The sequence below is a fragment of the Mizuhopecten yessoensis genome, unplaced genomic scaffold (genome assembly GCF_002113885.1).
Source record: "Mizuhopecten yessoensis strain PY_sf001 unplaced genomic scaffold, ASM211388v2 scaffold9311, whole genome shotgun sequence".
Classification (NCBI taxonomy): domain Eukaryota; kingdom Metazoa; phylum Mollusca; class Bivalvia; order Pectinida; family Pectinidae; genus Mizuhopecten; species Mizuhopecten yessoensis.
Genome location: NW_018407984.1, coordinates 686548 through 758636, shown reverse-complemented (window position 1 = coordinate 758636; position 72089 = coordinate 686548). Strand labels below are relative to the sequence as shown.

The following is a 72089-nucleotide window of genomic DNA, read 5'->3' as shown; positions in this document are numbered from 1 at the left end:
TTAACACTTGGTCATAGATGTGCGAGAGTCTTTGAACCCCCTCGTCTCGATTTGCACCTTTGTGTGTATACGCTCCATTGGTCATTTGTCTGATGAAGGTGACAGTGTGCATATCGTACTAGTCATCGAAACGTCACTAAGAAATATTTATTGGTTGTGTAAAAAGAACCATAATAATTGTAGTTACATATTTATAAATGTTATATGCATGTACGTAGCTGCCAAACCATTACTGTATTGGCATTAGTAATATGTATATGTAGTTCCAGACTCCTCATATATGACTTCCTATATACCCTGTAAGATGTGTTCAGTGTTTAACACATCGGAAAATCTATAAAGTGGTAATATCTTGCATACGGATGAAAATGTATGAAACACATTCATAACATGTTTGTGCTTGACGATACACTTGTTACACATTTGTTTTCAATTAATTTGTGTTGCAGTCACACTTTAAGTTAATCTGAATATGATTGGCTTGAAATTAGCATTAACACAGACACTTGTAAAGCAATACATTTTGTAAACAAAACATCTGATGAGTTGATGCCAAAACGTTGTTACAATGCTTTGGATAATTCGTATCTTTAAATCATATTGATAAAAAATAATGCTTTATGCAAAAATATATAAAAGAAATCTATTTTCACAATCCTATTAAAAAGTTTGATATTCAGATAAACATACACAATAAAAAGAGTAAATTTGATAATCAAATGTATTATATGGTTTATATTTAGATAGGATGCGATATGAAAATATCTTATAAAAGTTAACATTTTGATTATTTTAAAGGGTATCGATGACAAAGAGGCTCTTCTGGATCTTTTGGACGAAACTAGTGAACTGAGCAAGCATCTAAAGAAAGCATGGGAGACTACAGATGTACCCGCAGAGGAAAAAGAGGGGTTCATGGTAAAGCGTAGTTAATTCTACATGTTTACACGGCACAAAAAGAGGGGTTCATGGTAAAGCGTAGTTAATTCTACATGATTACACGGCACAAAAAGAGGGGTTCATGGTAAAGCGTAGTTAATTCTACATGATTACACGGCACAAAAAGAGGGGTTCATGGTAAAGCGTAGTTAATTCTACATGATTACACGGCACAAAAAGAGGGGTTCATGGTAAAGCGTAGTTAATTCTACATGATTACACGGCACAAAAAGAGGGGTTCATGGTAAAGCGTAGTTAATTCTACATGATTACACGGCACAAAAAGAGGGGTTCATGGTAAAGCGTAGTTAATTCTACATGATTACACGGCACAAAAAGAGGGGTTCATGGTAAAGCGTAGTTAATTCTACATGATTACACGGCACAAAAAGAGGGGTTCATGGTAAAGCGTAGTTAATTCTACATGATTACACGGCACAAAAAGAGGGGTTCATGGTAAAGCGTAGTTAATTCTACATGATTACACGGCACAAAAAGAGGGGTTCATGGTAAAGCGTAGTTAATTCTACATGATTACACGGCACAAAAAGAGGGGTTCATGGTAAAGCGTAGTTAATTCTACATGATTACACGGCACAAAAAGAGGGGTTCATGGTAAAGCGTAGTTAATTCTACATGATTACACGGCACAAAAAGAGGGGTTCATGGTAAAGCGTAGTTAATTCTACATGATTACACGGCACAAAAAGAGGGGTTCATGGTAAAGCGTAGTTAATTCTACATGATTACACGGCACAAAAAGAGGGGTTCATGGTAAAGCGTAGTTAATTCTACATGATTACACGGCACAAAAAGAGGGGTTCATGGTAAAGCGTAGTTAATTCTACATGATTACACGGCACAAAAAGAGGGGTTCATGGTAAAGCGTAGTTAATTCTACATGATTACACGGCACAAAAAGAGGGGTTCATGGTAAAGCGTAGTTAATTCTACATGATTACACGGCACAAAAAGAGGGGTTCATGGTAAAGCGTAGTTAATTCTACATGATTACACGGCACAAAAAGAGGGGTTCATGGTAAAGCGTAGTTAATTCTACATGATTACACGGCACAAAAAGAGGGGTTCATGGTAAAGCGTAGTTAATTCTACATGATTACACGGCACAAAAAGAGGGGTTCATGGTAAAGCGTAGTTAATTCTACATGATTACACGGCACAAAAAGAGGGGTTCATGGTAAAGCGTAGTTAATTCTACATGATTACACGGCACAAAAAGAGGGGTTCATGGTAAAGCGTAGTTAATTCTACATGATTACACGGCACAAAAAGAGGGGTTCATGGTAAAGCGTAGTTAATTCTACATGATTACACGGCACAAAAAGAGGGGTTCATGGTAAAGCGTAGTTAATTCTACATGATTACACGGCACAAAAAGAGGGGTTCATGGTAAAGCGTAGTTAATTCTACATGATTACACGGCACAAAAAGAGGGGTTCATGGTAAAGCGTAGTTAATTCTACATGATTACACGGCACAAAAAGAGGGGTTCATGGTAAAGCGTAGTTAATTCTACATGATTACACGGCACAAAAAGAGGGGTTCATGGTAAAGCGTAGTTAATTCTACATGATTACACGGCACAAAAAGAGGGGTTCATGGTAAAGCGTAGTTAATTCTACATGATTACACGGCACAAAAAGAGGGGTTCATGGTAAAGCGTAGTTAATTCTACATGATTACACGGCACAAAAAGAGGGGTTCATGGTAAAGCGTAGTTAATTCTACATGATTACACGGCACAAAAAGAGGGGTTCATGGTAAAGCGTAGTTAATTCTACATGATTACACGGCACAAAAAGAGGGGTTCATGGTAAAGCGTAGTTAATTCTACATGATTACACGGCACAAAAAGAGGGGTTCATGGTAAAGCGTAGTTAATTCTACATGATTACACGGCACAAAAAGAGGGGTTCATGGTAAAGCGTAGTTAATTCTACATGATTACACGGCACAAAAAGAGGGGTTCATGGTAAAGCGTAGTTAATTCTACATGATTACACGGCACAAAAAGAGGGGTTCATGGTAAAGCGTAGTTAATTCTACATGATTACACGGCACAAAAAGAGGGGTTCATGGTAAAGCGTAGTTAATTCTACATGATTACACGGCACAAAAAGAGGGGTTCATGGTAAAGCGTAGTTAATTCTACATGATTACACGGCACAAAAAGAGGGGTTCATGGTAAAGCGTAGTTAATTCTACATGATTACACGGCACAAAAAGAGGGGTTCATGGTAAAGCGTAGTTAATTCTACATGATTACACGGCACAAAAAGAGGGGTTCATGGTAAAGCGTAGTTAATTCTACATGATTACACGGCACAAAAAGAGGGGTTCATGGTAAAGCGTAGTTAATTCTACATGATTACACGGCACAAAAAGAGGGGTTCATGGTAAAGCGTAGTTAATTCTACATGATTACACGGCACAAAAAGAGGGGTTCATGGTAAAGCGTAGTTAATTCTACATGATTACACGGCACAAAAAGAGGGGTTCATGGTAAAGCGTAGTTAATTCTACATGATTACACGGCACAAAAAGAGGGGTTCATGGTAAAGCGTAGTTAATTCTACATGATTACACGGCACAAAAAGAGGGGTTCATGGTAAAGCGTAGTTAATTCTACATGATTACACGGCACAAAAAGAGGGGTTCATGGTAAAGCGTAGTTAATTCTACATGATTACACGGCACAAAAAGAGGGGTTCATGGTAAAGCGTAGTTAATTCTACATGATTACACGGCACAAAAAGAGGGGTTCATGGTAAAGCGTAGTTAATTCTACATGATTACACGGCACAAAAAGAGGGGTTCATGGTAAAGCGTAGTTAATTCTACATGATTACACGGCACAAAAAGAGGGGTTCATGGTAAAGCGTAGTTAATTCTACATGATTACACGGCACAAAAAGAGGGGTTCATGGTAAAGCGTAGTTAATTCTACATGATTACACGGCACAAAAAGAGGGGTTCATGGTAAAGCGTAGTTAATTCTACATGATTACACGGCACAAAAAGAGGGGTTCATGGTAAAGCGTAGTTAATTCTACATGATTACACGGCACAAAAAGAGGGGTTCATGGTAAAGCGTAGTTAATTCTACATGATTACACGGCACAAAAAGAGGGGTTCATGGTAAAGCGTAGTTAATTCTACATGATTACACGGCACAAAAAGAGGGGTTCATGGTAAAGCGTAGTTAATTCTACATGATTACACGGCACAAAAAGAGGGGTTCATGGTAAAGCGTAGTTAATTCTACATGATTACACGGCACAAAAAGAGGGGTTCATGGTAAAGCGTAGTTAATTCTACATGATTACACGGCACAAAAAGAGGGGTTCATGGTAAAGCGTAGTTAATTCTACATGATTACACGGCACAAAAAGAGGGGTTCATGGTAAAGCGTAGTTAATTCTACATGATTACACGGCACAAAAAGAGGGGTTCATGGTAAAGCGTAGTTAATTCTACATGATTACACGGCACAAAAAGAGGGGTTCATGGTAAAGCGTAGTTAATTCTACATGATTACACGGCACAAAAAGAGGGGTTCATGGTAAAGCGTAGTTAATTCTACATGATTACACGGCACAAAAAGAGGGGTTCATGGTAAAGCGTAGTTAATTCTACATGATTACACGGCACAAAAAGAGGGGTTCATGGTAAAGCGTAGTTAATTCTACATGATTACACGGCACAAAAAGAGGGGTTCATGGTAAAGCGTAGTTAATTCTACATGATTACACGGCACAAAAAGAGGGGTTCATGGTAAAGCGTAGTTAATTCTACATGATTACACGGCACAAAAAGAGGGGTTCATGGTAAAGCGTAGTTAATTCTACATGATTACACGGCACAAAAAGAGGGGTTCATGGTAAAGCGTAGTTAATTCTACATGATTACACGGCACAAAAAGAGGGGTTCATGGTAAAGCGTAGTTAATTCTACATGATTACACGGCACAAAAAGAGGGGTTCATGGTAAAGCGTAGTTAATTCTACATGATTACACGGCACAAAAAGAGGGGTTCATGGTAAAGCGTAGTTAATTCTACATGATTACACGGCACAAAAAGAGGGGTTCATGGTAAAGCGTAGTTAATTCTACATGATTACACGGCACAAAAAGAGGGGTTCATGGTAAAGCGTAGTTAATTCTACATGATTACACGGCACAAAAAGAGGGGTTCATGGTAAAGCGTAGTTAATTCTACATGATTACACGGCACAAAAAGAGGGGTTCATGGTAAAGCGTAGTTAATTCTACATGATTACACGGCACAAAAAGAGGGGTTCATGGTAAAGCGTAGTTAATTCTACATGATTACACGGCACAAAAAGAGGGGTTCATGGTAAAGCGTAGTTAATTCTACATGATTACACGGCACAAAAAGAGGGGTTCATGGTAAAGCGTAGTTAATTCTACATGATTACACGGCACAAAAAGAGGGGTTCATGGTAAAGCGTAGTTAATTCTACATGATTACACGGTACAAAAATAGGGGATTCATGGTAAAGCGTGGTTAATTATACATGTTTACACGGCACAAAAAGAGGGGTTCATGGTAAAGGGTAATTAATCATACATGTTTACACGCCACAAAAAGAGGGGTTCATGGTAAAGCGTAGTTAATTATACATGTTTACACGGCTCAAAAACAGGGGTTCATGGTAAAGCGTAGTTAATTATACAACTTTACACGCCACAAAAAGAGGGGTTCATGGTAAAGCGTAGTTAATTATACAACTTTACACGCCACAAAAAGAGGGGTTCACGGTAAAGCGTAGTTAATCAAGTAATTTATACAATAAACCCGTATTCAATTGATCAAGGAAATTGTATACCTGATACTTGATATACAATGTATTGGTACTGTTTTACTGTGAATTTCTATTTTTCACGTTATAACACACGTCAGGCACTGATCCCAGTCTTACTGACGATATCGTTAATAGATAGAAAGGTTAACTTTTCCTCAAACGCACTTGATATCGAGAAAATATGGACATCAAATAATCACACCATCAAGGGAATCCCCAATATATAACACACGTATGTATGTAATCAAATATACATGGATGATTAAATATAAAGTTCTTTTATTATTACTATAACGAATTTATCCCAACAAGAAGTTGTATTTTATGAAATAAAACACACACCTTGCATTCTTCACATATCTGTAGTTAATGATAAGATCATATTTTGTTTTCATTTTGTTTGAATTATAAATAGCAACTTTAAGATTTATATCAATAGTCTATTTATTTCCTAAATCCACAGAAAAATGGCGTTCTTGTGACAATGAAGTCTGATGACATCGTACGAAAGGCAATGGCGATGGCAGATAAACAGGTTCACCAGAGAGGCAAGGGCAACAAACAAGAGGAGGAGTACGTATGATGTGATACAGTCGTATCGGCTTCTCGCCACATTAAGGTCATTCTTTACCATGTGGTAGAAAATTGGTAAACGGAAGGGGTGTCAAAAGTGACCCGGAAATGTCAGTAAATGGAACAAACTAGAGTGTCCATATCTTAATTTCTTACGGATAAAATAGTATTTTAAACTTTGTTCCCGAGCTTTGTGGTAAAATAATCTTCCTTAAAAATTGATGTTATCAAACTCATGGACAAGTCCGTAGTCAATATAGACACACGTTATTTTACAAGTTTAATGGAGCTTTGTGCTAGAGTTATCTCCCTTGATAAATCTAAAAATAGAATAAAACCGATGACGAGCTATTATATAACTAGTCAAAATGATTTATGGTAAAAATACAGCTCCCTAACAACAAAAAAGTGATTAATGTTTGTAGTTGGGACACAATACTGCAAGCTGAGAACAACCAGGCCAAATTCATGATGTCGGCCAACAAAATGAGAATCAACCTCCTACGAGACAAACTTATGGCCATTGATAAAAAGAGGAAGAAAACCATCCAACAGCGGAACAGAAGTGGAAGCAAGGTAGAATACAAGTACACCCCTAGTAAGTTCTTACAGGACACTGGTGAAGAAGAAGCTACGGAGACTCCACGTCCGTCCATTACGGTAAGTCGAGATATTTGTTTTACGATCTCCTTTGGTGGTCTCCTTTTCACCTTCGGTTATTTATGTTGTATTCTGTATCTGCACTCTCCTATTTTATTACACTGTGTAAAGAAAGGTATCAGTTTGTTCTTTTTTGTGCTTATAATTGTACGTTGTGCTTTCGATGTCACTCCTCCGGTTCGTTAGTGGTGTTTCATTACTTAGATTTGACCAACATTTAAATGGCGGGTGTAGTCACGGCTGCAGTTAAAAAAATATAAGAAATCTTTTCGATTCGTATTATATATATGCACTTCTCATCGAATACATATAACAACAGAACACACCGGCATCAGCTCGATCTCCAATCATAGAAAAGACTCCGCTGACACTTCGACAGAGATCCCTAGAGGATTGTACTAAGCGGATCCAGGAGGCAGGAAATACTGACCAGGATGTCTCCAGTGAAAAGGTTTAGTATTTAGAATAACATAGACATAGCATGCCATTTGACTTAACATCAAAATAAAACTAGACAACATTAGTATAAATCTGAATACAACGTTAACATAATATTGAAATTCAATGTAGCATTGTAAAAAAAGTTAGTACTATATGAAACATAAAACTGGACCTACAAACACAATAAAAGTTGTAGATATAAATATACTCGATACTTGTTTACCAAGGCACCATTTAATACAGTTGTCTCACCATGACCATGTCTTACAGTGTGCAATACAGACCAGACCCAGCAGTGCAATAGTGACAAGGCGAGAAGCCAAGCTCCGCCGTCGACGTCACTTCGGCTCTCAAGGTAAAGACACATATTAGTTCGCATGGGTGAGATCTCATCATGGTTCATTGTAGTCATGACGCCATACTTAAAAATTGTAAATTTTTTGCAGGTGCTGTTTTTTGCATTGTTTCAGGGTGGGAAATGGGTAGAGATAATGAAGTTGACTTGTGTTGATTATCTGCTAAGTAGTCATAATATATTGCCATCAATCGTAATAGAATGTCGGCTATATACAAAATCACGGATTCAGACGTTTTTGAGACCTTGAATTTCGCAGCTAACCTCGAAGGCTGTTGTTTATTAGTCACACCATGTAATATTCATTCAGACATAGACCTATTTAGATTACTTTGTCGTGCAACTACCATATATATTTAGAATATACACAAAGATATATTTAGCCGAACGTAATCATGTCATAAACAGGTAGTAGTTTTATGCATAATTTCTTGCAAAAATTGTCATATCCTCTCTTGTTTTGTCTTGTAACGCGTTTTATTTGTGTTTATGTTACTCGGGTGTCTATGAAAACACCTATCGGACATAATATTATCATTGCTTTAACCTTTTGAGTTCCGTATGAAACGACGAATGACATGTTGTTATTGATTTAGACAATAATGTTTCGTCATCAATCTTTTCGTAGGTTCTACAGAAACTCTACTCAGGAAATCGAACCAAAGCCTTGGACACAATCAGAACTCCATCATATATCGAATATGATATACATTCATACATTTACAGCATACACATTTTGCAGAGGTACTATTTTGCTGTATCCCGTGAATAAATTGTCCGTATGATGCCATTAGTTGAGAGAACTGATTTCGAGAGCTTTTATCTCACTGGATTGATCCCAGGAACAAAATTTTGAAAGTAATTCACTCGTTTCAATGTATACAGTATAGTGCTACTTTGGTGCAAATATAATCTTTACATTTCTCATTGTTAAGTTTTGTTGTATTGTATATTACATATATCCTGATTAACTTGTAGATTGCGAACTGATAACTATGTATAAATCACAAGATGTCAGTTTGGACTGTAGTGATCAATATAATGACAAAAATGTATCCAAGGTGTCATGATTCTTCTGGGGAGAATATGTCCGAAGTTCTGTTTCATCCGACCAACGCTTCGAGGTCATAGTGGTATAATCGAAATAAAACATTGGTTGAATCATTACTCTTACTTTCATTCATCATTGAAAACATACGTAGGTTCAAGATAAAATGTCTAAAAAACGACCTGTGATTCAGGTCGCTTTTCCAACTTACACTAGCACTATTGCATGAACAAGACACTACACGGGACAAATTAAATAGGAAAGTCCGCGATTTTAAATGTCATGTTCTAAAATATGATGTTGTATTTTTTTTATCTAAAAGCAATTGAAGCCTCGGTGCACTCACTGACAACACTCCTCGTCGCATACATCAGATGTTTCTTAGTCTACATATGAAAATAATCAGCCCCTATCTGATTTTACGAACGTCGAACATTCGTCCATGACCAAGTTTGTCTTAACTCCATTGTCTCCATGCCAGACATTAAATAATTTGGAATCGATCATATTTCCATAATTATCAAAATTAAAACCAAATATTTGTATGTTCCTGTATTAAAAATGATAACCTTTCGATAATATTTACAAAAAATACTCATACAATTGTTCTACTAAACATATTAAAAAAATCATATTGAAATGTCAACTCATCTATTATTACTGAAAAATCGATGAAGTTGATATAAACTTTATCTAGAAAAAAAACGTTTAGTCATTGGGCAGCATAACGTCTCTCAACTCAGTCATTGGGCAGCATAACAACTCTTAACTCTATAAAATATTCAAGTGTGAATGACAGCACCTATTGCGTGTAAAATGAGTATCCATGCACATATAACTATGTTGTAGATTAGCATCTGTGTCTATGGCCGAGTTCAGTATCGATGTTTAACGTATGTTTGTGATTGGTTCTACCATTAGAATTTACAGCATAACAATGACATTAGACTTTAAGATTAGCACTTCTGTTTAAGGAATGTCTTGTAAACTGTGTTTTAATTTTGTTCATGTCGAATTGTTGACCGATATATTTGTTCATTTATGTATTTCCATTTTGTGATATTCTTGTTGATTTCAGTAAAAACATAACATAAAATGGATATGTTCTTTGTTGTTTTTCAATCACCGAAACTACATCCTTTGACACGCTTTACAGAACAGTAAGAAAATCAATCATTTTTTCTTACGGCAAGTCTCGAAATGACCAGTAAAAATATCACTCGAAAAGATTTATCATTATAGCCATTGTCTACAAGTAAACAAAAAATATAGCTAATTTTACTTTTAGTATACTCATGCCCGCTTTGATGTGTCCGACAAATTTTATGAGATTACCAACTATTATAAAAGTGGAAATTGTCGGCCTGTGTTTTTCTAAGTTCGCGTTTCTAAATCAGATAAAAGAATCATTTTGTACAATCCACTCAGGCAATTAGGAGGTATTAGCGTCTTAAAGCAAAATATTAGATAATTTTCCTGTTTGGGGCCCGGTCTTCCTAGACCGTGGTGTCGAACCAGTCTCATTTATTTAGGAAATGATTGCCCTCCCCAATGAAGTTTCAGAGCTAAAGCTCAGGTGACCTAAAAAGTTGACGACGGACGCTGCGCCACGGTATATATAAGCTCACTATGGTCATTCGGACCAGGTTAGCTAAAAACTGACCAATCGCTAGCTATATAGGCTGTTACATGTCGTTTGAAGATTACAAAGGAGCGATATTCGACTTCAAACTAGATCGAACTAGTCTTCTTGTCTCATCAACAAGGTGGTAAACATTGAGCCTTCAGTTTTGCTATGACATATTCCAGCGGTGCAGAGAGCGAAAGTGAGCGTAACCCCTGAATATCAAGGATGACCTTACGAGGTTTCCATCTATGTTTCCGACAATAACTAAACCGGGACTTTGATATTCTAGGAAAACTAAGCAATATGTACATGTTTGTAATGGCCCATCGACAAAAACGTATACAGCCTAGAAACAGTTTAACAGTAGATGTGGATCAAGAGGGACACGACAGGAAAAAATTGAAAATGGACAGGGGTTAGTTACCCTTCATAACATAATGGAGATGGACGAAGGCAGTGCGTTAACACATGGACGCCTATTAAAATAATGGAGTTTGACGGAGGAAGTTTAACCTTTTTTATTTCGTAAACATGGAAACGTGCATGAGGACATGCAGACATTAGCATGGGTTTACTGTTGACATCGCCAATAACACGTGTTTATTTAATAACAAAACAAACATGGAGGTCATATTTAATTTTACATAACATTTGAAATAATTGGACGAATAAGTTAACAATTATATTAACATAGATTATATAATCATTGACTTACAAATTACATGTACATTATAGTCGAGAGTATCACAATGCAGCTGATAAAATAAGTGAAATAATTAACTACACAAAATATTGTTTATACATGTCACTCATCAACTTGTCAGCAACAAGTTATGGTATATGAAACGGGTCGGTTCCCCAACAACCAGATGACGTTAGGCACATGGTATAAATGCATACAATTTTATAGTACACATACAATACCAAATTACTTTTCATTCTTTTAAACTAAAATACTACATTGACAAAGCAAATAGCATTTATAAAAAATATATATAAAAAAAAAAAATCAAAGCTGACGACAAACAAAAACACTGCATAAGTTATATAAAAAGAACATAATATATGTCGAAATTTTAATTCTAGTAAATAATAGCTATCTCCGATAAAACATACACTATCAATTGCATTTATTCTGAGTATAGCACCGGAGTGTTTAATGAAAATGACGTAAAATAAAAGGAGATAATCCAGATAATCCTTCTACGTCAAATTATATTTCTACTACATTGTAGTTACATTATAACATTACCACAGGTATGATGAGAAGACATCAGCAGGGATGTAGCACTTATCACTTGTCATACGATTAACAACGATAAATAATAGGTAAGTGTAACATATCAAAACAACTCGTGAAATGTCCAAGACTTCGTTACAATTATTCATCTGAAGACAAGAAACTTTTTTTTTTAAACGACTCAGTAGAGAAAGACTACCCTGAGGTTAAAAATAATACGGCACTGTTGCTGACTGTTTTACTGATAATGATCGACTGTACATGTCTTTAGAATAAACAAGGCTGTAAATAATAAAACAGAGGATCTGAACACAACTTCCTTGTAATACAAAACTACGTCCAGGCAGCTACAAATGTACATATTATGCTAAAATCATGTCATATGATGTCAAGATGTTACAGTCATATACTGTACGTAGTGCTAAAATCATGTCATATGATGTCCAGATGTTACAGTCATGTAGTGCTAACACATGGTATGACGTCACAAAAATTAATATTTAAATAAAACTTTCAAACAAAAACGCATTTTTCGCTTTTTCTTTAGCCATGCATGCTATTCTGATAAATGAGTACTTGGTTTATAAATAATTTGTCCATACAAAGTTGATGCATTGACACATGAGAGTTTTCAGGAAAAATAATGCATTTTTCCAGCATTTTCCAAGCATTTTTTGGCAATCTTGTAACTTTTCAAGAAAAACAGTTTTCGGACAGATCACCTATAACGAATCACAAAAAAATCTGAACTTATTTGGCTAACATTTATAATATATATTAAATTAACATCAACAATCAAAGTTTTGTTACAGAACTTTAAGAAATAGTGTTTTCTCCAGTCAATTAGTCTAACACTAATAAAAAAAACATTGAAACAGCTATAGAAATGTTCAAAGATGCACCTTTTTTCCAAATACTGACCTAATTTAATGAAATGTTCATGTACTGAACAGGTACAAACAAAGGATCATCACATATACTTGCCATTCAACACTGAACAGCTACATCTACCATAAATACAGTTAAAATAGTGCACTCAAATTAATGTGCTTGAGCAACAATTTTTTAAGGCCTACAAATAATCATTTGAAAGAGCAGCAATCCATAACAAGCAGGGCCCGTATTCGAGAAACCATACTCATGCTTAAGCCTGGATTCTGTGCTCTAACCAACTTTCTTATAACTCACTTAAATCATGTCAAACGATCAAAAATTCAATTGTAAACATTGAAAACAGCTTTCAGCTCTAAGTCTCTACAAACATTTTCCAAATCAATGACACAATGAACTTTTTAAGAATTTATAACCAGATCAAGAAATTATGCTTGAGCAAAAGAACCATACATGAGCATCAGAACGGTTCTATTAATACAGGCTCAGGAATACAATAATTTTGTAATTTGCCTCTTTTCATCATTCAATCTTCTAATTCGATGTCAAAAGAGGGAAAAATATAACTACATGTACCACTAGAACTGTAATTTAGTCAACCATTATCATTCTTAATCAGGCTACTACTTTTCTCTGAGTCCTAACATTATGTAAGGTAGTTAAGGGGAAAGATTGAACTTTTCTACACAACTACAGTCATCTTATATAATAGTCACTTAATTTATACAACAACTGTGAAACAAGTGTTGTTTTTTTAAATTATATGAATCGCTCTTTATTTTGTTTTTAATCTCTACAGTTACTGTATTAAACTTCTTTAAATTTATCATTGTCTCAAATACTGGTGTCTTTCAAATGAAGAATATTCATAATATCTCCAAAATACATTCTCGGTTGTCACTATGGTCAAATGAACACTGAAGGTATACTCAAATATACCCTTACTTTTGTTGCTGTGGTCAAATTAACACTGGATACTTATATAGAACTGTATTATTGTCACTTATAAAGGTCAAATTGACACTGGATACTTATATAGAACTGTATTATTGTCACTTATAAAGGTCAAACTGACACTGGATACTTATATAGAACTGTATTATTGTCACTTATAAAGGTCAAACTGACACTGGATACTTATATAGAACTGTATTATTGTCACTTATAAAGGTCAAACTGACACTGGATACTTATATAGAACTGTATTATTGTCACTTATAAAGGTCAAACTGACACTGGATACTTATATAGAACTGTATTATTGTCACTTATAAAGGTCAAATTGACACTGGATACTTATATAGAACTGTATTATTGTCACTTATAAAGGTCAAATTGACACTGGATACTTATATAGAACTGTATTATTGTCACTTATAAAGGTCAAATTGACACTGGATACTTATATAGAACTGTATTATTGTCACTTATAAAGGTCAAATTGACACTGGATACTTATATAGAACTGTATTATTGTCACTTATAAAGGTCAAATTGACACTGGATACTTATATAGAACTGTATTATTGTCACTTATAAAGGTCAAATTGACACTGGATACTTATATAGAACTGTATTATTGTCACTTATAAAGGTCAAATTGACACTGGATACTTATATAGAACTGTATTATTGTCACTTATAAAGGTCAAATTGACACTGGATACTTATATAGAACTGTATTATTGTCACTTATAAAGGTCAAATTGACACTGGATACTTATATAGAACTGTATTATTGTCACTTATAAAGGTCAAACTGACACTGGATACTTATATAGAACTGTATTATTGTCACTTATAAAGGTCAAATTGACACTGGATACTTATATAGAACTGTATTATTGTCACTTATAAAGGTCAAATTGACACTGGATACTTATATAGAACTGTATTATTGTCACTTATAAAGGTCAAATTGACACTGGATACTTATATAGAACTGTATTATTGTCACTTATAAAGGTCAAATTGACACTGGATACTTATATAGAACTGTATTATTGTCACTTATAAAGGTCAAATTGACACTGGATACTTATATAGAACTGTATTATTGTCACTTATAAAGGTCAAATTGACACTGGATACTTATATAGAACTGTATTATTGTCACTTATAAAGGTCAAATTGACACTGGATACTTATATAGAACTGTATTATTGTCACTTATAAAGGTCAAATTGACACTGGATACTTATATAGAACTGTATTATTGTCACTTATAAAGGTCAAATTGACACTGGATACTTATATAGAACTGTATTATTGTCACTTATAAAGGTCAAATTGACACTGGATACTTATATAGAACTGTATTATTGTCACTTATAAAGGTCAAACTGACACTGGATACTTATATAGAACTGTATTATTGTCACTTATAAAGGTCAAATTGACACTGGATACTTATATAGAACTGTATTATTGTCACTTATAAAGGTCAAATTGACACTGGATACTTATATAGAACTGTATTATTGTCACTTATAAAGGTCAAATTGACACTGGATACTTATATAGAACTGTATTATTGTCACTTATAAAGGTCAAACTGACACTGGATACTTATATAGAACTGTATTATTGTCACTTATAAAGGTCAAACTGACACTGGATACTTATAACAATGTATCACTACGGTAAGTTATTCCTATTGTAGTTGTCATTAAGCTGTATTAATAGGCTTCAGACCTATCCGTGACAGTCAGGTTTATACAACAACAACAAACTCATTAACCTCTTGATCAAAGGAGGAACTTTAAAGTTAGTGGATTATTCTCCATTGGACATTTATCACTAAACAGTAGTTAAAGAATGGGGCCTTTGTTGGTCCATAGCAGAGGCAATCTGCATTTCAACAATGTAACAACTATTAATACCTATAACATTGTATTATAGGTGCCTATATCGCTGTTACAAAATATAGACAAGCTTTAAACTCAATCGCCAAATAACAAATATATCATAAAAAAGAATATCCTGAATATATCAAATATCACATGTTAATATCATAACATTGAAGGAAATATCTATATCACCTGATTATATAAATGTAAATGTATTTAATTGTAAAATGAATGATAAAAAAATAACAAACACAAAATACAACTTTTATGCATGTAAACATTACTGGAAATTATGTCCATGAATACATGGACTATTAGTTAATTATCAGTTTTAAATGTTGGTGATCATTATTTGAAACATAACTTAATGCCCAACCTTTATGTGTTTCCTTTATGAGAATTGCAATGGGTTTTCCATGGGATACAGTATTGGACAGTGACAGCTTCCATTAGCAGACAAATACACTGACCTGTTAATCATCTCATTCCAGATTCCTACGCGCATTTCATTCCAAATTATAGTATCTTTGTGTAGATTTCAATCAAAGAGTAAACAGATGTAAGACAACTTTACATTGCTCTTGGTTTCAAATTTATTTCTGTCTGTAAAAGTAAAGTCATGAAAATAATTGCTTAAAAGGTATTTTCTTCCTAATACTATTTCAGTGAATCATGACATCAACTTCCTTTTAAGCCTTCCAGTGTTTAATTATCCACAACTAGGACTGTATACTACATCATGTGTGTCACGCCCACTTTTGTTCATTACAGGTTGGAGTCACTGTGGTAAAATAGTTTAGGGTGGAAATAACTGTTATTTATACGAATTTGAAATCTAGCAAATATATGTACCTCATTCGGAATACAATTTCGAAAAGTAAGAAAATGCAAAAACAAAACGATAAACAGTGTATATTCCCTAGCAGATAATCATAATTCTGATTCTTAGTAATTTGAAACAATGGTATTTGAAATCGGTTTTCTTTTCAAATAAAAAGAATGTATCCCAAAATTTTAACATAAGCTCACCAACCTAAATTTCTCAAAAAAATAATATTTGTACAATGTACTTTCACGCTTGTTTGAACTTGTATGAAAAAGAAACTTATATAAGATGTTATATACGATATAGACAAAATAATTGGCAAAAACACATGTCACGATATAATTATTGATCCCATCAAATGTTTGATAAAACAGCTACAAATTGTCACAAATAAACAAATTGCGGCCATGGAATATAAAATCAGTGAAATGATTGAATTTGTAAAACCATAGCAAAGTTGGTGTTATGGTTCTATAAAAATGAAAAACAATATACAGTACTTTCTATCAAGACAACAATGGTTGATTTTCGTTAGATTCTGTGTACACAGGGTCGGCCTGGACTGACTGTACGACAGGGGATTCCTCCTTCCTGTCCAGTCTCCCGTAGGACAACAGTAGCATCACCTAGGACATATAACAACTGTACATCAGACTTCAACCACTTTGTCAAAAGACTGTGATAAACATTTGTTTTTGTTTTTTTACAACACTTATGATGTTGTGCATGGAGGGCCTAATTATTGTGGGAGGAAACTGGAGTTCCCGGAGAAAACCCATGTGGTCAGTAGGGGTGTCACAATACCCAAAGAGTGTATCACGATATATTCAATACAGAATGAATATATTGCAATACAAATCCCGATATATATTGTCATAGGAAGGATGCATGTGCTCAATTTTATAATAAGTTGTTATCAGAATGTTATCAAACTTTATCCTACATAATATGGATTACATATGCATAGAACTAAGATTTTTATCAAACCAACCATCGATTACAAAATTTGAACTAATAAAAGCCTGCTTTATGCTTATTGGCATTTCTTAGAATTTGTAGTAATTTGCAAAGTTAAAACACCAAGGTGATACATAATATGCCTATAAAAAAATATTGTGATACAGCAATATTTCATCTCTGTATTGTGTACAATAGGATATACCTGTGTATTGCGATATACCTGTTTTCTGATATATTGTGACAGCCCTAGTGGTCAGGCAGGTGACCCCCATACTTTTTCACGTCGATCAAGGAATCAAACCCCAGCTGCCTTTGTGAAAGGCAAGTATGCTATCCACTGCACCAACTGATCACCCAAAATAGCAGTGATTGAATGTAAAACATATTTATTGGAGCACGGAAGTATAACACAGAAAAAAAAAGTGAAATCTTACATTGAGAAACGAACAAGTAATATGTTTGTTGGCATTGGAGAAAAATAGAGATAACTTACCAATGACATGACTAGAAGTCCTAGCATGACCCCTAACATGATGTAGGGCCAGGAGAGGGCAGATCCCGTCCATAAAGGACCCAGGATCATACCACACCCCACCACAATTCTCCTCAGTCCTTGACTCAAACCTACAACAGTGAACATAAACCATAAAGCACCAGGGCAACTAACATAAAAAAATCTGTTCTTACAGACATATTTTTACTGTTTTTTTAAATTTTCTGGTTCATATATACCACCATTTGAAAATTACTTGACTGAAATTAGTATTGATTTTTTAAAGATATCAAAAACAACATTTAAACACAATGAAAATCCCTTAGTAGATGATTTTGATAACTTTATATCAGTGATATCTATTTAAAAGTTCAGTAATAAAAATTAAGTTGGTTATTTCTAACTCGGGCATATGCTGTAGATTCAGTTATATTACAAAAAAACATGTTAATCCTTTGTGAATGTAATAATAAGAATATATAATCCTTGTTTAATGATAAATACCATTTGTTTCAATTGTGTGGGATAAATAATTGACCTTTTCTCAACCTATATTTCTATTTGAAAAAAAAAAAACTGGTAGCCTTACCCTGATGCTCCTTTAACCCCTCTGTAATAAGGACTAGCCTTACCCTGATGCTCCGTTAACCCCTCTGTAATAAGGACTAGCCTTACCCTGATGCTCCTTTAACCCCTCTGTAATAGAGACTAGCCTTTCCCGGAGAGACCCCCTCTGTAATAGGGACTAGCCTTACCCGCGGAGAGACCCCCTCTGTAATAGAGACTAGCCTTACCTTGAAAAAACCCTTCTGTAATAGGAACTAGCCGTTCCTAGAGAGACCCCCTCTGTAATAGGGACTAGCCTTACCTAGAAAAACCCCTCTGGTAATAGGGACTAGCCTTACCCGGAGAGACCCCCTCTGTAATAGGGACTAGCCTTACCCGGAGAGACCCCCTCGGTAATAGGGACAATCCTTACCCTGATGCTCCTTCTTGGTGACCTTGGAGAACAATGATATACTACACACTGCCAGAAACGGTAGAGCAAACATGTCTAACACCAGCCCTACTATAAACATAGGAAGGTTGGTGGATGGCTTATCTGAAATTGAAATAACAAAGTTACAGGAGCTAATTACAATACAATATAATAAAGTTTAACCTTATATAGAACCCAAAATCAGGTAAACATAGAAAATCATTTGGGTATTACACCATAATAATAGTTTAACCTTACATTGAACCCAAAATCAGGTTAACATAGAAAGTCATCTGGGTATTACACCATAATAAAGTTTAACCTCATATAGAACCCAAAATCAGGTAAACATATATAGAAAATCATCTGGGTATTACACCATAATAAAGCTTAACCTTGTATAGAACCCAAAACCAGGTAAACATAGAAAGTCATCTGGGTATTACACCATAATAAAGTTTAACCTTATATATACCTAACCAAATGTGAGGCCAACACACAAAGTCATCTGGGTGTTACATTACACCATAACAAGCAAATTCATGGAATTTATATCCCCAACTTTCAGGACATGTTGTAGGTAAAAATTATTGAGGTTAGGTTTAAACATGTGAGTATCATACTGTTGAGACATAATGTAACGCTTGAAACTCGAAGAAAAAAAAAAGACTTATCATATATTTGCAAGAATTAATAAGCGGAAACTGCAGATAATGACTCAGCCAAATAGAGTCCGCTGAAAGTGGTCATCGAACTTGGCCAAGCACTTAAGGCATCAAACCCTGTTAGCAAGTTTGAAGAAAATCAGTTAACATTTGTTGCGGTTATTGCAAGGAAACGGTAAATGATGTTTTTCGTTATTTAAGGGGCCATAACTCCGCCAAATAAAGTCTACTGAAAGTGGTCATCGAACTTGGCCAAGCACTTAAGGCATCAAACCCTGTTGGCAAGTTTGAAAAAAATCAGTAAATATTTGTTGCAGTTATTGCACGGAAACGGTAAATGACATTTTTCGTTATTCAAGGGGCCATAACTCCGCCAAATAAAGTCTACTGAAAGTGGTCATCAAACTTGGTCAAGCCCTTTGGGCGTTTAACCCTGCATTAAGTTTGAAAAAAAATGGTTAACATTTGTTGCAGTTATTGCACGGAAATGGCAGATAATGATATTTTTCGTTATTCAATGGGCCATAACTCTGCCATATACAGTCCGTTGAAAGTGGTCATCGAAATTGGCAGAGCCCTTAAGGCATTTAACTCTGTAACCAAGTTTGAAGAAATTTGGTTAACATTTGTTGCCTTTATTGCACAGAAACGGCAGTTAATGGTGTTTCGTTATTCAAGGGGCCATAACTCCGCTAAATAAAGTCCATTGAAAGTGGTCATCGAACTTGGCCAAGCCGTTAGGCATTTAATTCTGTTACCAACTTTGAAGAAAATCAGTTAACATTTGTTGCAGTTATTGAACGGAAACGAAGCATGACAGACAGAAAGACAGACTGACAGACAGACGGACAAACCCGAAGTAATATCCCCCGTATTCGGTGAAAGCGGTGGAAAATAAAGTTAAACCATATACTGAACTGTAAATCAGGTCAACATACAAAGTCATCTGGGTGTTGGACTAATCAAGCATAGATAAGAACAAGGATTATATATCTTGGTTGTGAACATGTTAAAATACATTTCGATCCTTTTACGTGAAGTATTGATTCAAAGATACAACACTACTGTCTTATTTTACATGTTCTTGTTTGTTGGCTTCTCATTAGCCCTTATACTCAACGGAAAAAAACTGGGCATGTATAAAAGTAATTGATTTAATTCTATGAGGGGTATCCCTAAATAAAACCTGGAGGCCCTTGGTGGAACGAATGTTTTAATGGAATATAGCATATAGGATGTAAAATTAGAATATAAACATACATGTACCTATGCATGTAGCACCGATGTTGTGGAGGTTTTATCTATGCTATACTCTCAGCCTAAAAACAATTTGTGAAATATCTATGTCCTTATCTTGTGGTCTTTCTCATTGACAGTTGGTCTGGAATAATGCCTGTTTGATGTAAACTGAAACGAAACCATTAAAGTCTCTCTCTGTGGTATTGTACTCAACTGATTGATTGATAGAATTGTTTTACATCCGCTTCGCTTCCAAGTAGTTTGGTTATCCAGCAGAGGAAGAAAAGATAGAAAAGAAGGGACAAAGTGTGTAGCAAAAGAACAGGAAAGGATGGAAGAGGAGAGAGCTATCTATCCTACATGTAATAATTAATAAATCCATTTTTTGCAAGAGGATTCCGATGCCTTATGTTTGTCTTATCCTAACTATGAAGAGAGCCATCAGCTTTTATAAGTGGTACCTACCTGGGTCACTATTTGGAACAGCATAGAGCAGCCAACCACAGGCCAGTACAAGTGTCGACAATCCTATCAGTATCATTGTTCGGTCCTGGAGACGTTTACTTAGATATCGTACTAACATAAACACAGCAATCACCTGTAATACAATCAAAACATAGAATCAGCATCACCAACACGTGACAGCAGAAGCATTACAGGGAAAGGTGTAGTAATGTTTTTACCATTCCCTTGAATGGTTACTTACAGTAATAGATCAAGGTGTCAGCTAGGGGGAATACTTTAATTACTATTCCAAATGTACAATTTAATGCTAATGTGGGGGGGGGGGGACCAAGGCGGCAACTTTGAAATATGTTAGTGGTAGGATCTTAAATCATGTGATTGTATGGAGTGAGAAAACAGGAAACAAATAAATTCTCTACAGTGATGTGCTTGTACACATAGTATAATTAGTAACATCTTGATTATGACGTTAGATTAAACAAGAGGCCCAATGGGCCTGCATTGCTCACCTGGTATAAAACTCACACTTGTAACCTTAAAAGTGATCTAAAATAAAGCTACAGGCAAAATATCAGTATTTATGATTAAAATTCGTTCAAAAGACCCTATTAATTTTGTTTAAAACATTTCACCCCTGTGATTGAAAGTCGAACAAAGTCATTATGTTGAACACATTGTATAGCCTTTCATCTCAGGATGAAACTTGCAAAGTATAAACATCCTGGGACCCATGGTTATTCATAAGAGGTTGTTTAAAGATTTTAAACAAATTTGACCCCTGTGACCTTGAATATAAGTCAAAGTCATTCACTTTAACAAACATAGTAGTCCTTGATCCCAGCATATGCTACTAACTAAATATCAACATCCTGAGCCTTTTGGTTATTCAGAACAAGTTGTTGAAATATTTTAAACATATTTGCTCCTTGTGACCTTGAATATGATTCAAGGTCATACATTTAAACAAACTTGGTAGCCCTTGATCCTAGTATGCTACTGACTAAATATCATCACCCAGGGCATTTTGGTTATTCAGAAGAAGTTGTTTAAAGTTTTTAACATATTTGACCCCTGTGACCTTGAATATGGGTGAAGGTCATTTATTTGAACAAACTTTGTAGCCCTTTATCTCAGCATGCTACTGGCCAAATATCATTACCCTGGGCATTTTGGTTATTGAGAAGAAGTTGTTTAAAGTTTTTAACATATTTGACCCCTGTGACCTTGAAAATAGATGAAGGTCATTTATTTGAACAAACTTGGTAGCCCTTCATCCCAGTTTGCTTCTGGCCAAATATCATCACCCTAGGCCTTTCGGTTATTAAGAAGAAGTCGTTTAAAGTCAAATATTGACGACGGACGGCCGCTGCACCACGGCATAAGCTCACTTGGCACTTCGTGCCAGGTGAGATAAAATTCATGACATGGTAAAAACCTGTCTATGAATTGGAAAGATATTGTTCAAAAAATGACAATCTATCAAAATTGATAAAGTATCTGTGACCTAATAAAGAAAGCAGTTTCTAATTATTATCACTTGGCCTTAAAAGTTAAAAACAAATAAAACAAACAAACATTCTATGTTCATAAACAAAATAGCTAGATAATGTCTAGAAAGGGAATATCAACTGCTACAGAGGAAGTGTCCCTTACCCAATTTCAATTGCACAAACTCTGCTCATCTTTGAACTTTATCAGAGCAATACCATTATACACCCAAAATTTGATTAAAACGAATGAATATTTAGGCAAGTAATCTTTGAAATTGGAAACACATATAGTTCAAATCAAGCTGGAGTCAATAAGTATTTAAGGCATTAATTGTCCCTGTGCCTCTCCTGTGCTAATTGTCCCTGTGCCTCTCCTGTGCATTACTATGTTGTATAGTGCTATTATATTACCTCAGCAGCAGCACAGCAGTACATGATACTGTTTTCTAGCTCTCCCCAGTGTAGAAACTTCTGTGACAGAGGTGTTATCATAGTCTGAAAGGAAAACAGTTCAAAAATGTCGGCCTATATACCGAAAAAAACTGTGCACTTTGCATAAATCAACAAAGAGGTTTATGTACAAAAGTGCACACAGTTTTGTCTGTGTATACAGTAATTCTGGTTATAACCCTTATCATTTAATTTAAACAGTCAGACAACATATCTTAATTCATAGTTAGTGAATATTTATTCATTTCTGATAAAAGCAAATTAATTTTGCACAAAACAGCATTGTGCATTAATTTCATTGCCAAGCAACTTTAACCAATCATAAATTAGATTTACAATACTGCGCCAAACATTGCGGTATAAGACGTCATCACTTTCTGTGTCTTTTGGTTATATGATTTAACCTGAAAAACATCTATCATTGGGAGGATAGATTAATAAATTACACAGTCTTAACACCTACATTTGTAGTAAGTGATTTGGCCAGAAATCTATTTAAGCATACACTATGATATTGTCAAATAAATATGGAAGACCACACACCTGTGTTTTTCGAATGAATCAGAAAGCACAAGTTTATTGCACGGACGAATATATTCACAAGTGCGCGGAGTGAATATATACGTCCGCACAATAAATGAGTGCTCTATGAATTCATTAGAAAAACACAAGTGTGTGGTCTTGCTTTTATCACACACCTACCGTATTTGGTAGAGATTGATACAAAGATTTTATAAACTTGGATATTTTTTGCAAATACCGGGAACTTTTCAGTTCGTCATGACGAGGGAATTCCCATAAAAAGTAGTTCCGGCTAGTAGGTAAATACAACATTTCGTACTGCACATGTGCAATACAGAATGTTGTATTTCATGGTCTGAAAATTGCTTGTATTACAGGTATGTGATAAAGTGAATGATTACCCAGTATGTAAAGAATAGTGTATTGTTGATTTATATAAGGACCAAGAGCACCCAACAACATAATTATTTAGATTGCCTTTCCCATATAACTTATCTTTTCATGAGTAATCCATAGCATACATGTATATGTACACTTACCTCAAACCCAACCTGGTTGAAATAGCTGTTGAACTGCACCGCCATTAATACTACAACTTCTTCTCGAACATATTCTACAACAAAAACTCATTTGTATCAGAGCATCACCAGTCATTAGCTGGCAAACAGCATTTCAGATAAGCAAGCAAATTGTTATTTTTCAAACGAGCCTCAGGCGAGCTAAAATGAAAAATTTGTGACAAGTCTCATAAATTTCAAATGAAATGAAAACGAGCGTAATTAAGATCCTTTTTATCACATAACAAAAATTTGAGGCATTTATTTATGTAAAATGACAATTTTCATGCAACCTTGAAATGTAAAAAGCTGCCATTTTTTACTCCAGTCCATAAGCCTGTGACCTCATGTTCTTGTCCTAGGCCTGACATCACAAAAAAATTAATTGAAACAATTGAAGCTTACAACCAATCACAGGACTGACAGGTCATATTACATGGGTTAATCTAATTAATACACAAAAAAATATGACATGGGTATATTCACTGGATAACACAGAACATTATGTGCAGTGCTAAAATGAAATCAATATGGATAGTGATTTACAATTTACACACAAACATACAATGTACAGTTACATATAGAGTTAAAAGTACCAGTACAGTCACAACAAGTAGAGTTTTCTTTTCAAAAACAGATATTTGTTTGACCATACTATCAACATATAATGAAAATTACCTGTATATAGAAATCTCCAGGACAATTCATGCAGTTCCTGGCTATTTAAATTTTCTGTAGAGGAAGAAGTTTCTCCAAGAACAGGTGTCAGCCTGGAGTTATCTGCCCTTGAGAGGGTTGGTTCTTTTTGAGGCAGTGTTTTGCTGTGTATTTCCATGTACCTCTGGTCACTCTCGTTAACAGTGTGAAGTAAGTCTCTCTCTACAGAATCCATGTTGTCAATAGAACTATAGTTTTGAATTGTATCAGTTTTCTTTGTACGCTTTTCTTCAGCGATGGATTCAGCTTGGATTTTATGCAGATCCTTATATAGGAAAACCATAAGTAAGGACTGTAGGGCCCAGATTGCAGCCATGAAAACCTAAAGGCAAAACAAACAGACATTGATATTTTTATATACTTATAGTCAAGTACAGTGATTCCAACAGTTTATACAGCTAAAAAGGACAGAGTTTTTTTTTTTCTTTATGTCACATTCTGGTTAATATCAGGTTTTCCCCTGACAAATGTAAAGTGATATTAAGCAAAATTATTGTACTAATATGCAATTTAACTTGTTTAATATCATGTGGTTTGATATAAACCCCTCTAGATCTTAATATCATATGCATTTTCACAATAATAATATCACATGTTCAGCATATATATCACATCAAAAAACAGCATGTTCTGATAACAAGTTTTTGTCAATCTTGATCAGGGTCTATTGGGGTACTTACAGATATGTCTGACTTGTAGTAAGATTTTGAAAGTGCATGTTTTAATGCAAAGACTTTAGAACAGAAATTGGGGAAAATTACTTTTTGGAAGATACCAGAATCTCCAATATTAATTAATCACTTAAGACGTGTTTGTGTAATTATCATTGATCCATTGTTCTCTTTACAGAAGACACTCACTTATTGGTGTTCATAGCCACATTTTTAACAAGTTAGGAACTTATAACAATTGTAGGCAGATTCTGATTTTTCATAAAGACTTTCATTTTTTCAATGAATAATACACACGCAGGTAGACTCCCTGTGATCTAGGAAGAAAAAACATGTCTGTAAAAGTCCCATTTTCAAATAAAAGTTTGAATACAAAGCATTTTTTTGTTGATGTTTAGTTAGAAATTTATTCTTCCCTGCTATATATACATTGTAACCATGTTAACTAAAGTCTTCAATATGACAGACACTGCTCTTATAATAATTCTGTTCTTTAACACCTTAAAAATCATTAAGTGGCAGGTAAAACATTTTCTCTGGAGAGATTCATTTAAGCTGTATTTACAGTATTCATACATTTTTTTTGGTAATCTTTCACAGTTTTAGGGATAATACGGTTATCCCTTAAAAATTTGATCACAAATGAGATCTTTAGCATCTGGTATTGAGTAACTGGCTCTTTTATAAGTAATTGACTCACCCCTGGCGAACTGAATTTATCTACCAAAAACGGTCCTATATGGAAATCAGTTAAACGCAGGAATACATTCAAGCCTGGCCCTGTAAGTATATTACATAAAGTATCTTATTTTAATTACAATAAATCATATTAACTACCAACACACTTACTGAAAATTCATAATTTTTTTACATAACACTTTTGTATATCACGCATGAACTCTAGTGCCTCAGAAAACTTTGAATACGATTTTTGTTGCTATTACCAGGTGCTAAATCAATAACCTTACTTAGAAGAAGTTGACTATATATAGGGTAAATATTACGGTGTCTCTACTGGGCCTTCTAACTGCCCAAACCAGCCCCTTTCCAAATCGACCCTTGTCTACAATAGGGTGTTATTGAGCTCCACACTAAGAAGGCTGTATTTAAGTATCCTATATTAAACATTTCAAAATATTTTGGATTTGGTTATAAAAAAGTTGATGACCCATTTAAAACTAAAGATACTTACTGGATTATAATTTTCACAATTCCAAGGGAAATAACTCTGACACAAATCACATGCAAAATGTATAAGGTAAAATACATATATATTATCAACATCAACAAGTTTATCCTGTATAAAAGCTCTTAACTTATTTCTTAAAGTCACCCAGGCTTTAATATTATAATCAGGTTCTGAATTCAGATTTTCCCTTTTAAGATGTATGGAAGGTTATCTCCTATTCTTTTAAGTACAAAAGTATCCACGTCAAAGTGTCAATAATTCATAAACTGACTAAAATTTGTTTTCAAAATTAATTTTATTTAAGTATTAATCAAGTAGGAAACTTGAATACAGCTTTCTAAGAGTAGAACTCAATATTACTTAGTGCAAGCAGGGATGGTTTGGCCAGTTGGAATCAAATTCCTACAGGGAATGTACCATTGACCCTATAGTGAACCCCTTCTGAGTAAGGTTAATATACTTAGACTTTGTACCTGTTATTTGCATTTAACAGGATGTACTGTTTTGTATATATACATTGTACTGGTTTTATGAATTATACATTACCCCCACGGTAATATTGTTTTGAAGTGCAATATACAATGTTAAGAGATTGTATATGTTATAAATGTTAAAAGACAAATTCTATGTTATATGTAGTTTTACTTTTGCAATCATATTTGTTATTTTGTCTTATAATCAGATTTGTTATTTTGTCTTAAAATCAGATTTGTTATTTTGTCATATAAGGAAAAGAATTGTCTAAAACATAGGCTTGCTGCCAGAAAAAGAAAGCACTAAGATTTCCCATACCTAATAGTAAACCACACTGTCTGATGGCAATCAAGAGGGCAATTATCCCAGTTCTCTCCTGTTCTGTGGTGACACGACCAATTTCTCCCATGATCACAGACCCGCCTCCTGCACCAAAACCTAAAATGCAAGGATGAACAGCTCACTGAAACATATCATATACCAAATACCAAATATCATCAGCCTAGAACATTTGGTTATTCAGGAAAGGTTGGTGAAAGAGCCTTACAGCTCTTCATCTGAACATGCAACTGAAAAAATATCATCACCCTATACAATTTGATTATTCCAAGAAGTCATTTTAAGTTTTGACATATTTGACATCTGTGACCTTGAATGTAAGCCAAGGTCATGTATTTGAACAAATTTGGTAGCCCTTCATCCCAGCATGTAACTTGCCAAACCTAAACACCCTTAGCCTTTTTGTTATCAAGAAGAAGTTGTTTAAAGCTTTTGAAAACAATTTTGACCCCTGTCTTCTTGAATATGGGTGCAGGTCTTTTATTTGAACAAACTCAATGGCAGCCCTTTTTCCCCAGCATGCTAGCTAGAGGCCAACTATCATAATCCTGGCCCTTTTTGTTATTTAGGGAAGTCTTTTGAAGATTTCAACATATTTGACCCATGTGAGTTTGAATTAGGGTGAAGGTTGGTTATTTGAAGAAAAATTGATAGCATGCAGTTTCTTCAAAGCATGTTACCAGCCAAATATCACCCTAGACTATTAGGTTCTTCAGAAGAAGTTGTTTAAAGATTGTAACATATTTCAGTCCTGTGACCTTGAATTAGGATGAAGGTCCATCATTTGAACATTAACATGGTAGCCCTTCATCCAAGTATGTCACCAGCCAAATATCACACTGTACCTTTTGGTTATTCAGAAGTTGTTCGAAGTAAATGGTTGACGCTGGTCGGACCGACAGATGACAGACACTGTGCCAGGACATAAGCATGGGCTGGGTGAGCTAAAAATCTTAAGTTTACCTTCCTTCTGTGTGTCAATCACTGGTATTTTTTTTAAGACATGACAGAAACAACTTACCTACAACCAATCGGCTAGCTAACAAGAACCACTGGCTCAGGCCAATGAAATACATAAAGTTTCCTCCCACTTGCACAATGCCACATAGTATTATGATAATTCTAGGATTCCTTGATTTATCTGCCCACCTACAACACCAATCACAACAGGTTAACGTCAAGTTATACAAGTACACAATTGAATTTCAATTAAACCAGATGTAGTCATATAAAATATTTCAATTTCATCCAATTTAATTTGAAATGTAAGAGTTTTCAATGTAAATATGTTTTAATGAATAAAATGAAGTATCGTCAATAATCAGATGATATTTCAGGAAAATACAGTGTTTGCATGGTCATTACATGTACATGCATTAATAAACAATTTTTTCAATAAGACAAAGTTAGATTTAATTCTGTTTTTTTGTATTAAAACTTTTGGTGATAAATTTACCATACTGCTACATGTAATTAATAATATTCGATATGAAAACGGCTACAAAATTGATGTAAAGAAACTGAATTCATTAACTGGAAAAAAATATCATGCTATGTTATTTACCTTCCAAGCAGTGGGCTGGAAATCATGGCAGCTAGGCTGTAGGCAGACATAATGATCCCCAGCATGTACTCAGGAGAATCAAACCGGTCCTGAATATACAGCCACAGAGTTGGCAGGACCACCGCTGTCAAAAACAAGATGAACCTCAGGGTTTAGGAAAAGCATACTTTCATCATTTATGATTCCAAAAATGGTTCCATTCCCAATATCAAATAACACAAATAAATGTGCTTCAAAACAAAATTGGATTCTACAATCAGAGTGGAACACTTTTAATAACAATTATTGAATATTTAAAACTCTTTATTTTGTCAGACAAAAGAAATCTTAAATGTTTAAATGAAAATTATGACAATTATGATTAGTCTTTTATTAATCATACAATATGTAACATCGATCTATAGTCTAATTACATTACAGGGTTTAACTGGTACGATGTACAGGGTCTTTATAGCCGATACAAAGACACTTACTTCACCTGTCGGAACCTATATATAATTATATATATAAGCATAATCAAAGATTGAGGCTATAGATAGTTTTATATACATTAATTTTAAATGTATACATGTAGCTAGTTATATATAAAATTGCTGGATTTATAAGCTATTTTAACGTATTGCAGTCTTATGTAATTAACAAATATCACTGCTCCTTGTATCTTCATCATGTAATAATGGTAATCTGTAATTAGGTATTTATAATTAGGATAGCATGTTGTTCATCATGTAGTTTAAATCAGACACTCGTCAGATAAGTGAATGTTTGGTGTGTCATAAAATGCTAATGATACACACCTGATTGACCGTCTCATAGAATTTCTTTGCCAAATCGTTCAGTGGAACATTTTTATTACAAAATGTGTAAATTTGATTTTGCATGAGTTTTCAGACATTTATTTTTTTAGTGACTCATTCATGATGTCATGATCACATGCAAGGAACAATCAAGCTGCATGAAATAGCCCAGCTTCCCCAGGATCTACACCAGACTCGAGTTTTTGACAGCTAGACTTTTGGTGCCCAGAAGTGCCAAACATACATCTTCATGTACCTGTTGTCAAATCAGCAGGTGTTGGCATTGGTGACAGATAAATGTGTAACAACGACTATTCATGTGTATGTCAGTTAGTGTCTAACCTTCTGTAAGGAAAATAAGTCATTTAAATTATTATGATGCAATACAAAGGTCTGTTTGGTACACACTTACTTTATTATGTATACTCAATTACAATAACAGCCGATACGATTCATATACATTGTACTAAGTAGATGTGTTTACTATATATGTATTGTTAGGATATACTTTGGTGGTCATGTCAGGCCAGGGATGATGATGCTTTTTATCACGCGTCAACGCCAGTCAAAGTTCACATTGTTTACTTACCATATTCAATGCCTCCCATTAAAAAAAACAGCCCAAGATTGAAATACGAAAGCCGTTTTCTTGTTTTCAGTGTAGACATTCTAAATTGATAAAGAAGCAGACGATGCCACTACACACTAACGTGAGATAGCTTAAATTTACCTGTCGGAAACCAACAGATATTTCTCAACAATAAAATAGAGTTACTCCCCCTTACTTGCATTTGGGTATTGCTAAATTCAGGATTGCGAAACCAAATGTTTTTCCTGTTAAGAGGGAATGATTGATTCAATTTTTTTTAATTAACCTTTCTTTTCATTGTTTGCTTTTGCAAAATGATATTTTTTGTCAACGGTTGTAAAGAAATTATATTTACCTTACAGTACAATGTACTTATATATGTTATTACAGAAAGGTAAGGATTATCTAAATATACTGAACATAAGTTAAATAAAAACTTGTGCCTAGTCTTTCTTGTTTTAATTCACAAATAATATATGTAAAAAACTAAAAAGGCAAACGCTCTGGAGAGAACATTATATATCAGATGTCATGAGGGAACATATCATATCAGATGTCCCTAGAGAACATGACATACAAAATGTATCAGGTGTCCGGAGGGAACATTACATATCAGGTGTCCGGAAAAACATTACACATCAGGTGTCCGGCCGGAGGGAACATTACACATCAGGTGTGCGAAGGGATCATATCAGAGGTCCCTAGAGAACATGACATACAAAATGTATCAGGTGTCCGGAGGGAACATTACATATCAGGTGTCCGGAAAAACATTACACATCAGGGGCCCGGCCGGAGGGAACATTACACATCAGGTGCGCGGAGGGAACATTATATATCATGTGTACATAGGGAACATTACATTCCAGATGTCCGGAGGGAACATTACATATCAGGTGTCCGGAGAAACATTTCACATCAGATGTCCGGCCGGAGGGAACATTACACATCAGGTGTGCGGAGGGAACATTACATACTTGGTTTCCGTAGGGACCATTACATACTTGATGTCCGGAGCGAACATAACACATCAGGTGTCCAGAGGGAACATTACGTATCAGGTTTCCGGATGGAAAATTACATACTAGGTGTCCGGAGGGAACATAACACATCAGGTGTCCGGATGGAACATTACATACTTGGTTTCCGTAGGGAACATTACATACTTGATGTCCGGAGGGAACATAACACATCAGGTGTCCGGAGGGAACATTACTCATCAGGTGTCCGGAGGGAACATTACATATCAGGTGTCCGGAGAAACATTACACATCAGGTGTCCGGAGGGAACATTAGATATCAGGTGATAAGAGGGAACATTAAGTATCAGGTGTCCGAAAGGAACGTTACATATCAGGTCCCCAGGTGAATTATTACAAATCAGGTGTGCGAAGGGAACATTACATATCGGGTGTGCGTAAGGAAAAAAATATATATCATGTCCACATAGGGAACATTACATATCAGATGTGTGGAGGGAACATTACATTCCAGGTGTCCGGAGGAAATATTACATATCAGGTGTCCGGAGGGAAAATTCCATATCAGGTGTGGGGAGAGAACATTACATTCCAGGTGTCCTGAGGGAAAATTACATATCAGGTGTCCGGAGAAACATTATACATCAGGTGTCCGGAGGGAACATTACACATCAGGTGTCCAGAGGGAACATTACGTATCAGGTGTCTGGAGGAATTATTACATATCAGGAGTCCGGAGGGAACATTATATATCAGGTGTCCAGGGGGAACATTACATTCCAGGTGTCCTAAGGAAACATTACACATCAGGTGTCCGGAGGGAACATTACGTATCAGGTGTCTGGAGGAAATATTACATATCCGGAGTCCTGAGGGAACATTACATATCAGGTGTCCGGAGGGAACATAAAGCATCAGGTGTCCGAAGGGAATATTACGTATCAGGTATCCGGAGGGACGTTATATACTAGGTGTCCGGAGGGAACATTACGTCTCAGGTGTCAAGAGGGAACATTACGTATCAGGTGTCCGGAGGGAACATTACATATCAGGTGTCTGAAGGTAACATTACATACCATGTGTCCGGAGGAAACGTTACGCATCAGGTGTCCGGAGGAAACGTTACGTTTCAGGTGTCCGGAGGAAACGTTACGTTTCAGGTGTCCGAAAGGAACGTTACAAAACAGGTACCCGGAGGAAATATTACAAATCAGGTGTCCGGCCGGAGGGAACATTACGCATCGGATGTGCGGAGGGAACATTATATATCATGTGTACATAGGGAACATTACATATCAGGTGTGCGGAGGGAACATTACATTCAAGGTGTCCGGAGGAAATATTACATATCAGGTGTCCGGAGTGAAATCCATATCAGGTGTGCGGAGGGAACATTACACATCAGGTGTCCGGAGGGAACATTACATATCAGGTGTCCGGAGAAACATAACACATCAGGTGTCCGGCCGGAGGGAACATTACACATCAGGTGTGCGAAGGGAACATTACACATCAGGTGTCCGGAGGGAACACTACACATCAGGTGTCCAGAGGAAACATTACGTATCAGGTTTCCGGATGGAACATTACATACTAGGTGTCCGGAGGGAACATTACACATCAGGTGCCCGGAGGGAACACTACACATCAGGTGTCCAGAGGAAACATTACGTATCATGTTTCCGGATGGAACATTACATACTTGGTGTCCGGAGGGAACATAACTCATCAGGTGTCCGGAGGGAACATTACAACTTGTTTTCGTAGGGAACATTACATACTTGGTGTCCGGAGGGAACATAACACATCAGGTGTCCGGAGGGAACACTACACATCAGGTGTCCAGAGGGAGGGAACATTACATATCAGGTGGCCGGAGGGAACATTAAGTATCAGGTGTCCGAAAGGAACGTTACATATCAGGTCTCATGGTGAATTATTACAAATCAGGTGTGCGAAGGGAACATTACATATCGGGTGTGCGGAAGGAAAAAAATATATATCATGTCCACATAGGGAACATTACATATCAGGTGTGCGGAGGGAACATTACATTCCAGGTGTCAAGAGGGAACATTACGTATCAGGTGTCCGGAGGGACGTTATATACTAGGTGTCCGGAGGGAACATAACGTCTCAGGTGTCAAGAGGGAACATTACGTATCAGGTGTCCGGAGGGAACATTACATATCAGGTGTCCGGAGAAACATTACACATCAGGTGTCCGGAGGGAACATTACATATCAGGTTTCCGGATGGAACATTACATACTAGGTGTCCGGAGGGAACATAACACATCAGGTGTCCGGAGGGAACATTACATACTTGGTTTCCGTAGGGAACATTACATACTTGGTGTCCGAAGGGAACATAACACATCAGGTGTCCGAAGGGAACATTACACATCAGGTGTCCGGAGGGAACATTACATATCAGGTGTCCGGAGGGAACATTACATACTTGGTGTCCGAAGGGAACATAACACATCAGGAGTCCGGAGGGAACATTATATATCATGTGTCCATAGGTAATATTACATTCCAGATGTCCGGAGGGAACATTACCTATCAGGTGTCCGGAGAAACATTACACATCAGGTGTCCAGAGGGGGAGGAAATATTACATATCAGGTCTCCGGAGGGAAAATTCCATATCAGGTGTCCGGAGAGAACATTACATTCCAGGTGTCCTGAGGGAAAATTCCATATCAGGTGTCCGGAGAGAACATTACATTCCAGGTGTCCGGAGGAAATATTACATATCAGGTGTCCGGAGGGAAAATTCCATATCAGGTGTGCGGAGAGAACATTACATTCCAGGTGTCCTGAGGGAAAATTACATATCAGGTGTCCGGAGAAACATTACACATCAGGTGTCCGGAGGGAACATTACACATCAGGTGTCCAGAGGGAACATTACGTATCAGGTGTCTGGAGGAATTATTACATATCAGGAGTCCGGAGGGAACATTATATATCAGGTGTCCAGGGGGAACATTACATTCCAGGTGTCCTAAGGGAACATTACACATCAGGTTTCCGGAGGGAACATTACGTATCAGGTGTTTGGAGGAAATATTACATATCAAGAGTCCTGAGAGAACATTACATATCATATGTCCGGAGGGAACATAAAGCATCAGGTGTCCGAAGGGAATATTATAATTACATATCAGATATCCGGAGGGACGTTATATACTAGGTGTCCGGAGGGAACATTACGTATCAGGTGTCCGGAGGGAACATTACACATCAGGTGTGCGGAGGGAACATTACACATCAGGTGCGCGGAGCGAGGGAACATTACACATCAGGTGTCCAGAGGGAACATTACGTATCAGGTTTCCGGATGGAACATTACATAATTATTACAAATCAGGTGTGCGAAGGGAACATTACATATCGGGTGTGCGGAGGGAAAAAAATATATATCATGTGTACAAAGGGAACATTACATTTCAGGGAGGGAACATTACGTATCAGGTGTCCGGAGGGAACTTTACATATCAGGTGTCTGAAGGTAACATTACATACCATGTGTCCGGAGGAAACGTTACGTATCAGGTGTCCGGAGGAAACGTTACGTTTCAGGTGTCCGAAAGGAACGTTACATATCAGGCCTCCAGTTGAATTATTACAAATCAGGTGTGCGAAGGGAACATTACATATCGGGGGTGCGGAAGGAAAAAAATATATATCTTGTGTACAAAGGGAACATTACATATCGGGTGTGCGGAGGGAAAAAAATATATATCATGTGTACAAAGGGAACATTACATATCGGGTGTGCGGAAGGAAAAAAATATATATCTTGTGTACAAAGGGAACATTACATATCGGGTGTGCGGAAGGAAAAAAATATATATCATGTGTACAAAGGGAACATTACATATCAGGTGTGCGGAGGGAACATTACATTCAAGGTGTCCGGAGGAAATATTACATATCAGGTGTCCGGAGGGAAATCCATATATGTGTACAAAGGGAACATTACATATCGGGTGTGCGGAAGGAAAAAAATATATATCTTGTGTACAAAGGGAACATTTATCAGGTGTGTGGAGGGAACATTACATTCCAGGTGTCCGGAGGGAAAATTACATATCAGGTGTCCGGAGAAACATTACACATCAGGTGTCCGGCCGGAGGGAACATTACACATCAGGTGCGCGGAGGGAACATTATATATCATGTGTACATAGGTAACATTACATTCCAGATGTCCGGAGGGAACATTACATATCAGGTTTCCGGATGGAACATTACATAATTATTACAAATCAGGTGTGCGAAGGGAACATTACATATCGGGGGTGCGGAAGGAAAAAAATATATATCATGTGTACATAGGGAACATTACATTCCAGGTGTCAAGAGGGAACATTACGTATCAGGTGTCAGGAGGGACGTTATATACTAGGTGTCCGGAGGGAACATTTGTCCGGAGGGAACATTACATATCGGGTGTGCGGAAGGAAAAAAATATATAACATGTGTACAAAGGGAACATTACACATCAGGTGTCCAGAGGGAACATTACGTATCAGGTGTCTGGAGGAAATTTTACATATCCGGAGTCCTGAGGGAACATTACATATCATATGTCCGGAGGGAACATAAAGCAGCAGGTGTCCGAAGGTAATATTATAATTACGTAGCAGGTATCCGGAGGGACGTTATATACTAGGTGTCCTGAGGGAACATTACGTCTCAGGTTTGTAGAGGGAACATTACGTATCAGGTGTCCGGAGGGCTAGAGGGAACATTACGTATCAGGTGTCTGGAGGGAACATTACATATCAGGTGATAAGAGGGAACATTAAGTATCAGGTGTCCGAAAGGAACGTTACATAACAGGTCTCCAGGTGAATTATTACACATCAGGTGTGCGAAGGGAACATTACATATCGGGTGGGCGGAAGGAAAAAAATATATATCATGGGTACAAAGGGAACATTACATATCGGGTGTGCGGAAGGAAAAAATATATATCATGAGTACAAAGGGAACATTACATATCGGGTGGGCGGAAGGAAAAAAATATATATCATGGGTACAAAGGGAACATTACATATCGGGTGTGCGGAAGGAAAAAAATATATATCATGCGTACAAAGGGAACATTACATATCGGGTGGGCGGAAGGAAAAAAATATATATCATATGTACAAAGGGAACATTACATATCGGGTGGGCGGAAGGAAAAAAATATATATCATGGGTACAAAGGGAACATTACATATCGGGTGGGCGGAAGGAAAAAAATATATATCATGGGTACAAAGGGAACATTACATATCGGGTGTGCGGAAGGAAAAAATATATATCATGAGTACAAAGGGAACATTACATATCGGGTGTGCGGAAGGAAAAAATATATATCATGTATACATAGGGAACATTACATTCCAGATGTCCGGAGGGAACATTACATATCGGGTGTGCGGAAGGAAAAAAATGTATATCATGTGTACAAAGGGAACATTACTTATCAGGTGTGCGGAGGGAACATTACATATCGGGTGTGCGGAAGGAAAAAAATATATATCATGTGTATAAAGGGAACATTACATATCAGGTGATAAGAGGGAACATTAAGTATCAGGTGTCCGAAAGTAACGTTACATAGCAGGGCTCCAGGTGAATTATTACAAATCAGGAGTGCGAAGGGAACATTACATATCGGGTGTGCGGAAGGAAAAAAATATATAACATGTGTACAAAGGGAACATTACTTATCAGGTGTGCGGAGGGAACATTACATATCGGGTGTGCGGAAGGAAAAAAATATATAACATGTGTACAAAGGGAACATTACACATCAGGTGACCGGAGGGAACATTACGTATCAGGGAGGAAATATTACATATCAGGTGTCCGGAGGGAAAATTCCATATCAGGTGTGGGGAGAGAACATTACATTCCAGGTGTCCTGAGGGAAAATTACATATCAGGTGTCCGGAGAAACATTATACATCAGGTGTCCGGAGGGAACATTACACATCAGGTGTCCAGAGGGAACATTACGTATCAGGTGTCTGGAGGAATTATTACATATCAGGAGTCCGGAGGGAACATTATATATCAGGTGTCCAGGGGGAACATTACATTCCAGGTGTCCTAAGGGAACATTACACATCAGGTTTCCGGAGGGAACATTACGTATCAGGTGTTTGGAGGAAATATTACATATCAGGAGTCCTGAGGGAACATTACATATCATATGTCCGGAGGGAACATAAAGCATCAGGTGTCCGAAGGGAATATTATAATTACGTATCAGGTATCCGGAGGGACGTTATATACTAGGTGTCCGGAGGGAACATTACGTCTCAGGTGTCAAGAGGGAACATTACGTATCAGGTGTCCGGAGGGAACATTACATACTAGATGTCCGGAGGGAACATAACACATCAGGTGTCCGGAGGAAACATTACATACTTGGAGGGAACATTACGTCTCAGGTGTCTGGTGTCTGGAGGGAACATAACACATCAGGTGTCCGGAGGGAACATTAAACATCAGGTGTCCGGAGGGAACATTACACATCAGGTGTCCGGAGGGAACATTACACATCATGTGTCCGGAGGGAACATTACGTATCAGGTGTTCGGAGGGAACATTACATACAAGGTGTCCGGAGGGAACATATCACATCAGGTGTCCGGAGGGAACATTACACATCAGGTGTCCGGAGGGAACATTACGTTTCAGGTATCCGGAGGGAACATAACGTATCAGGTGTCCGGAGGGAACATTACGTATCAGGTATCCGGAGGGACATTAAATACTAGGTGTCCGGAGGGAACATTACGTCTCAGGTGTCCAGAGGGAACATTACGTATCAGGTGTCCGGAGGGAACATTACACATCAGGTGTCCGGAGGAAACATTTCACATCAGGTGTCCGGAGGAAACATTACACATCAGGTGTCTGGAGGAAACATTACACAGCAAGTGTCCGGAAGGAACATTACGTATCTGGTGTCCGGAGGGAACATTATGTACTAGGTATCCGGAGGGAGCATTACACATCAGGTGTCCGGAGGGAACATTACACATCAGGTGTCCGGATAGAACATTACGTATCAGGTGTCCGGAGGGAACATTACATACTAGGTGTCCGGAGAGAACATTATACACTAGGTGTCCGAGGGAACATTACGTATCAGCTGTCCGGAGGCAACATTTCATACTAGTTGTCCGGAAGGAATATTATACATCAGGTGTCCGGAGAGAACATAACATACTAGGTGTACGGAGGGAACATTAAATACTAGGTGTCCGGAGGGAACATTACGTATCAGGTGTCCGGATGGAACATTAACTACTAGGTGTCCGGAGGGCACATTATACATCAGGTGTCCGGAGAGAACATTATACATCAGGTGTCCGGAGGAAGCATTACACATCAGGTGTCCGGAGGAAACATTACACAGCAGGTATCCGGAGGGAACATTACATGTCAGGTTTTCGAAGGAAACACAACATTCCAGGTGTCCGGAGGGAATATCACATAATTACCAGGTATCCGGAAAAACCCCCATTACATATTAGGTTTCTGGAGGGAACATCAAGTACATGTGTATCAGATGTCCAGAGGGAACATTACACAACAGGAGTCCAGAGAGAACATTATACATCAGGTGTCCGGAGGAAACATTACACATCAGGTGTCCGGAGGAAAGATTACATGTCAGGTTTCCGAAGGGAACACAACATTCCAGGTGTCCGGAGGGAATATCACATAATTATCAGGTATCCGGAAAACCCCCATTAAATATTAGGTGCCTGGAGGGAACATCACGTACATGTGTATCAGATGTCCAGAGGGAACATTATACATCAGGTGTCCGGAGGAAACATTACACAGCAGGTGTCCGGAGGAAACATTACACAGCAGGTGTCCGGAGGGAACATTACATATCAGGTTTCCGAAGGCAACACAACATTCCAGGTGTCCGGAGGGAATATCGCATAATTATCAGGTATCCGGAAAAACATTACATATCAGGTGTCCGGAGGGAACATCACATATCAGGTGTCCGGACGGAATATCACATATCAGGTATCCGGAAAAACATTAATATTAGGTGTCCGGAGGGAACACCACATGTCAGGTGACTGGAAGTTTATAGTATATTACATACCATGCGATATAAGTGATTGCTTTAAATGCCAACTTAGTTTATCCTGAACGACAAGCCTTGTACAAGTAGGTAGTTGATCAGTAGTTATGTAGGTAGGTACATTTAAGTACAGGTAAGAAGATAGGGAGGTAGCTTATAGGTAGGCAGGAAGTTACAGGGTCAGTAGGTTGGTAAATAGGTAGTTTTGTATTGTAGGTAGGTAGTTAGGTAGATTATATTATAGCAGTAGGTCGGTAGTGAGATTGATTGGAAATTATTTAGGTAGGATATATCTGTAGGTAGTTAAATAGGTCGGTAGGAAGCTTTGTAGATAGTAGGTTTGGTGGTAGTTACAAGTTAGGTAGGTTATGGGTTACAGGAGAGGTAGGTTGGTGAATTGATAGGTTTGAAAATAGTCAGGAAGGTAGACTGGAGGCTTCATATACGTAGGTAGTAAATTGTAGATAGGTTGGTTGTGACGGGGTAGGTAGATTGGTTAATCGATAGGATGGTACTGTAGGTAGCTAGATAGTATACAATTGAGTATGTATTTAAGTGGGTTGATAATGAGGTAAGTTCTTTGGCACAGGTAATGAAGTAGGTAAGTTTCATTGTAATAAGTAGCTACGTAGGTTGTTAGTTGAGGAGGTTGTTTGACACAGGTAATGAAGTAGGTAAGTTACATTGTAATAAGTAGCTACGTAGGTTGTTAGTTGAGGAGGTTGTTTGACACAGGTAATGAAGTAGGTAAGCTACATTGTAATAATTAGCTACGTAGGTTGTTAGTTCGGGAGGTTGTTTGGCACAGGTAACGGAGTAGGTAAGTTACATTGTAATAAGTGGCTACGTAGGTTGTTAGTTAGGTAGTTTGGTTAAGTAGGTAAGTTACATTGTAATAAGGAGCTACGTAGGTTGTTAGTTAGGTAGTTTGGTTAAGTAGGTAAGTTACATTGTGATAAGTAGCTACGTAGGTTGTTAGTTGAGGAGGTTGTTTGACACAGGTAATGAAGTAGGTAAGCTACATTGTAATAATTAGCTACGTAGGTTGTTAGTTCGGGAGGTTGTTTGGCACAGGTAATGAAGTAGGTAAGTTTCATTGTAGTAAGTAGCTACGTAGGTTGTTAGTTGAGGAGGTTGTTTGACACAGGTAATGAAGTAGGTAAGCTACATTGTAATAATTAGCTACGTAGGTTGTTAGTTCGGGAGGTTGTTTGGCACAGGTAATGAAGTATGTAAGTAACATTGTAATACAATGTAAGTAGCGACGTAGGTTGTTACGTGTAGTTAGGGAGGATGGTTGGTACATGTAATGCAGTAGGTAAGTTACATTGTAATAAGGAGCTACGTAGGTTGTTAGTTAGGGCGGTTGTTTGGCACAGGTAATGAAGTATGTAAGTAACATTGTAATACAATGTAAGTAGCGACGTAGGTTGTTACGTGTAGTTAGGGAGGATGGTTGGTACATGTAATGCAGTAGGTAAGTTACATTGTAATAAGTAGCTACGAAGGTTGTTAGTTAGGCATTTTGGTTGGTACATGTAGTTAAGTAGGTAAGTTACATTGTATTAAGTAGCTACGTATGTTGTTAGTTAGGGAGGTTGTTTGACACAGGTAATGAAGTAGGTAAGTTTCATTGTAGTAAGTAGCTACGTAGGTTGTTACGTGTAGTTAGGGAGGGTGGTTGGTACATGTAATGAAGTAGGTAAGGTACATTGTAATAATTAGCTACGTAGGCTGTTAGTTAGGGAGGTTGTTTGGCACAGGTAATTGAGTAGGTAAGTTACATTGTAATAATTAGATACGTAGGTTGTTAGTTAGGTATTTCGGTTAAGTAGGTAAGTTACATTGTAATAAGTAGCTACGTAGGTTGTTAGTGAGGTAGGTTGATTGGTACATGTAGTTAAGTAGGTAAGTTACATTGTAATAGGTTGGTACGTCGGTATTTAGTTAGGGGGTTTGGTAGTTGTAGTGGTATAGTACCTGCATATGTACGTAGTAATCTTGCTCATATAAAAAATAAATAAATAGGAGGGACATTTATTGAAGCACCTGTGGTATTTCGTCCGACATTTCTTTAAAAGATATACTAAATACCAATGTACATGCATGCATATATTCTTAACAATCACGGATCTACCGTTCCATATACATAATTCTCCTCACAATAATAAATACATACATGTATCTGGACACAACGTTGGAATGACAACAACGCCAGGGGAACGAAACGATTGCCAATTTGTACGAGGTAATAGCGCGAAACATTTGTTTGACATTTCTAGTCACTGTGTCGTGAATTTTGATAGCGATAATGTGTTCATAATACACTGTAGGGTGATCGATGAAAATGGTGTACAGTTATGGTCTGTTTTCTTTTTTCTTTGACGTAAAACCTTTTCTGACTGATTTACAAGTGGCATGGTGGCCCCCTTTAACCGTGCGCTTCGCTGTCTAAAGTCGGTAAATATAAATATTCACATCATGGGAGGATCCCAAATGGAGGGGATCCTGGAAGGATCATAATGGTCCGCACCACCTTCCATAAAACATTCCCCATTTCCCATACCACAGACATATGCACATTTTAACAACAACAAAAACCCGCACATTTTTTGTCAACCTCGTATTAAAGATTTTACTCACTCTGCTCGGCTTTGAACCTTAAAAACACCAATTATCAGAAAATTTTCTCCGCCTCTCTCCACTTGGCAATCATCAAATGGTTAATCCCAATAAGACACCATTTCCCAAAAGAAATGTGGATCCTAATATTTTTATCAATACATATTTTGATTAAATACTGTTTGCGGTCAAGGGCCATCTCCAAAACCCCTCCTATAACGAAAATAAATGTTGAAAAGAGATATTTGCAGAAATTTAATTAATACATCTAGGCCAATTATTACATGTACGGAACTTCATTACGTCCAAACAAAGTAATCTTCGGGAGGGATTTGTATGAACGGTTTTATCCAGTTAAAAGAGGTTAAACAGTGAAAAGTCTGTTTTGCAGGAATCGCATGTATTTGATATCTCGTTACATTGGATATTGTGAGGGTTGATTTCATTAAAACATTTATCGTCATCTTCAGATTCGAGGTAACCGTCAGTTGGACAGTTGGTCATATATTATGGATGCAATCCTGTGAAGCTTTTGAAGCGATGACAGCCTGGCATGCTGGTGTGTGGTGTTTTTTTTTATAAAATTATAGATATTGCAATGAGTAAAGGTATCTGATGGTGCATTCCGAGATATCGTCTGTCTTTGCTTTGGTTGGTACTGTTTTTTGTACCTACATCTGGTAGCCCCAAACCATAGAATTTTCCGTGTGAATAGGCTCTGTATCGCTATTAAGAATAGCTTGGTAATCAAATTCTTCTAATGCAAGTATTGTAACGGCTATCTAAATCATTTTAAGCACAAAGGTCCAACCATGTACATGTTTGTATACATGTACCTGGCAAGGGTGCAATATGTAAATGGTACGCAACGTCTGTCACATTTGCTTTAACTGACATATCCTCTAGAACGACCAGCAACTTGAAAGAACAATCCCCTTACTGGCCTCAGCAGTAACACTTGTTGCTACTTATCTGTCTGCTAGAAAATCCAAGGTGACCTATTATTCTATTAGACTATCAAAGATATTTTCGACGTCACTAGCATGACAGAAAAGTTCCATTTTTCATGTGTGTTTTTTTCCACGATTCGATACTAGTTTCATTGGTATACTTCGGTATGATATTCATTTAAATGTAATTCACGTTTAACTGTCATAACCTCGTGAGAGGGGATAGTCTCCATTACTAAGTCAATGACTGGCAGATCCGTAACAAAACTCCTTATTCAAATTACTCATAAGTTTGCCATGGAAATCGACAGAAAATTATCCTCCCAATTTGTCAAAATGTCAGTAGCACGGAAGTATATTAATCTAGACTTCAGACCATGTAGCAATGAACGACCGGCTTATAATTTACATCAATTATCATTAACATAAAACATATAAAAGCGGATCACATGCATGTGTAACAGATGGGACGTTTCCCGGCTACAATAGATCGAGCGGACGTCGGCAACAAACAAGTGTACTATAGGACAATAATATTGACCAATCAAAATTTGTTTTACATTGAAAATATTGATAAAGTCAGTGAGATAAATTGTGATTGTAGACACATCTATAGAAGGAATTTACAACACAACAGCGCTGTTGACGTTCGATATAGACCCTTCAGTTACACCATTTGAAGTAGACAGACAGTGTTCATAGTAACAGTGGTTTTGTAGTATATTTGTATGTATTGGGATAGTCTGTTATATAGTGGATAAATCTACAAGCTATGAGTTGCAAAAAGAAGCGCCGCTTGAATGTCCTAGCAGAAAGGTTACGACCTGGCCTTAGCGAATCTGAACGTGAATTCCTGGACGCTGCTGAGCTCGGCGATGAAGCGGTTGTAAGAAAAGTCCTAGAAAATGACGTCGTTTCTCCAGATTGTGAGGACACACTTGGACGTACAGGTCTTGATCATGCAATCATATCTGGCAAAGAATCACTGGTTCTGTTCTTATTTGGGAAAGTGTCTGGACCTAAAATTCACCAAGGTCTCCTTTGTGCTGTGGACAACAACCGAACAGAACTCTGTGAAATTCTTCTACGCCATCAAATTTATCGACGTCGCACTGTTGAATCTGACGTGTATCTGTATGTGGATGACCCAGAAGACGTGCAAAATAGTCGACCACCAGAAATCGTGGAAAAGAACACTGAGGGAGTCACGAAAGTTGATAAAATGTTAAAAGAAGCGCTGATGAGGGCTGCAATAAAGAACAACTTCCAGATTGTACAAATGATAATGTTGAGGGCAGTTTCGTTAGAGATCCCCCACGATTACTTCTGCTCCTGTCGCCAGTGTATTGACGACAGAGAAGGGGATTATATGGTATTTTGTAACAATCGGCTGGACACGTTTAGGGCCCTGGCTAGCCCTGCCTACATCTCCCTCACGGAGGAGGACCCCATCATCGCGTGCTTCCACCTCAGTAAAGGTTTCAAACGTCTACAGATGATAGAGACGGAAAATCAGGTAAGATAGCAGGCAGTTACTGGTAAATAAATGGTATACCGTGAATGTTTTCAGGAATTATTCCTAGTAAATCAAAGACTACTTTTGCCAATTTTAATTCTTCGCGAATAAGTCGGTTAACTGTAGCATGCTCGCGAAAATAATGATTCGTGAAGATTAAGTCCCAATGTTGAGTTGTGATGTTTTCGTTTATACAGAACACTTTTCTTAAAGTTTTTGGTGATGTACGTGTTTTCTAACATTTAATATTTGTGAGTACTTTATATTTCACTGTTTCAATTTTATTGACTGTCGCAGAAGGTCAGATTTCTACCGTTGAAAAATGGATCCCGGGTAGGTTCGTCACTGGAGTCACTTTGTCACGTGACACTGGTATGTGTAAGTTCGACACGTTGTTCTACTGGACGCGGAAACTGTTACTTACAGTGTAAATAAACAGTGCCTTTTTAAAGTGTATATAGTACTTTTTAATATATGTGTAAAATGGACAGAACCGAACATATTTAATTACATATCTAATAGTATTGTATTTTATAGCGGGACTAACACATTGAAAGGTTACAATCCGATTCGATTTTAAGCTAATTAAAATTGACAACAAAAATTCGGGCTCTTAGATAATACCAATGACAATGACAAGTTGTATTCTCGCAAACTGGTTACAGTGTGCATATACAGTGTATATAGAACAATTTACATATATAACTTATGGTGTTAATGGACAGTGTTAAGGTTGAACGTTGATTTACAGACCATTTCAAGAAAAGTATATACACATCTATATAAATAAGATCGTACATAGACAAGCTGCCTAATAATGCTGATATAAAATATACTCTATGATAATCATGTGGATGGTCTTTCCCTACGCAGACAGTCGCTGTGATAGACTGTTCACATTCCATACACTATTACTGATCAATTGTTCGTCACATCCCGTGCCTTAACATGTCGTTCTCCTGTTCATTCTTTTCCTCCTGGTATATCAGTTTCCACTATACTGTTCGCATCGGGAAAGACCATCCACATGACTTACTTTACAGATAACCTTATTACAATGTGTATATGATTACAAAAATCCTGGAATAGGAATCTTACTCGAAGACAATCAATTGATTTATTATTATTACTACATATGTTAATAACTCACTGCTATTTTTTCAACATACATACATACATACACACATACATACGTAAATGCATACATGATATTTACTTGCGCACATGCGTGTACATGCATGCATGCATACTTGAGCACCCACTTACATAAGTGCATGCACTCCTACACACACACGCACGCTCATGCATGCATACATGCATTAATTCATACATAGTATGTATGATACATGATTTGAGCTACTCAGAATCCATGATTATTTGAAATAGCATGTATACATAATAACCACATCATCATTATATTGTATTACTTTAACGTTGTTGAAATCGCTTGGACGTAAGGATGTAATCCTGAACAGCGAGGACAATTATTTTTCTATCTTCTAAAGATAAGGATTCATTGCCATATAAGGTACATTCTAGAAGGTAATGAGAAGTGTTTTCGATGCTACCGCATGCGCATAGAGGGGATCTAACAATGTTTTTCCTATATAAATGTTCATTAAGAGAGCTGCTTGACATGCATAGTCTAGCATGGTATATTTGTCCTAATCGTGATCCATATGAGTAGTGTTTTGGTGGAGGTGTTTTGCTGTTGCGTTTAATATGTGATTTAAATTGACAATGGTAGTGTGTCTCCTCACATTCATTGGTATAGAGTTCCAATTATTGATAACAGAGGACAAGAAAGATCGTTGATACACATTAGAATGACAATGAATGGGAGCGATAGTTGAAACATCAGAATGTCTAGTATTATGGCTATGAATTTCACTAATTGATTGTGGTACAAGACGGCTGCGATATTGAGGGGTATTTTGGTAGAACATTTTGTTCAACAACAACAAAAACAGGTTTCTAATTGATGTAATGATATCAAGTTATAGCATTCTCTATTAATATCATACAAAATTATCTGTATCAATATTACCTTCCATACAACTCTCTCCTTCACAGTATTGGTACTATACAACCATCTATACCCATATATTTTTTTATCAATATTAGCAAAACACAACCATTAATAAAGAAATAATATATATCAATATTACCACAATACAACCAGCTGCATCGTAATGTTACCTGCATCACAATACTGCCTAAACTACACTCTCTGCATTATGATATTAATGTTATACTTCTGTACTTCGGTATTGTACTGCAATACCTACCCTCTACACAGTACTCATTCCTACAAATGGTTGTGTAACAGAAAACGTACCAGGAGTTAGATGAACAGTGTCAGAACTTTACCCTCGGCCTGATGGACAACTGTCGGTCGTCAGACGATGTCAAGTGTATCCTGTCCGGAGCCAAAGCCAGAACAGCCTTCTCTGATGACGAGGATGGTGACCGCGAATCAGGGTTCCAGCTCAACGAAGGAGATATCTTCCCCCTTCTGTCTTTTGCGATGCGCATGGAACAGAAAAAGGTAATTGCTACTCACTAGCCGTGTTATACCTGGTACCTTTTGACCAAGCCGTGTTCTACCTGGTACCTTTGGACCCCGTTGTATCCTTAGTAGCAAGTCATATATTGAGGTAAATGTTAAAATTCATTTTTGAAAAAGTCTGTTGTGACATATAAATATCATCTGAGGATACTTACACTGAGTTCCATAACACGCACTAGCCTTTATTGGTTCGTTATAATGTCACTTCGTCAAGAAGCAACTTGTAGCGCTGAGTGCTTTCAATGATTTTAACATTAACAAAGTAACACTTTCGTTGTCTTTCCATGACTAGCATTTGTCTAGGACTCACTTTTAAACATCGCTGTCCTCCCAAAAATTATCCCCCCTTCTGTTTTGTTGTTGTAGTAGTGTGGGGGAGGCGTCTTTATTGGGGGGATGTGGTATATTACCAAATCTGTAATCAAATGAAATAGCACACACGTTTTTGTTGAAACAAGAATTGATCATCTAGTGTAAGTTATGTATTCTTTATATTGCGAGACATACATTTAAATAGCAATGGGATCTGTTGATAAGTTTAAGAAAAACGTAAGGCACACAGATTTGATTGTACCTAATAAAACAATAATGAGTAAAGTTTGTATATCAACCATGCCACTACTCAAAAGACATAATTGTAAAATCCGTCTCATGTGCTATGCCAGAGGCATAAAAGGTGGAAATCCAAGTTGGTGTAATCTGCTGTTGAAACAGAAGGGAAGGTACATATACTCATTCATAATGAGTTTCTGAAATAAGAGGATAACTGGTTAACTTCAGCATTATTTAATAATAAAGTAAAGTTTGAACATTATAAACCATGACACTAGTCAGAGATAAGAATGGCTGTCAAGGTTACGGAAAACCCAACTAAATGAGTCTACTACCTGGTATCTTTGATAGATACACTGTAACTGTCCAGGTCGCGCAATGTGCAGCGTCCTTAAAATGATATTGGTCCTTTAGTAATTCTTCACGAGTTTTGACAAACAGTCATTTGAAGCAAGCTTGCAGTAATAAATTTTGAAAACACCCCATCTGTTGTTAAGAAATATTCCGAGCTCGACATTGATGTGACGAGTATTAAACTATTAAGTAATCTTAATTAAAGCAAGCTTTTTTTCTCGGACTCGGTGACAATTTTTAACTTTCACGCATCATGCATTAACGTTATAAACACTGGAAATTTAAATTTTGAATGCAGTAAAATGCTTCCGGTAAAATAAATATCATAACATTTGGCTATCAAGTATCTATATAACATCTAAATTCATGTTTGCAACTCTACAAGTACTGCAATACCAAACAAAACACCGGCGAGCAGAGACGACAAACGAATGATTTGTAAGTTTCCTGTTGTTACATCGATGAGTGGCGCTTATTGTTTCAACTATTTAACTTGTAAAGCATGATGATTATTGTTACAAGGCCCGTATACATGTGCATAGACAGTGTTATCTGATGAGTACTGGCAACAAAGATTTAATGATAATATGTCATAATGAACGGTTTTAAAGATCAAGGTTTGACTGAAGTAATTGAAATGCATGTCGTTTTGCGAGCGACGCAAATTCAAAATGTCTCATTCTTCAAAGCTAGAATTGAACAGACCTGCCTTTATGTAGGATAACCCATGATTGCTGTTGTAAGAATTTTGATCTGGCACCAGGCCCCATCCACCTCGTGTAAAACATAAAACGTACAATCCTGATGTTACTGATACCTTTGTCAGCCACCATCTTTGCTAATGTGCCCTTATGAGACGAATTGGTCTCTTCACAAATATTGAGACTGGCTTGAGAAAGGTTCTATTGTGACGTCGTGTTAAGGAACCGTATTTTCAGTATCAAACTCATCTTGTCGTTGTAAGATGTGTTTGAACATCTGACGGCCGTGAGCAACCAGATCCAAAGGTGATAAACTCAAGAGAACGATATAAAATATAGTATATTTCTACTATTGTCTTTTTTATTAAGATTGAACTGAAATTGAAGGTTTGGCTCGGGGTAATTTTGACGACGTAATGTGATTTATTACACACACGATCATACGAGAGCCTTAGCTTTTCTTTGTTATACTGACCTCGTTATAGTCCACGTATATGAGCTGACAAATTTACTTTTCCCTTTCTACCTTTTTACTAAAATAAAATCATTTTAGTTCCTCACTGAATACGCCTACATTTCGCCGATGTTTTACATTTTGTCACTTTACGATATTGTTTTGCTAATGAGCTTTTGAGACATAACAAAGATAAATAAACGCATAGATTTAGATAGTTTCCGTCCTTAATTATGTCTCTTCTGTCACTGCAGCATATAAAACACTTCATTTGCCAGTCAGAAGTTAAGTTTGGTAACCATGCTAGATAGTTTGTATTGTATACAGGGACTTCGTTATTTTCTCAGTTTGTAGGCCACGTGAAGTGCCAGGCCCAGGTGTCTGAACGCTGGTTCAGTGGGCTACAGATGATGCGCTACCTCAACAGATTTGAATATCTGATGTTGTCGATACCCCTCGGGATCCTGCTCCTCCCAATCCTGTCCCTCATCTATGTCGTGGCGCCGTGGAGCAAGGTTAGTCAATAAATGTCCTGACGTTACCTTACATTTGATGCCTTCCCGTTGAATATTATCTTATTTAGTGCATTTAATTGCATGTCATGTTGTCCCTATTTTAATCCTCCGCACTGTGAGAATATTAGAGAAATATGTAATACTTCTGAAATATATAAAAGATACATTTGGAAATTACTGTTGAGTAATGAGGATGGAATAACATTTAGTAACGTACAAATACATTGGTATAATTCAAGGAATATTAAGTTTTATTTGCAGGTAAGCTTACTGTTTGACACACCTTTGATGAGGTTTTATGTTCAATTGTAAGTTATATTTTAAATACAGGTAACCATGCTGTTGTACACGCCTCTAATGCGGATGTATATTTAATCCATGTTATATTTTAATTATAGACTACCATGCTATTGGACACCCCTTTGTGAGGTTGGATGTTTAATTGGTTGTTATATTTTATTTACAGGTTACAATGGTATTGAATAGCCCTTTGATGTGGTCGTATATGTAGTTGCATGTTATAATTTATTTACAGGTAAGCATACTGTTGGGCACCCCTGTGATGATGTTGTATCTGTAATTACAGGTAACCATACTATTAGACACACCTTTGATGATGTTGTATCTGTAATTTCATGCTACCATACTGTTGGATAGACCTTTGATGATGTTGTATCTGTAATTACAGGTAACCATACTGTTGGACATCCCTTTGATGATATTGTATCCGTAATTACAGGTAACCATACTGTTGGATACACCTGTGATGATGTTGTTTCTGTAATTACAGGTAACCATACTGTTGGAAACACCTGTGCTGATGTTGTATCTGTAATTACAGGTGACCATACTGTTGGATACACCTTTGATGATGTTGTATCTGTAATAACAGGTAACCATACTGTTGGACACACCTTTGATGCTGTTTTATCTGTAATTACAGGTAACCATACTGTTGGAAACACCTGTGCTGATGTTGTATCTGTAATTACAGGTAACCATACTGTTGGATACACCTTTGATGATATTGTATCTGTAATTACAGGTAACCATACTGTTGGACACACCTTTGATGATATATTATCTGTAATTACAGGTAACCATACTGTTGGACACCCCTTTGATGATGTTGTATCTGTAATTACAGGTAACCATACTGTTGGACACCCCTGTGATGCTGTTGTCTCTGTAATTACAGGTAACCATACTGTTGGACACACCTTTGATGATATATTATCTGTAATTACAGGTAACCATACTGTTGGACACCCCTGTGATGATGTTGTATCTGTAATTACAGGTAACCATACTGTTGGACACACCTTTGATGATATTGTATCTGTAATTACAGGTAACCATACTGTTGGACACCCCTTTGATGAGGTTCCTCAGTTACACCTGTTCGTATCTGTCCTTCCTGATCGTTATTTGCCTGTGTAAGCTCCAGTTTTCTACAGTGTGGCTCTCCATTGCCTGTGACGACACTGGACTCTTTGCCTATATTCTTATCGGTCTTGTCTTCTTATGGATCTTTGGTAAGTGTACACTTTCTCTGTATATATGAATACATACTCCGAAGAATATTTGTATTGGCGATATTCACAAACACTGACAGTGCGTGTGATACAAGTTCCGGTATTGTATTCTGTAGTATTCTAGTAGAAAATGAACAGTTAAAGACACTTTTTTTTTCTTTTTTTTCTTTTTTTTTAATGTTTTTTTTTATGTTTTTTTTTTTTTTAAGTTACATGTATACATCATAATGTACTAGAAATACAATATCATGTTATAATTCAAGCAATATATCATAATGTACCAGAAATACAATATCATGTTATAAGTTAAGTTACATATATTAAAGACACTTATGACACATACCTACTTGTACAACGAGCAACATGCCCACATCAGACAGTTGTGTATTTTGGAATTGTTTTTCTTTTTTAGTAATACAGTAAATTCTCATTTAATCACCTACAGTATCATCTACCTTTACCTATCATCCACATTATCATCGTCAACGACATAGGCTCCTCTATGTAGATGATACGGTATACTAGCTGATACTGTAGATGATACTGTTGATGATGTAAATTATAATATCGGAGGTAATACTACAGTAGATTGTAGATTGTAGATGATATTATAAATTGTTAGGATGCTATAATATGATACTTTAGTCGATACCATAGACTAAATAAATTTCTGTAGACATTATCTGATACTGTATGGTAATGTAAATGGAGACGGTATACTAGCTGATACAGTAGATAATACAGTAGACAAAAGAGAGATAATGTACAGGATCTTGTAGATGATAATGTAGAAAGTAAATGCTTCTTTAGACGATAGTGCAAATAATACAGGCCCCTTCCACCAATTTCCAGGGGTTACGCTGCTTAGGTTCTCTGCACAACGTAAGTGAGCGCAACCCCTCCGCAACCCCTCCGAAGAATTCCGAAGATGGTGATGACACTATTCCGTCTTTGCATATTGCAGAGTTATCTTCTCTTGGGAGCAGGGATTGATTGTTACGTCATTGGTCTGTGTGAGAAAATTACGTCGTTTTCTCAAAAATTGATGACGTTACTCTAACAAACAAATGACGTAACAATCAATACCTGCTCCCAGGAGAAGACAACTCTGCAATACGCAAAGACGGAATAGACGGTATATATGGATATATCGGATTATATTATATTTTATGTACAGGTTTGATATGGGAGGAGGTAAAGCAGATATACAATGCCGGTGCACAGGACTACCTCCTTTCCCTCTGGAACCTGGTAGACTCGTTTATGCTGACGTTTCTGTTGACTTCCTTTACATTGGATGTGGTAATTCCCATTCGAATACGGCAGATGATCCACCGCTTTCAGCCCACTATGAACGCTTCCGGTAACATCGTTAGTATGACGATGTTGCCGTTTTGTTACTCCAGTGACGTGTACAATATGTCAACGGCATACCGAGACTGTCAGGCTCCTGCCACGCTGGCAATGATTGGTAAGTCATTTTGGGGTTAAACGCTCTCGCAACAAGAAAGTCAATTGACACATAATAATAGGTGTTGCAGACATACTAACTATCTGTTGTAGCGACGTCAACCATGCTAGTGTATTTCCTGAGGTATCAACATGAAAGAGCTTCATGGACTGCAAATTCATGACCAGGTATTAAAAAAGCGTAGCCAAATGATTTTTTCGATTTGGTCTTCCTTTCGTACATTCATAAAAAAATTATCGTACGCTTCCTAATGTAGTGTAGCCGAATCGACTCAACTGATAAAACATGCATACGCTTCAGAGGTTATATTTTGATTTAAGGTAGGAGAATTCTTATATCATGCTAGTCATCGAACCGTCACACATAAACACTTCATTAGCTGTGATACACGAACCTTTGTACAATCCTACTACCAAATTGACGAAAATGTTGGTTATTATTATCAGCTGTAGTTATTTACTTTAAGCCGAGTGGACACCTGTTTGGATACCTGATCCGGAACTTTTGTCCGATGTCCTTTTCTCTGCTGGAATCATCCTTAGCGTGAGTCGCATATCCTTCATCATGCCAGCCAATGAAACGTTTGGAACCATGCTAGTGTCTTTCCAAAGGACTTGTTTTGATCTCATCAAGCTGTTCGCCATGTTTGCCCTGATCTTACTTGCATTCACATGCGGAATCGCCGGTCTTTACGCCGCGCACACGTGCCAGACTGAGAGCTTCAAAGGGTCAGTGATCATTAATGATAATTATGTAAACTTACATGGACATTGCGTTAATTTTGTTACATTAAACGATCTGAGCATGATTCCATAACACAACAATGACAGTAAGTTTGTTTGTCGTACAATGAACACATTAACCTAAGCAGCGATTCTTATTGGTTAATCACTTTGCTAGTACAGAAGACACTTTAAGATCCATCGCTCACTCAATCAACTTAAAAAGAGTGGTTTTATGTCTGATTGAACTCTTTGAACCCTGGTGTTAAGAATAACGTTGGAATGACTCAGAGCGTTAGAGGGAAGTTGTGGCAGCGAAATTGTACACAGTAATCCGTTGGTGAAAGTATCCATTGTCCACTTCAAGTGAAGTGCTATCTATTCGCACGTGAATAATGAATAAATAAATGAATAAAGACCTGCGGAGGAGTTACTTTTGGAAGGCCGTGATTGTTAAGTTTTGCAGTTTGATTGATTCATTATACATTTATGCACAAATTGTTGCCTCATATTTCTTGTTTCAATTTTATATTGACTTTCGCATTCGGCGTGGACAATTTGAAATCCAAACAGCTAATACGCTCATGGTCCTATATACCTATAGTGTTTATATTTCAACGAGAACATCACCATTTCTGGGTCAACGTTTTATATTTTGCGACATTTTCGACTTAATTGTATTTGACAGCGAGAATACAATGTCAGGTTTTATTGTTGACAAGCATTGAAAAGGATGTAAGGGTTAAAAATGAAAAGATACTTGACTTTTTAATGCTTAAACATATAAAACCAAATTCTTTTTCATACCTGATGCTCAGAATGTAGTTTGCAAATGGATGTATTGTTTTAAGTTCCTTAATCATACAGTACACAATAATGAGGTTAGTAAACCATCGGAATACAGATACTCATGTTAGTGTAAACATACCACACGGCAAAACGTAAAACAATGTATACCAGATATCGTGTTCCATGATATGTAACACAGGTGTTCGGTAATACTGAAGATAAGGTATTGATCACGGGTCCAGGCTGTTGCTTAAACAGACTGTCATTGTTCGGGATTTACAACCTGCTTAAAGTATTAACGTATTATAAAAATGATGATGCTCTATTGATAACAGCAACAGTACTATTGAATATCGAGAGTGCGTCTGCTGCCGGATGTATCAGGGATATGTTTCACTCTAAGCAGTTTCCGTCATTTTCTGTACATTACTTATCGCCCTTGTTTGAACATATTCAGAAACCTGAACGCCAATGTCACATAAACTAATTATTTATTTATTGAATTTTAATAAGGAAAATAACGACCCATATTTGACATTGGATATATTTCAATTCATACTCAACTTATAAACTGAACATATACACCTGTATTGCTCTTAGATTAGATTTTCATTGATATACAATTCAGAATATAATACACTAACAGATTTTTCTTATCTTCCTTATAATGACAGATTTGCCGGGACATTGTTCCTTCTAGTGTGGTCATTGCTAGGGTTCGGCCCTGGAGAGGCACCAGACCTGCGTCATGACGCACCTATGACATCACTAACGAACAACCCCTCGCGCGGCCCGATGGTGGTTGCCCTTGGTTATATCCTGTACGGAATCTACGTATTTGCAGCACTTGTTGTCCTCATGAATCTTCTCATAGCCGTGATGTCTAACACGTTCCAGGAAATCCAGGTCAGTGATCAAATGTCAAGGAACAATATGTTAAGTAGCACTAAAAATTATGCTCATTTACATCCATAATGCATGCGGTGCGCTACTGCTTCATATTTGATAAGTTTGATACATAGCCGATTGCGTTCATAACGGCATGAATGTTCAAATAATTTCGCTTAACACCATTCTTAATTTATAGTTAATAGTGATCTAAATATAAGCACTCTTTCCTAACTGCGGTATTTAAGGGTATCGTCAGTACAAAAAGTATCCCCCAAACAACCTAGCTTCACCTAAATGATTGCTCCCACGAAGGTTTCACGCTATCGGAAACGGGACGTTTCAAAATGGCACCGATCCATTTTGCGATCATAGTGCTATGATTATACAACATAAAGCTATTATGCTTACTAATCACTCATACGTTGCAGCTTATATTATCACATATATAATTAGTGCATATGATTACAGGGACCAAACAACAAATACAGGGTGGATATTTTGACATGTCCTGAATTGGAGAAATTATTTTTCGAGATTTTTATCATAGCATCCCCAGGAATGATTTGTGGAAAGGGAGGGAGGCACTTGAGTTCTAAAACTGTCAGACTCTATCACTACAAAATATCTTTTCTTTCTTTTTCTGGTAGGTGCATAGAAACTATTGGAAACATTGGAAAGATGTTTACCAATATTTTAAGAACCTCCCATACATAGCATAATACATGCTCTTTAAGAAGGCATGAGGTTGCGCTTCCTCCACGAAGACAAAGCATTTTGATGTTGAATCACCATCGAAACCACTAACAGACAAGATGCTTCACGAAAAAATTGTTATTTTCTACATCTACATACATATTTTCAGGTACCACTGTGTACATCTCTATATACCTTTTCGGCATTTATTTGTGAAGCTTCTCGTCTTTGTTTGGAGTCGAGACTTGAGTCTTTATGTTTAAATCGTCTTGGGGAGTGCAATATTGTTATTTTATTTTATCATTATTATTTTTTTTCCCGACATTACTTATGTCGATTGCATATGTGAACTGACAATTAAATAGATATAACATTTTATCGGCATAAAGTGTTATTACTGTCGACATGGTAAATCATGCCTTCGTATATAGACATGTCGGAATGAATGTTTAAAATCTTGATGAAGTCAATTATTTCGGTATACTAAGCTGTAGTTTAAACACTATTGCTTATATTGTATAACGTATGTATAACGCTTGTTAGGAGAGGCGAACGGTTCCCGGTATTGTATAACGTATGTTTAACGCTTGTTAGGAGAGGCTAACGGTTCCCCGTATTGTATAACGTATGTTTAACGCTTGTTAGGAGAGACTAATGGTTCTCGGTATTGTATAACGTATGTATAACGCTTGTTAGGAGAGGCGAACGGTTCCCGGTATTGTATAACGTATGTTTAACGCTTGTTAGGAGAGGCTAACGGTTCCCGGTTTTGTATAACGTATGTTAAACGCTTGTTAGGAGAGGCTAACGGTTCCCGGTATTGTATAACGTATGTATAAAGCTTGGTAGGAGAGGCGAACGGTTCCCGGTATTGTATAACGTATGTTTAACGCTTGTTAGGAGAGGCTAACGGTTCCCGGTATTCCGACACTTTGTCAATACCATTATACATACGTGATTGTTATACGGTGATTGTTATACGGTCAATTACGTTTGAATGTCGTCATTGTTTACACTAATTGTTTCCACTCATTGTTTCCACCAATGTATATACTGCGCTATTAATGCCACACGATGCTAATATAATAAAGATCGCTATGGTCACTGCGTACGTTACCATTTTCTAATACCAGGCACGTGCGTACACGTACTTGTTTATGAATAAGGCGTTTGTCAACAGCATACACGAATTGATTTAGGATTGCCTTAATTTTAATACTTGACCATACATGTATGTAGCCTTAGGTTTGATGATAACGCCTTCATTGAATATCGATGAAAAATGTATTACACACCACGAACAGCATTTTACGCACATGCTCAGCAACACTAAGAGAAGCTATGTAAGGTTGTAGGTTCATATTATTATGCTTGTTACGTCACAACTGCAGGGAGTCACACCATCCTTCCACGTCTTTGTGACGCCAAATAAGAGAAAATCTCGGAGTGTTAATATCGCCATTAGTTACCTAAAGCAACCCAAGACAAGTGAACATGCGAAAACAACACAAACGTTGTGTGAGTATATTGTGAAGAGGAAAAAACCCAGTAAAACAATAGAGAAAAAATGCAAACCCGAAAATGAAAAAGGACAGTACAGAAAAAAATAGCATAAACATGAATGATATTTCTAAACTTTGAAGAACTGAAAGGTCATTCACGGTAATATAGAAAAGAACAATGTAATGTAAACAAACAGGTAAAATCGGTTCTCATTTTCACAACAAAAAAACAACAGCAGGAACGGAAGGAACATTGACAAAAACAAAATATGTTATAAACTATCGCAATAACTCGAGTCACGAGAAGTGGGAAGGGGGATCGTTCAATGCAACACGTGTACAATCCGTCATACTGACAAATCCTAGAAAGTGTGTAGGGATCCAGTGGTTTAAGATACCGAGAAGTGTTCATCAAAGTAAATATTGAAAATGATTTGTGTTTGATTAGTGACGGCCGTTAGAGTGATCACATTAGTATGGAGTGGCCAGAGGCTTCGCTATACATTTTGACCTTTATCAGGCTATTACCAAATGTGCGTTGTGTAATTCAAAGGTGATCATCATGCATATACTACGTATAATGATCGTACCATTACTGGAAACATGATGAATAAGGCGTAACAAATCCAATATAAACCTCATTCTACTTCGTATCATAACATAATCCCAAAGTCGCCAGGCATTCATTATGAAGCAATACAAATTAGGGTTAATTACGATTGCCTTACGTGTCCAATGCATGCCACGAAGAGGATTAAGTACGTACTTATGAGGGTTCTATAAATGTCAGATAATGTTTGTACTCGGTGACAGTTCTTAGCAATGTCACACACTTAACCTTACGCTGTAATGTTTGTAACTGTTTGTACTCGGTGACAGTTCTAAGCAATGTCACACACTTAACCTTACGCTGTAATGTTTGTACCTGTTTGTACTCGGTGACAGTTCTTAGCAATGTCACACACTTAACCTTACGCTGTAATGTTTGTAACTGTTTGAATGTCACACACTTAACCTTACGCTGTAATTTTTCTGCTTGGTAGGTCTAGTGATGTACAGTACTACGTTATGAGCAATATTTAACTTATTATTTCACCCATAGCAAGTTTACAAATCCAGTATCATATTTCCTGATCCTACGATGAGGGGAAAGTGGAAGTCATGTATATTTATATGAGACCATGCTTCCACCAAATCTATTTTAACTATTTTATCATATTGCAAAACATGCGTAATCAATTTTATTGATAAAGGAAACTAAACTTCCATTTTCATATAGATATATGAAATATCAACGGTATAACACTAAACCCTCAAAATCATTAGGGTTCTCTCTAAATCCCAAGCGACAAGAATTACAATGGATGAAGCTGAACCCACCTTAATCTTTCAGGTATCTTGTATACAAGCCCTGTCTTCTTACACGAAAGCATAGCATAGCACGAATTGATATAAATAATATACTTTAATTTCTATACAGAAACAAATCCGCCATTGCTATAAAACTCCATTGAAAAACAACCTGTATCTTAAATTACGATACAGACATTTGCTATTTCTGTCTTTTATATTTTCAAAAGGACGAACGAGACACAGAATGGAAGTTTGTGAGAACAGAATTGTGGCTTACATTTATAGAACCCGGATGTTGCGTTGCCCCACCATTCAATGTTATACCAACCCCGCGAGATATTTGTAAACTAGTCAACTGGATGAGGAAGTACTTCCGCCGACTTTTCCGGAAGTGCCATAAACCGGTACGCCGGTGGTGTACAAAACGAGAACGCTCAATCAAGGTAAACTCATGCCATACATTTTTAATCGTACTTTGATTTTTAAATTCAAACTAAACGGCTTTCTTCAATCCATACGAATAATACTCATATTTAAGTTCGAGTTTCACTTAAACTTATTGCAAAGCTAATTCTTCAAAAACAAAAAATCTCTTAACAAATACTTTTAATGCTTCAATGCATTCTAAACGGCTTTCTACAATCCTTAAAAATAATACTAAACTTTTAGTTCCAGGTACATTTTATTTTCTTGCATAGCTAATTGCATGATATACATGAATATTTGTTTTGATTTTTAACAAACAATTGAAAATTATTAAGTTTAAAAAAAATGTATTTATTCTCTCTTGTGTCCTGGATTATATAGAAAAATCGGGAAGATTATAACTTTATTGTACCACATATTATATTATGTATCATTCATTTCTTGCAATTCTAGTTTAACTGGTTAATATGGCATTGTGTTTAGTTCCTTTTTATATTCCTGATATTCCAATTAGACTGCTTGTGTTTATGTACATATATATAAACTGGCTCATTGGTTCGGCCTACCCTACATTGTATCTACCTAAACTTGATATATCACATCTTCAATTTATATGCAGTATATGCTTGGAATGTATGTCTTTCTATATGGACAATGCGTTTATAGGCAATACCTGTGCCCAATCCTATTGCTTATTGCTAAAATAAAATGATTTTGAAATGAAAATTGAAGATAAAGATAAACTTTTTACCTGGAGATTTGAATGAGAAGTTTGGTACACTTTTCAAAAGTACTTAAATCAGTGTAGACAATGACCCTGCAGAAAATGTTTCATTTCAAATCTTGTTATATGCATGTTTGCTAGGTGTATGGAGTGGGCATATCATAAAACAATACTCATACATATCCCGATCAAAACCATGTTACCATATAATATACTATTCACAAAGTACGTTATTTTAGTATATGTTTTGGTTGAAGCCACTATTTCATTTAAACACTTGCAGAGATAAGTTCATGACGTGAAGAAAGTAAACATTTGAAACTCTAAGTTAACAAACATAACGTTAACCATTATTCTTTGTACATCAAATATGTTTCTTTGCAGAAACTACAGGAAAAAATGGAATCAGAAGAAGCAAGGTGTACTGCACGTCAGGTAAATAAAGCTTTCTCTTAAATTGTTTATCTTTCAATCGAAAAATGTATTGTATTGCTAATACACAGTTCAAATTTGATGCCAGATACCATACTCATCTCTTGAATGGTTACTTATGATTATAACTTATATGTTTCGTCAAGGTAGAAATCAAGATTAATGTATGTATCAGCAAATGCACGCGTCGAAATGTTCCTGTTGTGATACCACTAAGTGATCGTATAAGTTAACTATTGTTTATCCTATTAAGATTTAAGGGATTTATGTAACGTCCTCCTGTCTTGGGGACATTGGAGGGAAAACAAAAAATAAGCTGCAGAACCGTTACAAAGTTTTAAATCTCTGTCTTTTCTAGCCATTATACAAAATTGCCGTTTCACTCGTTGCACAACTATCGTTTACTGCTTTCGGATTGCCTGCCTCTGAATTACGTTATTTGTGTGTCTATAGGGCTTTGAGACATGACAAATAGATCAATTAAGTACCCTACGAGGACACCGGTACGCTGGTGTGCTGCACTTTGCGGGGCGTTGGGTGCGATACATTGGGGTTGCATGTGCTTTGTTTATGCTGTGTCGACATAATACCTTATCTCTCACACACGTTCTGTACTAAAACATTGTCTTTGCATGGAATGTTCAAGAAAATATCCCAAACAGACATAACATTTTGTCATCAAGGCCCCTGATACATCTTATTAAAAGACCCGAATTCAGAAAGCTGCTATCAGATATGGTCATTAGTATACTGAACTTTTATTGAAGTTATTAAATGCAGTTATTAAAAAGTGACATTATGGCCATTAGAATAATACATGTAGTTCACCGGTATAATATGTCAAACTCTTTTGTTTCGGCCTAACTTAATGCTTTAAAACGACATATTATTTAAAGGTCAATTATATACCCAGGTTCCGGAGCTAAATTTCTCTTTTTCTAGGTGTGGAGAAACATACTGGCCTCATATCAATATAGATGTTGTCATGCGAAATCTACAGCATCAGTGCATATATCAATCGGATTGCTTTATTAGAAAAGCCATTTTTTACATTTTGAATATTACAGTGTACGCTTTGTAAACTTGAAATTAACAAACAATTCTACAGATCAAATAATGTTCTATTATCGTGCATCATTTCGTCGGTAAGAGTGTTGCAAACATGGGTCAACCATAGACGGGACCGGAGCCAGAAAAGGGAAGAATGTGCCAACAATGCAAAAATAAATTTAAAAAAAGAATCAAGACAAATACAAGCGAAAATATGTGTTACCTAACGCATTCAGCAGGAGTTATGAACTTAACATTAGAGGGAAAGAGAGTGCATATTATGCTGTCACGACATAGTGTGTTCGTGGATCGTCTATAATTCATAAAACAATTAGCTTCATTGAGCAAATGGCATCCCAATCAGGTTTGTACATACATTTTAGTTTGTTTTACGTAAAAATACAAATAATCCTGTACTGATGGATATGTATTTTGTATCTAGCATGGAACAAGTAAATAGAGTAATGCTATTTATTGTATAGACGGATGCAACCAAATGTATACAGCGCCTCCTGTGTATTGTAACGTAATAAAGGGTTGCGGTGAAACTATAACTATGGTTATTTAGACAATCCATAGACGTGGCATGGCCGCTAAAAACGCTTAATCAGAACATCAATCGCTTCTTACTGAATCTATTCAATTTCGGATTGTTTTTAAATGTGGTGTAATGAAGTATACATTAAGACTACTTCAAGGACTAAATTCGGTAAAGATCGATTGTTTCACTATCCCGGATGTATCTTACCCCGTAAAACATACTGTTTACAATATAATACTGCTCTTAGTGGAAAAGCATGTTCATGTGGTTTTATTGTACATTGCGTGATATCAGCAATGGAGGAGCTTGTTATTTTGTTGGTAGGTATTGGTAGATATTTAGGAATGAAAAATCGATTATGAAGACCGAGAATTTTAAAACCATAGCTTCACTTAACTACAAGTATATATGTCACACATCACACGTGTGTATTTGGAGGAATGCTATTTGTGATATGTATTTAATACCAAACCGCCTTATTTGGTGCTACACAATGTATATTTTATACGAAAATACACTCTTCGAATATGAGTACAAAACTATTTACTACTTTTATAAACAATGAAGTACAGTATGATATGAGACGAGAGATCGAGTGAAAGAAGGAAACTGATAAGTTCACACCCGCTGAACCATACAGTGAATTGTTTACATGAGAGAGAAAAAAACAATGCATTCCATACTCTGTGATTTACAGGTCATGATACAACCAACATTTAGCTTCCCCATTTAAGTAGAAGCGTTGTTTTTGCCCTGGTATGTGATACAACTTCGTATCATGAACCTGTTGGTTTTTACCTACTGATCTAATCGATATATTGAAACAAAGCGGGGGGATACATGTAACGCTCTCAAAACGCGATGTCATACTCGGTGGGTTTTTTTTTGGGGGGGGGGGTCAGGTTTTCGAGAAATACATGTAGACTAATACTATTTAATAATGATTAATAATGTTCAGAAAATCAATATACTGATACATATAAAGTACAAGTGTAGATATGTAATAAATCAATACCATATTACGTATGTCTTTATATGACGTTGCAGACAGCATTCGGCTATTATGTGGACGTACGGTATTTGTCTGCAGAAAGTAAACGTTATCGACGTTATATAAAGGCATAGAGTTTTGCTTTAAATTGATGCGATCCAGGAAATTGGTATGTGAATAAAATAACCATTCAATTTCTTTTACAGCTAAGCTGTAGGGAAAAAAATCATAATAAATTTTTAAGCAGGTTTTTCAGATTGCAATCCAGAAACTGCGATTTTTGGATTTTCGGTTAAAGTATAATGTGTACATAACCCTTAATGTGTTGGAGTCAAAAAGTGACAGGACAGGAACATAGGGTTTGGTGTTCCATCACAGTACATTAATTTACTATATCGTGATGATTTCTATCCCTGACAGAACGTGATGTGTAGCCTGGTCCGGAGGTACATTCTGGAGTCAGAGAGGGAACAAATTGAGGAAGGAGAAGGTAAAAACGTCCATTACAAATTACACGATATAGTAATTAAATGAAGGTTAATACACATTATAGTCCACTGACATTGACTGCGATATAGTAAAGTTTAGAAGAGACAACGTTTTACAAGTTAAATATTTGATTTCGTGTTTTGAATGACTGAAAAAAAAATGAATAAAATTAATAATATTAGCCGATCTGAAATTTTCTAGATTTATATTTGTAGATTGAACCCATCTGATATTGCAATTTAAATAAAGAAATAAACATGAAAAATGCATCATTTCGATGGGTAACTAAAAGGAATAGATATGAGTATTTCAACTTGATGTTTGATGGCTGCCGGAAGTAGAGGTATTAATTCAGTTCATCCGAATTTCGAAACGAGTTCTAAATTTACCCTTTGAAATTGTGAACTACTTGTAGTTTGAGATTCTGCTCAAGATATATCACTATACTACCGACATGACACAGTTCGTCAAAAGTATCAAACCTAGTAGCAAACAGCATTGCCTAGGATGTATGACGTCATCCCTTTTTAGCTATGACGTTACTATATGCAATGTTTTTTGTAACACACGAGGTATATCTCACAAAACATCGATGTTCAAACTGAATCAGTGTACAAATGTAAACATGATGTAGCGGTTTGAAACGTCAGATTAAATATGTGTTAAACTATCTGTACTACACTAAGCTCTGTGTCGGTAACAGATGCTGCTGAGGATAAACTGAGGCGTCTGATCGAGAGGGTCGCCAGTAAGCTTGACGAGAGGATCGACTACATCCAGACCCACCTACAGAACGTGGACGATAACGTGAACAACGTACAGAAAGGCGGGATGAACATACAGACCATGCAGAAATCAGAAATCGACCTCACTCAGACTGTAAGTCAAATACAATACCTTAGGCTTGTACGTGTGAAAAGAAAACTTTTTAATCGTGTAGATGTTTAACAGCATATATGATTTAATATATGTGTAGGCAACATATTTTCTTTAATTCACGACTCTGTCGGAAAAAATAAAATGTTATCTTGTATCCCACATTAAAAGCCCCCGCGCGCTAACATTCGGGTTGTAAAAACGTTTGTCATAATTAAATAAACAGAGACATTTTTAGTAGGACCCTTTAATTAAGTATATGTTTCTCTCCATTGCAATACTTCAGCCATGTGTAAGTTTTCTTGCCTCTGATTTGTAATTGTTTTTGACCTTTCCATTATGTCACCCTAGGATAAGAAGGCATGCATGTTGGGTTAAACAATATTGAAATAGATAAGGACAATGTGCACACTATCAAATTAGTTCCAAGAACTAGATCTCTGGAAATATGGCGTATCTTGTACATCTAATTTAGTTAAACATTATTTTATTCAATTATAAAACAAATTTATAACAATCATATGCTTATATATACTTTATAAAGACGTAAGCCCCATAAAACATGTCGATCTTTTATTGCAATAGTTTTTCTTGTTATTTCTTGACAAAAGTATGCTTGGCACATATCATCAAAATAAAAAATAAAAACAGAAAATGTATCATATATTCAATAAAGTTGGCATTATCAGGAACCTGGTAGGTGTACATGCTGTTCGCCGTTTAGACTGAATCTACTGTTGATAAAACTTGCTTTGTTACTGCTATTGCAGCTGATAAACACCCATGAGGGCTACCAGACAATGGTGCGCAAGATCTGGGAAGACGGTAAATCTTTTCGTGACGAGAAGATGGAGGCAATCCGCGCCATGAGGGAGGAACGGCTGAAACTGATCAAGGACATGAAGGCAGCAGAGGCCCACAGTCTAGAGGACGATATTATAGACGCCTATGAGGACGCCGACTTCATCCCGAGGACGACAATCAATTGATCAAGTACAAGTACTTGTTAAGAAGGAAGAATGATCTTATTCGTTTTTCCTTAACCAGCATCGGGTCTTCAGTAGTTTGATGTTATCATTCTACAGTGCCTTAAACAATATCAGGCATGTGAACGTTTAAACCTGACAGACGAACAGGTACAATGTCTGTTCCATGTCTATATTATACTCAACAGTCCCCGTTTTTCATCAAGATTGTTGCCATGGAAACATTCTCAGGTATACAACTCATATTACGGTTAGATGTTAGGTTTCAAATGAAAAACATGAAGTATTCTTGTAATATTTTCAAGAAACTCTCCTCTTAACATGAAACAATGAATAAACAGCAGATATAAAAGAAGAAGAAAACAGGGGATGTTAAAGTCAAAACAATGTAGAAATTAACACCTTTCAATAGGATCCATGTACGTTGTGCTTTAAATATTTTATATGAACGTTTTTATTATAGTTATACCTGTGAACTACATATACTGATTACTTACAAGTACTTTTTATTTGCTGGTAAATTGAGGTTACACGTCGAACCCGACTTATAGCACAACCATTTTTCACAAATAACAAAATAAAAAATCTCATGTCGACTGAGACACCATTAAGGAAAATCCTCGGGTGCGCGAACCATAACTATTTTAAACGTATATACTTCAGCGTTTATGATAGGAATACGGAAATCAATAATAAGGCCCCCTGCAAATGTGCTAAGCATAAGAAATGTGTGTGATATCGAATTATTTAACTATAGCGATAATGTTTACGCACAACTCTTCATAGAAATATACTTTAGTGAAGGCAAGCGGAAAATCAAATGTTACAAACTAGTACTACAGTGATAAAGTAGCTCTTTGGTCATTTTTCATTTTCTTTGTATGTGAAATGTAATTGTTAAATGTTTGTGTCTTCAGAAAATGTTAGGTGTAATTTGACACATTACATTTCCTATTACAGCTGTGCTTATATTATCATATATCGATTTCTGTAACACGTAACCAACGAGCAATTGTTGCTATCACGCTCTCATTATAACGCACTAGTTTCATAAGTTATGTTAGGTTAAAGGGTTCCACTATATCAGGTATAATCGCAAAAAAGTGTTCCACTCAGAGTTATTTCCCTTCACTTGACATAAGCAACCAAAAAAATGAAATTTTCTGGCTTCAATTGCGGCCCAGGAATTGGACACTCATGTTGATACCGTGTTTGTGCATTTTCTATACGGAAACATTGGTTCTACCCCTGCTGTTTGCATATTTATTTATTTATCAATCTTTTTTTTCTCAAGTTATTATTTCTAACAACTACAATACCTTAAAATGCATGGCATACATGTGATTTTTATTTGATTTCATAGTAGTGATACTGGTTATACTTTAGTTTAAATCGAAGGTACCTTTTACTATAAACATTAACCCGTTTTGGTACCTACTACACACTTATGGAAATCAATGAAGTTGCCATAAATTGCATTTTAAAAGCGAAGAAAATGTTGAAAATGTTACATTTCACTACATTAGCAAAATGAGGGATCCTTGGATGAAGGAGACTCTTTTGACCTAGTGTTTTTAACGAAGATGGAGAAAACAGTAATACTTCATCTGAATATATCTTTATATGTCATCTCAATAAAGTGGAAGGTAAATATCAAACAGATCAAGCCATTTTCTGCATGTCATATAATATAACGGGTAAGGTATGATTGAAAGTAAAAGGGCATCACATCGCTTGACTAGATCACCCATAACCTGTCGATAAACCCATAATGCGTGTCGTAAACTAGACTCTGTATTTTTATTTTCAGACGAATGACTTTATCGCGCTTCGCTCTGTCTTCTCGAATGTTACTTACGAGATAATCCATGTTATAAAATCAATAAAACCTGTTTTATACTCTGTATCCTGTGTCTTGTCTGTGTCACAAACATTGATGAATTATACGGTGGAACTGTTCAGGTCTCTTCTCCCTTACAGTTCCGTTGGTATATTCATAGATTGTACTGTACAAAAAAATAACTTAATGTCTGGTCTAAGTATGCTTGTTCGTTATGCACAAGAATGCTAACAATCCTTATAATTTGTCTTAACGTAAACACTTTTTGTTTGCCACCGAAAGTCTCTTTTTATAAAGCATTAAAGTGATAGTACAGTGCATGAATTTAAACACTACTTGAAATATCATTAAAAAAAATGAATATCTATGAAAACCTGAACACTGCCATAAAATAAATAGTCCGATATATTGATGCTGTTAATGCTATTGATATGTTGCTAGAGTTGTTCATGAAATGAGATATGAAGTTAATCGATCCGGAATACTTCAGAGAAAATGTTTGGTTTGGACCAATAGAGGAACAAACATATCTATAAATCGACCAACAAAACAGGTTTTCAGATATAAAAGTCAAATTCCGATTAAGAAGTATCGAAAATTACCATCAATATATCTGAAATTATTATTAAAAGTTCTTCCAGTAATGCTATAAATTAATTCGATGTTTTTAACTTAAATGAACGCCATTTCTGCCGTAGTTTAAAGCTAAAGAAATGCAAGGTATTGCTAGTAGAGACTTATTCCCCCCTTAAATTCGCTATAAATGAAGATAATAGTTATGTGCCGAGAGATCAGTTGGTTAAAAGCTTTGTTATTAAACTACTGTAATATTGACAAATTTCTAAATACCGTTGCATAATACAGCGAAACCTACAACGACAGCGGTCTGCTGTTTTGAGTAAATAAAATACCATCAGAGTGTATTATAAATAGAGGTTACACAACGAGTGGTTGTTGAATATGGTATTTATTAGTTAGTTATTTTTCAAAAGTTATAAAAGACACAAGCTTTAGCAAGTGTCTTTTTGTAACTTTTGAAAATTAACTAACGAGAGTGAAATAAATACCATTCTCAACAACCACGAATCGTGTGATCTGTTTCTACCACAATCTCATGATCAGTCGGAAATAACATACACACGTGTATTTGTTGACAAGGCTGGCGTAGTGATATGACCCATATGTAAAAAGTCACTCATTGATATTCAAAAACAACTTCTTTTTTACAAATTCTATAATTGTCAAAATTAATGTTTCGGCAACAACTTCATGAAAAAATATAATAGATGAACGAGTTTAAATATTGAGAGTAGCCGTATTTCATTGATTTATATAAATTAACCACGGACTATATGCGCGTAAGCATATCGTACGATGTCCGCCTCCCGCCAAGTGACTAACTTATCGCTGTCAATGTCCAAAACCATAGGCCTACGTTTCTTCTTGACAGTTCTATGGTTGACGTTCATAGTGAGAGTTCAGCCATAGTCAGGCCGTCCAAATAGCCATAACGGGACGTTGGGAGAACGAAATATTTTCCGACAATGTGACAGATCTTAAATTGTTTTGGTTTCACGACCTAGACACGCGACGGTGTGACGTCGAAACGATACCGACCGTCTGTAGCAATTTTGCCTGAAACTAGCGATCAAATCTTTAAGTATCATCTTCTTTTAATATTGCCTTAATAACCCCCTTTTCCGCATAACCTCACAAAGTCACCAACATTTGTCTGATGTTGATAGCAGAAGACGAAAACAAAACAGCAAGTGCCAAAAAGCAAGTGGAAAAAGTCGTCCCGGTCAAAGTTCATCTCCTCGACCAATCAAAACTCTTGCAGGTCATATACCACGTGTGGTATATAACTCATATTTATCTAACAGTCTGCATGTTTATACAATGATCTGAGAGTGGAATAACACAGCGTATTGTGGTAGAAAATTGTTTTCACATTAGACTGCAGATTGGCCGAGCTGCTTATATCTACCTCGTAAGCCTTCGAGAAGTGAGTTCTGCATTTTCCTTCTCGTGTTGTAGATTGATTTTCAAACTTTCTCAGACACACCTGTATCGTCACTGTCAAATGCTTCGAACATTTGTATTCTATTAATTTGTTTCGACTAAAATGTCATCTAACTCAATAACTCCAGTTTGTTTTTTCCATTCATGTTTTCTGCAGACTCAAAACAAAAAACTTTAAGTCTCGAAGGGACCCAAACTGAACATTTGCTTTAGTTATCATCCCGTATCTGGACATATGTATCCGGTAACGAATGTTGGCTCATGTCGACAGAATATTACATCGACGGGAGATATCGACAGCTGGAATATACAGTTGTGGGATCGCACAACGTTACACGATGTGCGGTGTGCGCACGATGTGTACAGGGTGTGTGAACGGTGTGTGCACGATGGGCGAACGATAAAAAGCTGGACGATCATTGCTTGCGCACATATGTGCGCACGATGGACGGACGTTGTGCGATAACAATCGTGGTTGGTGTAAATTAAGGAATGCCTTAACAATTTATAGGTTTCATGTTTAAACATATAAACTTGATGTTTACGTATGTTTCTATATTCTAGCAACATCTATAAACTTAACTTTCTGTCTATACATTCTTATATTTAGAAATTGTGTTTTCTGTGTTTTTAAACAAACTTATTCGAAACATGTAAAATTACAACCCAATCCCGTATACAGGTAAACATAACCACTTTGTACATGTACCTGGACCGTAGTTATCTCACCGCCTGGGGCACTTACGTAACTCGTCGGGTAAGGCCGGGGGTGGGAAAATCCATGTGAAGGGGAGCTATAGGCAAACAAATGCAAATAACAAATACTATTCATTACGGTCAAACGGTATCACATATCAGCTCTGTATGTCAGGCACTGGTCAGGTAAAACTCCGGACACTCATCAAATTGTTATTTACCTGTTCTGTTACCTTGGAGCCAAACCCATTCTTGACAGCCACTGTAATACTGTGTAACACGCATTGTGAAATTGTATAATCTTGATTATTGTGATGAGAAATTACAGATATATAGACAGTGTACATTATCGCATACAAGCCTTCCGTATTTTTGTCATTCCGTAATTTTGATCTACAAATGATACCAAATCGCACAGTTGTGCTCACCATGTGTGAACGATGTGCGGACGGTGTGTGAACGATGTATGCACAGTGTGGGCACGCTATTTTTGGTGCGTTGTGCGGTCCCACAACTGTAGTTTAATACATAACTCACAACAACCTGACTGGTGTTTTGAGCACGTGTGTGATGGTTTATGATATATTTGTCTACTATAATGCCCACACATTATAGTACAAATACTTAATCAATATGCCATGGTACGAATCAAAGGTGATACTCTCAATTGTTGGTTTCGCCTTTGGTTTGAATAGACATGTTTGTTCATCAAACAATAGTAGATATTGATTCGTTTGCACACAACTCTACATTGCTTAGGTTACACGAGAACTATGTCTTAGAGGATATTCGCGTTAATCATCATACATATTATAAAGCTTAGGTATTCGCGTTAATCATCATACATATTATAAAGCTTAGGTTTCACGAGAACTATGTCTTAGAGGATATTCGCGTTAATCATCATACATATTATAAAGCTTAGGTTACACGAGAAATATGTCTTAGAGGATATTCGCGTTAATCATCATACATATTATAAAGCTTAGGTTTCACGAGAACTATGTCTTAGAGGATATTCGCGTTAATCATCATACATATTATAAAGCTTAGGTTACACGAGAAATATGTCTTAGAGGATATTCGCGTTAATCATCATACATATTATAAAGCTTAGGTTTCACGAGAACTATGTCTTAGAGGATATTCGCGTTAATCATCATACATATTATAAAGCTTAGGTTACACGAGAAATATGTCTTAGAGGATATTCGCGTTAATCATCATACATATTATAAAGCTTAGGTTTTCGCGTTAATCATCATGCATATTTTAAAGTATCATACGAATAAACAATCATACATCTCGTAATAAGATGTATACGCTTAATGCGTATCAATTATGTTCCTCGGAAATAAGTACAAACCTGCGAGATCTCAAAATGATGTGTAAGCTGACATTAAGGCAATATACATTATTCGTTTCGCTGTAAGCTCGTTCCTTCTTATTTGTATTGTAGAACATCCTCTGGGTATTTCTAAACATTTTCTTCGGGTTGGTAAGTATGGATTATGAGAAGTTCGTTTTACACAACCAATAACATTTTCTATGTGACGTTTCGATGACTAGTACGATATGTACACTGTCATAGGTCTATGGTCACAGAAATATTTGACCATTCATATCAACACTATAGATGCCACTAAAAACATCAAATTTACATGTGAGGAAGAAACCTATGGCACAATGCCCTTCCTAGACATTCTACTTGTAAAGAAAGAAGACGGAACCGTGAAGGTATTGGTCTATAGAAAAAAAGACTCATACGGACCAATACCTGAACTTCAAATCTCACCATCCTTTACACCAGACGTTAGGCGTCATACGCACATTGCTCAACAGATGTGATACAATAGTCACAGAACAACAGGACAAAACACAAGAGCAGAATCACATCGCTAGGGCAATGAGAACATGTGCATATCCGGAATGAGGCCCTAAAACGCGTAAAAAAACCCAGTGTCAAAGTAAGGAGAAGAACAAGAAAAGGCCAATCAAGGATAAGAACAAAACCAAAGGTCAAGTGGTTATCCCGTATTTAAAGGGTATATCCGAAACCATCCAGTGGATATATCGCGGTCATGGCATTGCAACAGCCATGACGCCCCACAAGACGCTTCGCAATATCCTAGTACACCCTAAGGATAAAACACCTAAAGAAAACGTCGCAGAATGCGTATACAAAATCGGATGCAAAAACTGCGACGCATCGTATATTGGAGAGACTGGAAGGCGATTTGGGGTTCGCCTTGGTGAACACCGGA

The 72089-nt window shown here is 36.6% G+C and overlaps 3 protein-coding genes across 8 annotated transcripts in view; 2 read left to right on the top strand and 1 right to left on the bottom strand.

The window, feature by feature from the left end:
* Positions 1–9959, top strand: part of LOC110457797 — an 87703-nt gene extending 77744 nt beyond the window's left edge. For all 6 annotated transcript variants that reach the window (XM_021509204.1, XM_021509203.1, XM_021509205.1 and 3 more), the window contains exons 10-15: positions 799–918; positions 6250–6359; positions 6785–7019; positions 7339–7470; positions 7731–7815; positions 8444–9959. In XM_021509204.1, coding sequence (XP_021364879.1) covers positions 799–918; positions 6250–6359; positions 6785–7019; positions 7339–7470; positions 7731–7815; positions 8444–8520 — 759 coding nt within the window. In that variant the 3' untranslated portion in view covers positions 8521–9959. The remainder of the gene's footprint in view (positions 1–798; positions 919–6249; positions 6360–6784; positions 7020–7338; positions 7471–7730; positions 7816–8443) is intronic.
* Positions 9960–10993: 1034 nt separating this feature from the next.
* LOC110457805 (major facilitator superfamily domain-containing protein 8-like) lies at positions 10994–30615 on the bottom strand. Its single transcript, XM_021509227.1, has 12 exons — positions 30457–30615; positions 29071–29194; positions 28528–28655; positions 27486–27605; positions 26205–26284; positions 24795–25155; positions 24099–24172; positions 22999–23082; positions 21098–21230; positions 18729–18851; positions 17750–17880; positions 10994–16922 (listed from the first exon to the last, which is right to left on the bottom strand). The coding sequence occupies exons 1-12, from the start codon at positions 30533–30535 to the stop codon at positions 16803–16805; spliced, it is 1557 nt and encodes a 518-aa protein (XP_021364902.1). The 5' UTR covers positions 30536–30615; the 3' UTR covers positions 10994–16802.
* A 13016-nt stretch (positions 30616–43631) lies between these two features.
* LOC110457811 (short transient receptor potential channel 3-like) lies at positions 43632–67165 on the top strand. The gene is made up of 12 exons (XM_021509238.1): positions 43632–44651; positions 46981–47199; positions 49629–49796; positions 51148–51331; positions 52509–52802; positions 53269–53530; positions 54988–55219; positions 58980–59195; positions 60287–60337; positions 63337–63406; positions 64109–64284; positions 65052–67165. Exons 1-12 carry the CDS (start codon positions 43908–43910, stop codon positions 65268–65270), a joined length of 2835 nt encoding a protein of 944 aa, XP_021364913.1. The 5' UTR covers positions 43632–43907; the 3' UTR covers positions 65271–67165.
* Positions 67166–72089: the final 4924 nt, after the last annotated feature.

Excerpts from the sequence above, each read along its gene's own strand:
- LOC110457805 (XM_021509227.1), bottom strand. The coding sequence starts at position 30,535 with ATGTCTACACTGAAAACAAGAAAACGGCTTTCGTATTTCAATCTTGGG. Across the intron at positions 27,606-28,527 it reads AGCTAGCCGATTGGTTGTAG|GTTTTGGTGCAGGAGGCGGG; the intron begins GTAAGTTGTTTC and ends CTTGCATTTTAG. Across the intron at positions 26,285-27,485 it reads ACAGTGTGGTTTACTATTAG|GGCCAGGCTTGAATGTATTC; the intron begins GTATGGGAAATC and ends ATATACTTACAG.
- LOC110457811 (XM_021509238.1), top strand. The coding sequence starts at position 43,908 with ATGAGTTGCAAAAAGAAGCGCCGCTTGAATGTCCTAGCAGAAAGGTTA. Across the intron at positions 60,338-63,336 it reads CAAGGTGTACTGCACGTCAG|AACGTGATGTGTAGCCTGGT; the intron begins GTAAATAAAGCT and ends TATCCCTGACAG. Across the intron at positions 64,285-65,051 it reads AAATCGACCTCACTCAGACT|CTGATAAACACCCATGAGGG; the intron begins GTAAGTCAAATA and ends CTGCTATTGCAG.